We start from the raw sequence: 72089 nt of genomic DNA, 5'->3' as shown, positions 1-72089 counted from the left end.
AACAGATTTTGAAAACCTTGAAATTGTTTACACAAACTCCTCTTGCAAGTGTGACACTCTTGTTTGTGAAAATTGCGAAAATCTTGAAAAGAAGGTCCACTATCTTGTTAAAACTGTGGATAAGCTTTCTAAAGGTCAATCCAAGATTGAGAATGTCTTGGCATCTCAAAACTGTGTTTTTGGAAAAGCTGGATTGGGTTTTAACCCACAAAACAAACAAGATAGATTTTCAAAATCATTTTCAAAAATGCCAGAAAAACAACTGATTGGACCATCAAAACAACCGATTGTTACATGCTTCTATTGCATGAAAAGAGGTCATTCTGTGAGGTTCTGTAAAATCAGAAAATATGTTGTTCCTAGGGGCTTTATGAAGTGGATTCCTAAGTGCAATAAAGATTCAATTGTTGAAAGTAAACCAAATGGACCCACATTCATAAGGGGACCAAATCTTTGTACTTGAAAATCTTCTTTGTAGGAAATCTTGGAGGAGAGCAAGCAAAAATGGTACTTGGAAAGTGGATGTTCCAAGCACATGACAGGGGACAAATCACAGTTCCAGGGTATCTCCTTTAGCAAGAAGGGCATGTCACCTATGGGGACAACAACAAGGGAAGGATTCTTGGGAGAGGATCCATAGGAGACAAAGACATCTTGGTCATCCATGATGTGCTCTATGTAGAAGGTCTAAAGCACAATCTGCTGAGCATTAGCCAACTATGTGACAAGGGATATCAAACACATGTGAAATCTGTCTACCCAACACCAAAGAGGTAATGTTGGTAGGTAAGAGAGTCAATAATGTGTATCTTCTAGATATCTCTTCACCATGTTCAATTGGTTGTCTTCTATCCAAACAAGATGAATCTTGGCTTTGGCATAGAATAATTGCTCATATTCACATGAATCACTTGAACAAGTTAATTTCAAGGGATCTTGTGATTGGGCTACCAAAGCTCAAGTTTGAGAAGGACCATATTTGTGAAGCTTGCCAAAAAGGGAAACAAGTGAAAAGTTCTTTTAAAATAAAAAATATTTACTTCAATAAAACCCCTCGAGCTTCTTCACATGGATCTTTTTGGACCATCAAGAACTATGAGCCTTGGTGGAAATTATTATGCTCTTGTTATTGTTGATGACTTTTCTAGGTTCACTTGGACTCTTTTCTTGGAATCAAAGAGTGATGCCTTTTCTGCATTCAAGAAGCTAGCAAGAAGGTTGCAAAATACAAAGAACAACAACATAGGCTCTATTAGAAGTGATCATAGAGGAGAATTCCAAAATGAGAAGTTTAGCAAGTTCTGTGAAAAGATGAGGATTCTGCACAATTTCTCTGTACCAAGAACTCCACAACAGAATGGTGTGGTAGAGATGAAGAACAGGTCTCTTGAAGAGCTAGCAAGGACACTGCTTAGTGAATCATCTCTTCCTAAGTACTTTTGGGCGGATGCAGTGAACACTTCTTGTTATGTGATGAATAGAGTGCTTATTAGGCCTATTCTGAAGAAGACTCCATATGAACTCTTCAATGGAAGGAAGCCTAACATCAATCATCTCAGAGTCTTTGGCTGCAGTTGTTTCGTACTCAACAATGGAGAGGAAAGCTTGGGAAGTTTGATGAGAAAGCGGATCTTGGCATCTTCATAGGGTATTCTCTCACAAGTTATGCATACAGAATCTACAACAAGAAGTTGATGACTATAGAAGAGTTAGTTCACGTTGTCTTTGATGAGGTAGATCACAAAAACATCCAAATCCCGAAGACCAGTGATGAAAAGTGTACCGCCCTGGTAGTCGGAAGTGATGACGTGGCACCAAGCTACAGTGTAGGCGTGTTGGCAAGGCGCCAGATCCGCAGAAGGGAAGGAAGTCGGGGGGCTCGTGTAGTCGCCAGTTATTAAGTTGGCGTGCTCCGATCTCCAGCATACCAGGCGATCGCCCAATTGAAGATGAAGTCGCCAGATGATAAACTCAGGCGACCAAGTGATTGGAGATCGCCAGAACAAGCACATCGCCGAAGATGAAGGTGGTGCAGATTATGAAGGCGGCCGGCGAGACCACAGGGAAGGTGTACGAGAGCACCCTAACTCGCCAATTCCAGTAGTGATCGCGCTCCCAAGTTAGCTATGCACTGGGCAGTACCATGCATAAGTAACTTAGCCAAAAGAGAGTCAGAAGCAGCGCCTAAGTCAAGGAGGCTCCAGATGATGGCACGTGTACGACTGGATGCAAGACACGTGTCCAGGTCTGTAACTGCCAGGAGAGAGAAAGTGACCAGGTATATAAGAGTTCTCAACGAACTTCTGAGGTACGCACGTTCAGAATATACTCTTTACGCTTGCGAGTTCTTGAGCATACTGTGAGAGAGAACATTGCACGGTTCCTTGAGAGTTCTTGAGTGTTCTTGCTCTTAGTATTTGGTGGTTCGGTCACTGACTTGGGCGTTGGAGTGCGATCGGCCGCAGCGGCGCCGCTCTGTTCTTTTACAGGTTCTTGAGGTGGATTTGAAGAAGGACGGAGGTTTGAAGCGGTGCACACATCGATCCTTTGACGAGGCAGGTTCCAACGTTCTGGTCAACAGGCAAGATCATCAGGCGCCCACCGTGGGGCCGTGTAAAACCTGTTCCCATCCACAGCGTGAGTTCTTGGAGGTTTTCGTAGTTTTCTGCGTGGTTGTGTGCTGGTTCAACCATCGTTCGCTGTTCGTTTGAGATTTGTTGGGTGATTTCGCGTTCTCTACCGTTCGTTTGGATTTTTGATCGGTGAAGTGAGGTTTTCTACTGTTTACGCGTGATGTGTTCGGTGGAGTTTGAGTTCTTTCGCTCGTTTGGTTATCCGTGGGAGAAGCGGTGGTTTCTGGTGGAGTTGTAGGTTTCCGATTGATCGCTGAATCGATCGTAGCTGAAGTAAGTGTTGTTCGCTGCATTCTGTGATTCGCCAAGTTTCATGAGAAAAATGAGAAGCAATCGTTCAAGTCCAGTTGCGCCCGTCGCTGCTGAAGGCGCCGCCGCCATGACCATGGCGCAGATGGTAGAGATTATGCGCTCGTTGCAGGCAACTGTGGAAGCCTCGCGCATAGAACAGGCGAGAATGCATGAGGACCTGGCTGCCTCTCGGGCCAGGAATGATGAGCTTAGCAAGGTGACTGAGGAGCTGCGTCAAGCTCTTCAGAAGCAGCAAGGGCGTTCTATTGCTGAAGAGGTCGCGCCGTCGTCGCCACCTCGTGTTTTTCCCATGCCTTTCGATCAGGCGATTACTGACACGCCCATTCCTGCGAGTGTGGTTCCTGTTAAGGCTGTTTTCACCGGCGTGGAGGATTCTGAAGCTCATCTCACCACGTTCCATACGCAGATGATGCTGTCAGGGGGATCAGACGCCGTGTACTGCAAGATGTTCGTAAGCACACTCTCGGGAACGGCGCTGGAATGGTTTGTGAGCCTGCCTAACGGTCACATTACCAATTTCCAACAGTTCTCGAAGATTTTCGTCGAGCAGTACATCGTGAATAAGGCACCGCCCAGGGTGTCTTACGATTTGTTTGATATAAGGCAGTATCAGGGAGAGTCCCTCAGGGACTACCTGAATCGTTTTGGAGCGCAGATGGTTAGATCGCCGGCCAAAGATGAAGAAATGTTGGTTTACGCATTTAAGAAGGGCGTGCTGCCGGGACCATTCTGCGAGGCATTGATCAGGGCCCACCCCGCCACGTTTGCTGAGGTTAGGCGACTTGCGGTGGCCCACATCGCCGACGAGAGCGAAGTCGCCGAGAAGAGAGGAAGCGTGGCCCCCACTAGGCCACGCGCCCAGACCAGGATCCAGCCACAGAGGGTGCTGGAGACAGCGGCGGCCAGGAGGGATCAGAGGACTCGCCATCCTTATGATCCAAGGAAGAACAAGGGCAGGGGCCAAGGACGCCAACAACCAGCACGCCGGGAATACAATCGCCCGCCTAAGCACAAGTTTGTCATGGGATTGGCGGATCTGATCGCCATTCCCAATATATCCGCTAGGTTGAAGGCGCCAGAAAAGGTGGGCGACAAGGTGCTGGGACCAAAGTCAGATGCCTGGTGTGAGTTTCACCAGGGCTTTGGCCATACAGTGGACTCGTGCTTAGCATTAGGATACCAGCTCGACGATCTGGTTAAGAGCGGGTTCCTAAATGACTATTTGCTGGACAGAAGGACGGGGGGCGCGTCGAGCTCCCAACCAGCAGGTGCTGAGGCTCAGCAGCACGAGATGCCTACGCACGGAGAAATCCACACCATTGCAGGGGGTTTCTCAGGAGGTGAATGCACCGCATCACAGAGGAAGAGGTACGCGAGGTCTGTGATGATGGTGGATATGTTTGAAGACCACTCGCCGGAAGTGGATATTACATTCACCAAGCAAGATCTCCGAGATGTTGTGCCTCATGATAACGATCCCATAGTAATTTCGTTGATAACAGCAGGAAGTAAGGTCCACAGGGTACTGGTGGACCAAGGAAGCTCGGCAGACGTGATGTTCTGGCCGACTTTCACGCAGTTGGAGCTGCCCCTTGACCAGCTGAGGCCCTATGGAGGGTGTTTGTATGGTTTCGCTGGTGACCAGGTGGAGGTCAGGGGGTACATAGAATTAAGGACAACGTTTACAGATGTGGTGGGTTCAAGAACGGAAAAAATCAAATATCTTGTTGTAAACGCTCCTTCAGCATACAACATCCTGTTGGGAAGACCCACGCTCAACAGGATAGGTGCTATACCGTCGACCCGGCACATGAAGGTGAAGTTGCCGTCCATAGAGGGGGTGGTTATCACCATCAAATCCGATCAGAAGGAAGCGAAGAAGTGCTATGAGAATAGCCTGAAAAACAAGAGATCGGTGAGTTACGTAACAACCACCCCGCCTCCTGGTGTGAAGCCTAGATCGACGGTAACAGAAGAGACCGCCGGAAGGGACGTGGAGATGGTTTAGGGTTAGCTGGGGGAGGGGAACGCTGGTCTGGAGGAGGAAGAGGCAAGGAATCGCCCTGAGGAAGCGAGAGAACTGGGAATCGCCAGGGCGGTGATCGCCAGAGAAACCAGACCAAAACTCGTCGAGCAGTGGCTCGAGAGAGAAATCGGGGGAAAGATCTTCAAGCAGGGAAGATCCCTGGAGGTTGAGCTCCAGGACCAGATCGCCAAGGTGATTGAACGGCATCTGGATGCGTTTGCATGGTCCGCTTCGGACATGCCCGGGATCGATCCCGACTTCTTGTGCCATCATCTGGCGATGGACAACTTGGTGAGACCAGTGCGACAAAGAAGAAAGAAGTTCAACGAGGAGAGGAGGCAGGCGATCAGGGACGAAACACAGAAACTCCTCGCCGCAGGCCACATCAGGGAAGTCCAGTACCCTGAATGGTTGGCAAATGTCGTGCTGGTGAAGAAGAGTAATGGGAAATGGCACATGTGCGTCGATTTCACTGACCTAAACAAGGCTTGCCCAAAGGATTCATATCCTTTACCAAGCATAGACGCCCTGGTAGATAGTGCTGCAGGGTGTAAGTTGTTGAGCTTTCTGGATGCCTTCTCGGGGTATAATCAGATCAAGATGCATCCCATGGATGAAGAGAAGACAGCCTTCATGACGGAGAGATCGTGCTACTACTATAAGGTGATGCCGTTTGGGCTGAAGAACGCGGGGGCCACGTACCAGAGGCTGATGGATCGAGTACTTGCGCCGATGCTGGGAAGGAACGTGCAAGCGTACGTCGATGACATGGTCGTGACCTCGCCAGAAAAGAGCAAGCACGTTGCAGACTTGGAGGAATTGTTCACGAAGATCGCCAAGTTCAGACTGAAGCTGAATCCAGAGAAATGCATTTTCGGCGTGGAGGCTGGAAAGTTTTTGGGTTTCCTCTTGACTGAAAGAGGCATAGAGGCCAACCCTGATAAGTGTGCCGCCATCTTGGCGATGAGGAGCCCAACTACGGTGAAGGAAGTTCAACAGCTAACAGGTCGGATGGCAGCCCTGTCTCGCTTCGTGTCAGCTAGCGGAGAAAAGGGCCATCCCTATTTTCAGTGCTTGAGGCACAATAACAAGTTTGCTTGGACGAAGGAGTGCGAGGAAGCCTTCGTCAAGCTGAAGGAGTATTTGGCGAGCCCGCCGGTCTTGTGTAAACCGCTGGTGGGAACCCCTCTCAGGTTGTATTTTGCTATAACTGAGAGGGCGGTGAGTGCGGTGCTCGCCCAGGATCAAGGTCAGGCTCAGAAGCCTATTTATTTTGTAAGTAAGGTGTTGCAGGGCCCCGAAACGAGATATCAAGCCCTGGAAAAGGCTGCGCTGGCTGTGGTATTTTCGGCGAGGAGGTTGCGCCACTATTTCCATAGCTTCACCATACTGGTGATGACTGACCTGCCCATCTAGAAGGTCTTGAAGAAGCCTGACGTTGCGGGAAGGATGGTGAAGTGGGCAGTAGAATTGTCAGAGTTTGATATTAAATATGAGCCCCGAGGCCCGATCAAGGGGCAAATCTTTGCGAATTTCGTGGTCGAGCTCTCATCTGAGGCGACACGAGTTGAAGGGGACGACTTCCGTTGGGTGCTTTCAGTGGATGGATCGTCGAACCAGCAGGGTAGCGGTGCTGGGGTCATTTTGGAAGGACCCAACGGCGTGCTGATCGAACAATCTTTGAGATTTGCCTTCAAAGCCAGTAACAATCAAGCAGAGTATGAGGCGCTGATCGCCGGGATTTTGCTGGCCAAAGAGATGGGAGCCAGGGTGTTAATGGCTAAGAGTGACTCGCTGCTAGTCATAGGGCAAGTAACAGGCGAGTTCCAGGCTAAAGATCCACAAATGGCGGCTTACCTGGAGTATGTGCAGGAATTGAAGAGTTCCTTTGCCTCCTTTGAAGTAGTGCATGTGCCCAGAGAGCAGAATGCCCGAGCTGACTTGTTGGCTAAGCTCGCCAGTTCAGGCAAGGGGGGTAGGCAGAGGACAGTGATTCAAGAAACTCTGAAGACGCCGAGAGCATTTGTAGCAGATCACCTGGTTCTTCAGATACGCAAGTCGACGGAGAAAGCAGCGAGAAGTCATAAGTCCCTGACGCAAGAAACTTTGAGATCGCCGAGAATTAGAGCATGTCGAGGAGAGAAGGTGAACATGACGCAGGTATGCGCCACCCATGAGCCAGACACCTGGATAACACAGTACAAGCGGTGCCTGGCAGATGGCCTTCTCCCACTGAATCCGACAGAGGCTAGGAAGGTAAAGAAAAATTCTAGCAAGTACACATTGATTGATGGCGATCTGTACAGGTTTGGGTTCACTCACCCACTCCTGGAATGCGTACATGGCGAGAAGTGCACGAGAATCATGGCAGAGCTCCACGAAGGGATATGCGGAAGCCACGTCGGGGGCCGAGCTCTGGCCGCGAGGATTCTCCGTGCAGGATACTACTGGCCATCGATGAGAGAAGACTGCAAGAAGTATGCGCAGTGTTGCAAACAATGCCAACAGCACGTCGATTGGCACAAGGCGCCTCCCGAGGAGTTGAAGTCGATCTACAGCCCTTGGCCGTTTCATACTTGGGGAATCGACATCCTGGGACCATTCCCGCTGGCGATCAGGCAGATGAAGTACTTGGTGGTGGCGATTGAGTATTTCACCAAGTGGATCGAAGCAGAACCAGTGGCCCAGATCACCGCACACAAGATCGAAGGTTTCGTGTGGAAGAACATTGTGTGCCGGTTTGGAGTGCCCAAGCGCCTGGTGTCGGACAATGGGACTCAGTTTGCAAGCCACCTGTTGAAGAAGCTTTGCGAAGGGGTGGGAATTCAACAAGTGTTTGCATCCGTCGAGCACCCTCAGACAAATGGCCAGGTGGAGTCAGCTAATCGGGTGTTGCTGAGAGGTTTGAAGAGAAGGCTAGAGAAAGCCAAAGGAAGTTGGGCTGAGGAGGTACCCCGTATAGTCTGGGCGTACCACACCACCGAGCAGTCAGGAACCCATGAGACCCCGTTCAGCTTGGTCTATGGGTGTGATGCAATGATTCCAGTGGAGATCCAGGAGAGCTCGCCGAGATTCCAGAACTTCGTAGAGGAAGACTCGAATGAAGAGAGAAGGCTGAACCTGGATCTACTGGATGAGGTCAGGGAAGAGGCGAGATTGAAGGCTGAAGCAGTGAAGAGAAGGATTGAACGAAGATATAACTCGAAGGTGATGCCGAGACAGTTTAGAGAAGGCGATCTGGTGATGAGGAAAGCCCACCAGTACGAGATGGAGAATAAAATGTCGCCCAAGTGGACTGGACCGTTCAGAATAACCGAGGCGCTCGGGAACGGCGCCTACCGCTTAGAGACATTGGAGGGAGGGGCGATTCCTCGCACTTGGAACGCTACGCACCTCAAGTTATATTACAGTTGAGAACTTTGTAAGTAAAGATAAACACGAAGTTACATTACAATGTCTCTGTTAAAACAGTTTGAAGGGGGCACTCTTTTTTCCCTAGGGAGGGTTTTTAATGAGGCCACCCAATAAAGAGAAGTTTTCAAAGTACAAGTTGTTTTAGATTGCGTGCCTGTTGCTTTCAGAAAGTTTTGAAGAAAGACCTTGTCACTTATATGTGACTTAAGGCAAGTTAAAGAAATATTGCATGCTCTCTAAAAAGTTTTTAAGTCTTCATCGTTTTTCGGCGATCGGAGGCATCAGTTAAAGTTTTAAGTCCTCATCGTTTTTCGGCGATCGGAGGCACAAGTTAAAGTTAAAGTCCTCATCGTCTTTCGGCGATCGGAGGCACCAGTTAAAAGACCTCAACGCCCTCGCGCGTCCTGAGGCGAGTTAAAGACCTCCTCGCCGTCGAGCGAGCGCAGGCGAGGAAGAGTGAAAAGTCCTCAGTGTTTCTGGGGGCGAGAAGATGTAACCCCTGGGGCAATGTAGAGGCACCAGTGAAAAGTCCTCAGTGTTTCTGGGGGCGAGAAGATGTAACCCCTGGGGCAATGTAGAGGCACCAGTGAAAAGTCCTCAGTGTTTCTGGGGGCGAGAAGATGTAACCCCCGGGGCAATGTAGAGGCGAGTAAAAGACCTTCTCGCCTATGAGCGAGTTCAGGCAAGATAAAATCCTTCTCGTCTCGAACGAGTTCAGGTATGGTGTTAAGGGTGGACGAAGTTTGGAAGGTGGCTAAGGTAGGTTCGAAGAGAGCGCCTAGCCACCCGATCTTTTGTTCTGAAGTTCAGGAAGGTAGAGAAGGATCCGAAAGGCGCCTCTACCCCCAGATAAAGAACAATAGCCAAGGTACGAAGCCAGAAAGAAGTTGATATCGCCAAGAGTCTTTGGCGACCAGGAAAAGTTCAAACAATGGCGAGAAAGTTAAAGACCCGTTTTGATGAAGCAGATCGGGTGAAGCAATGTTTTAAGCCAGGGGTTGAGTTAAAGTTCGTTGCTTGAAGAGTAATTTTACGCTAAGGTTAATTGCCTTAAGATTACGAGTTGTTAAAGTGATTATTGTTTGAAGTTGAAGTGGCTCGAAGCAGTTAAGTGTATGATTGCGCCTATGAAATTACTAAGTCATTTCTCTGAAGTGAATCGCGCAAGGAAAGTCAAAGCAGTTAAAGAAGTCATAAGAGGAAATACATAGACTTTGCCATTAAAATAAATATCAGTTCAAAAACACGTGTACAAGAAAATGTGAAGTTTATTACAAGTTATATACAAAGAGAAAGCACGAAGGCAGCGGATGGAGGGAATTGATCAGTCTTCAGCGGGAACCACTTTCCCATCAACCACCTCGTTGTCAAGGGACACCATGCTGAGGTCCAGATCGGGGAACAAGCAGGCGAACTGCTCCCGTGCAGCCTCGAATCCAGCAGCCAGAATTTGGGCAGAACTCAGATTAAGTTCTTCAATCTGCTTCTTCAGTTCTTCAGTTTGTTCCTTCAGCCCTTGATTCTGCTGCTCCAGCTCTTCAACTTGTTTCTTGAGTTTTTCGTTGGTTTCTTGAGCCTGGAGAAGGTCTTCAGCAACCTTCTTGGATTCTGCTTGCACCTGGCCCAGCTCAGCAGCAAGCTCCCCTTTTTCCTTGTTGGCTTCGGCAAGCTCAGCCATGGCGTCATCCCTTGCTTTCTCCACCTTACCAAGGAAGATCTCCCGATCAGCTGACCTCTGCTCCAGTTTCTTCATCTTGGCGGCGTCAGTTTTTATTAAGGCCTCTAGGTCAGCCACCTTAACGCGATAAGGTACAATCTTGCTTTCCAGCTCAATCTTCTCTTGAGCCAGAAGCTGCACCTTGTGGCGTAGATCGGTGGCCTCCTTGCGCGCCAACCGGAGCTCGGTGCTCATCGCGTCTTCTACTCGGGAGTGTTCAATCTCCGCGAGTGTCAGATTGAAGGACAACTTCTCCACCTCAACCCTCATAGTGCTATTCTCAGTTCTAAGGTTGAAGAGGTCATCCTAGAGCTTCCTGGTGGAGCTCTCCACAGCTCTAGAGATAATGGTGGGGAAGTCTTCTGCCATCATCTTCAGCTTGGCAGAGAAAGGCTCCCACATCCTCGTGACCTCAAGGGAGAGGTTTGCTGCTTGTGGAGGCACCAGGTGGGCCTGTTGTTGGCTCTCGCCGCCACCTTCTTTAGCTGGTTGTTCAACAGGTGCTTCTTGGCGCGGTGGCGACGTCGGGGATTCAGTGATCAGAATTGGAGAGGTATGGGCAACCTCATCCCCGATTGGAGCAACGTCTGCGGCTGAGGCATTTGAAGGAGGACCCCCTCCAGCTGATACATACGGCGTGGAGGCGCTCGGGGGGTCCTCCATGAAGTTTGGCTCGGGGGTTTCAACCGCAGGTGGCGCAGTTGCCAATGGAATGGCTTGGACTGGTGAAGCGGGAGCTGCGGGGGGTGGCGATGATGGAGGAGGGGCAGGTGTAGACGGCGGCGTTGATGTTGGAAGAGGGGGTGGTGCAGATGGTGAAGAAGGTGCCACCCTCTTCCTCTTTGTAACAAGGCCATCTTCAGTGGCCTCGTCGTCTTCCTCCTCCTCCTCGTGGACTACCTGGGGGGCTTTCCTCTTGGGTTTCCTGAGGACAAGCTTCTTCCTTTGGTTGGCGGTTTGGACAGCGGGAGGAGCTGCACCCCTGGGTGGCGATCTGCCTTGAGCAGCGGCGATCTCCACCACAGAGTTTGGCACTGTTTGAGAGCCCGTTGCCAATCCGTGGGTTCGGGCGAGCGCCCTCAATTCAGCAAGCTTGCCCCGCCCCAACATGTTATCTGCATAGAGCGAAAATGCAGGGGTTAGCTCAGAAAGAAGATAAATGCATAAGACAGTATGCAACAAAGCAGGCGAATAGTGCCGAAAAATAAAACCAAAGTCTTGCGCACAACGCACAAGACGCCCAGAAACAGTTAACAGAGAAACAAGAACTTAAACGTTCTAACCTATGCGGATTTCAAGTTGGGCCTCGTAAAACTCGAAGCAGATCAGGGTGGTGGTGAGGAAGGTGATGTTGGCATCTGCCACACTCTTCCAAAAGAAGCAAAGGTCTCTGTCCAAGGCACCCATGCTGTCAGGACTTCTTGGCCTCCTGAAGCTGCTCTTGGACTCTCTGTTCCCCTTGTTTACCCAGTACAAGGGGAAACCGTCGAGTAGGGAAGCGTCCTTGTCGTTGGGGCGCACTTGGACGAACTTTCCCTTCCAGTCTTTATAGGATTGCTGGAAGATGGAGAGGATCGACCTCCCAGCAATCCCATTCAAGCTTACCCACAGGCGATCTCCTGGGTGCTTGGCTTCAAAAAGGAATAAGAATACATCTACAGATGCTGGCAACCCCAGGTGGTCGCACATGACTTGGAATGCCCGCACAAACGCCCAACTGTTGGGATGAAGCTGGGCGGCGGTGATGTTGAGCTCGGTGAGAAGCTCCCTCTCGAAACGAGTAAAGGGAAACTTTAGTTTCACCTTCTTGAACAGAGTTGTGTAGACGAAGCAGAAGGGCCCGTCATTGCTCGCCTTGTCGTCGGCGCAAACTGGCAGGTCGGGGGGGCAAGGTAGCACCGTCATCTTCTCGTCGTGCTCCTTGTGGAATGTTTGGTGAGGCTCATCCCCCTTCGTCAAACGCAAAACTACCCCAGCAGTGTTCACAGAAGATGTTTCCCTCAAGAGGGTCGAGTTGGCCCAGGGATACAGGTTTTTGAAGTCTGGTGGGGGGACGGAGGCTCCTCCGGTGACAGGCGGAGTAGCTTGGGCCAGGTTGGGGTGGGGAGGTGCAAGCCTCTCAGCCTGAGAAGATGAAGCGCCGCGTGCTCGCGGTGGGTCGTGTGCTTGTGAGGAATGGTTTCGTGATGAAGGTGGAGGATTTGGGGTGATCTTTGAGCGAGTCATTGTTGAAGCTGCAAAGGAAGAAGAAAAGGAAAAATGATCAGGGTTCGCAGAGGCTGACTCGATCATGAAGGAAGGGTGAAAAACGAACGAACGCATGTTCGTTGTGAACGTTGACGAAGCCCTAAGTTACGAAGAAGGAGAAATAGCGAAAAACAACACACAACGTATGCACCAGACAGTTAAAGGATGATGCGAATCGGTTAAAATGCAGAAAAAAACCAGCAGAAGAAGGAAAGGAGGTACCTTTTTATGATCAGGAAGGCGATGAAAAGTGTTGGTGATTCAGGATGTTGAAGAACGCTGAGAGCTTTTTTGCAGAAGAAAGTTGGAGCGTTTGAGAATACGAAGAAAAGTGATGGAACAGTGGAGCGAAAATGGGTTTAAGGGTTTTTCGAAATGGGTTTGGGAAGCGCAAACGTTAACTGAAGGTAACCGTTGATGAAGCCACGTGTCGTGCGATGGGTGAAGGGTTTGGTGGAGCGTCAGAGAAGCAGAAAGTACAACCGCTTGAAATTCTGCGCCAGTGCCACGTAGATCGGTATTGGCGTGACTCTTTTAGTCTTTTCGCTGGACAAGTCTTCGCTTAAGACTGGGGGGCTTGTGTACCGCCCTGGTAGTCGGAAGTGATGACGTGGCACCAAGCTACAGTGTAGGCGTGTTGACAAGGCGCCAGATCCGCAGAAGGGAAGGAAGTCGGGGGGCTCGTGTAGTCGCCAGTTATTAAGTTGGCGTGCTCCGATCTCCAGCATACCAGGCGATCGCCCAGTTGAAGATGAAGTCGCCAGATGATAAACTCAGGCGACCAAGTGATTGGAGATCGCCAGAACAAGCACATCGCCGAAGATGAAGGTGGTGCAAATTATGAAGGCGGCCGGCGAGACCACAGGGAAGGTGTACGAGAGCACCCTAACTCGCCAATTCCAGTAGTGATCGCGCTCCCAAGTTAGCTATGCACTGGGCAGTACCATGCATAAGTAACTTAGCCAAAAGAGAGTCAGAAGCAGCGCCTAAGTCAAGGAGGCTCCAGATGATGGCACGTGTACAACTGGATGCAAGACACGTGTCCAGGTCTGTAACTGCCAGGAGAGAGAAAGTGACCAGGTATATAAGAGTTCTCAACGAACTTCTGAGGTACGCACGTTCAGAATATACTCTTTACGCTTGCGAGTTCTTGAGCATACTGTGAGAGAGAACATTGCACAGTTCCTTGAGAGTTCTTGAGTGTTCTTGCTCTTAGTATTTGGTGGTTCGGTCACTGACTTGGGCGTTGGAGTGCGATCGGCCGCAGCGGCGCCGCTCTGTTCTTTTGCAGGTTCTTGAGGTGGATTTGAAGAAGGACGGAGGTTTGAAGCGGTGCACACATCGATCCTTTGACGAGGCAGGTTCCAACGTTCTGGTCAACAGGCAGGATCAAAAAGGATGAACAAAGCATCAGTTTGGAGAAGCTGGAAATCTGTGCAGAAAAACAACCGGTTGATTCGCAGAAACAACCGATTGAAATTCTGCAACAGAGTGAGCTGCCCAAAGAGTGGAGGATTCCTAGAGATCTGTCAGTGGAAAACATCATAGGGCAGATAAAGGAAGGTGTCTCCACACGTAGTTCCATCTCAAACCTCTGCAGGCACACAACTTTCGTTTCACAAATTGAACCAAAGTCAATTGATGAAGCTCTCAAAGATGAGAAATAGGTTGAAGCTATGCATGAAGAGCTGAATCAGTTTACAAGGAATGAGGTATGGTTTCTTGTCCCTAGAACAGATGAGATGAACATAATAGGTTCAAAGTGGGTATTCAGGAACAAGTTGGATGAAGATGGCGTGATCACAAGGAACAAAGCAAGGTTAGTTGCCAAAGGCTACAATCAAGAGGAGGGCATAGATTATGGTGAAACCTTTGCCCCTGTTGCAAGGTTGGAAGCTGTGTGGCTGTTTCTGGCTTTTGCATGTATGAGTGGTTTCAAACTCTTTCAAATGAATGTCAAGAGTGTCTTCTTCAAAGGCTACATCAATGAGGAAGTGTATGTGGATCAACCACCGGGCTTTGAAGATCATCAACATCCCAACCATGTCTTCAAGTTGAAGAAGGCTTTGTATGGACTGAAGCAAGCTCCAAGGTAGTGGTATGAGAGGCTTAGCAACTTTCTGCTATCTCATGGTTATGAAAGGGGAATGGTAGACAAGACTCTCTTCATCAAAAAGTCAAATTCAGAAATAATTCTTGTGCAAATCTATGTTGATGACATCATCTTTGGTGCTACACAAGATAGTTTGTGTGAAGAATTTGTGGTTGCAATGAAAGGTGAGTTTGAAATGTCTATGATGGGAGAATTGTCTTTCTTTCTTGGATTGCAGGTTAAGCAAACAAAGGATGGGATTTTTCTATGTCAATCAAAGTATTGCAAGGAGATTCTCAAGAAATTTGAAATGGAGAGCTGCAAAGAAGCAAGCACTCCAATGCCATCAAGTTGCTACATGGATGCTGATACTGCTGGAAAGAGTGTAGATCAAACCAAATACAGAGGATTGATTGGCTCTTTGCTATATCTAACAGCTAGTAGGCCGGACATCATGTTTGCGGTGTGTCTATGTGCTAGATATCAAGCAAATCCTAAAGAGTCACACTTCAAAGCTGCAAAAAGAATTCTGAAATATCTCAAAGGAACATCATCTGTTGGGTTATGGTATCCTTCTCACTCTCCAATTTATTTAATTGGTTATTCAGATTCTGACTTTGCAGGTTGCAAGCTAGATAGAAAGAGCACAAGTGGCACTTGCCACCTTCTTGGCTCAAGCCTAATCTCATGGCATAGCAAGAAGTAAGCTTGTGTTGCTCTCTCTACTGCTGAGGCTGACTATATTGTTGTTGGAAGTTATTGTGCACAGATTTTGTGGCTCAAACAACAACTTGCAGACTTTGGATTATAGATCAGCAAAGTCCCTTTGATGTGTGATAACACAAGTGCCATCAATCTTACCAAAAATCAGATTCAACACTCAAGGACCAAACATATTGAGATAAGGCATCATTTCATTAGGGATCATGGAAACAATGGGAACTGTGAAGTGAAGTTTGTGGAGACCAAACTGCAGTTAGCTGATATCCTCACTAAACCATTACCAAAAGAGAGGTTCTTCTTTCTAAGAAATGAGTTAGGTATCCTTGATCTTAATAATCTCTCTTAAATCTGTTTTTATTACATGTTAAAGTCTATTTGTGAAGACAAATAGGGGGAGAATTATTTGGTCATGTGTATCCTTATCTGAAACTGTTTAAATCTGTTTAATCTCTTATATAAAATTGTGTTCTGTTGCTGCTGATAAAAACAACCGATTGTTTCAAGTAAACAACGATTGTTTATCAGGTTTTATGCTTGAAATGTGTGAAAATCTAAACCTGATGCTGTAAAAAGCATTGGATGGTATGCATGTTATTTTTACAGGTACTGCTTCAGATTCAATCAGACACTACAAGAAAAACCTAAATTACATACAGATTATTAAATACGGATAAAAATCCGTATGTGAAATGGACATTACATACGAATATTTACATACAGATAAAACATCGTATGTAAATAAACTTTACATACGGATTTTTCCGTATGTAAGCAAAAAGTCGTTACATACGAATAAAATTCTTATGTAATTTTGGTTCCAAGAAACGGGAAACATTACATACGGATCCAATCCGTATGTAAGTTATTTATAATTTTAATTAAAAACAAAACTGTTACATAGTTAACATTTTCCGTATGTAACTAATTTTAAAATTAAATAAAAAATAAAAAAATTATTACTACGGATATTTTCCTTTGTAAGTTATTAATTTTTTATTAAATTATTGCATACGAATTTTTGACATATGTATTTTTTTTTTAATTGTTACATACGGATTGGTTCCGTATGTAAGTTATTAATTATTTTTTTTATTGTTACATACGGATTGTGTCCTGTAAGTTATTCATTGTTTTTTTATAAATTTTACATGTAACATATATAAAATGATAAAAACTGTAATATATTAAAAAATTAATTTATAAACTTATATTATTTTGTGAAATATATTATTTTTTAAAAAAAATTAAAATTGTGAAAAATGTAACATGGGAATTTATTAACAAGCACTGCATAACTAAATTTAATATATTATTTTATATATTACATAATTAATTCGACTAATTTATTAAAATCATTGTAATATATATTTAATAATTATAATTAATATATTATTTATTTTTCAATCTAATTTTATTTTAAGTACTCTTTTATTATTATGTTTGAATAAAATAAAGTTTACAAGGTAACTAGAAATATATTTAAAAAATATACATCTTACATTAATTAGTTATTACAAACAAGATATTACAATAAATTTAGTTTATAAAAATATGAATATATAATTAAATTAAAATAATTATTTACTTCTAATAATAAATATTATTTACTTACATATGATATTTATTTATTTCTAAAATAATTATTTTGTGAAATATATTATTTTCTTTTAAAATATTAAAATTGTGAAAAATGAAACTTGCGAATTTATTAATAGGCACTCCATAACTAAATTTAATATATCATTTCATATTTTACATAATCAATCCGACCAATTTAGTAAAATCATTTTAATATATATTTAATCATTATAATTAATATATTATTTATTTCTCAATCTAATTTTATTTTAATTACTCTTTTATGATTATGTTTCAATAAAATAAAGTTTAGAAGGTGACTAAACCAGAAATATACTTAAAAAATATACTTAAAAAATATACATCTTACATTAATTAGCTATTACAAACAAGATATTACAATAAATTTAATTTATAAAAATATGAATATATTATTAGATTAAAATAATTATTTACTAAATATTATTTATTTACATAAAATATTTATTTACTTCTAAAATGACTATTTACTTCTAATATGATATCATATATCAACAAATAAAGAAAATAAATATTATAAAATATAATTAAAAATTAAATAAAAAAGAAATGTTACATACGAATTATTCGTATGTAACTTATTTGAAAAAGTGAAATTGAAAAGCAGCACTTCAGTGGTGAAGTGAACCCTAAATCACAAACACCCAACAGCAGCACCAACAAGGCCACATTCCAGCTGCTAGCGGCCACCACCGAGCAACCATCTCCACCGCAACCAGTACCACCGCAGCAACCGCCAGCGCTGCAACAACCACCATCACCGTAGCAACCACTACCACCGTCGTCCTGGTTCGGAGAAGAAGCACGAACGCAATCACCACCACCATCACCACCGCGTGACGTTTTGCATTCAATGGTCACCACCACGTGACCTTCTCTGGTCAGTCGCCACCACCGCCGCAATCATTCAGGTTGATGGTTTGTTTTTTGTTATTAAGCTGGAAATTTGTTGGGCTTTGATTTGTGTCTGCTTTTGTGTTTCACCACTGGCTATGGAATCTTTTTGCTTACTTTTTTTTGAGGTGGTATTGGTTATGTGCCTATGTGGTCAAGGAATGGAAGAAAGGAGATTTACAGTATTGCACATTAAAGAGGTGGTATTGGTTATGTGCCTATGTAGTTCATTATTTGTTCTTTAGTTTTTTTTTTCACATTTCGTTCTGCTTAAGTTGGTTCTTGCTTGTGTTGACTTGGAGATTGAGTTTGTGTTCCATTTTCATGGTTATTTTTGTATAGATTCAGCTGCTTTAAAGAGGTTGTAGGAGGACTGTTACGTGGAACTCAAAGCTTCTTTTTGTACAGATTGAAAGGTTAGATTTAAGAGTTGATAATGCTGTAATAATTTGAAGAAATTGCATAAGATATGAAATTTAAAAAAATTGCATGATTTGATATCTAATAACTCCAAGTTGTTTTGGCCAATTTTCTTTGATTATACTTATTAATTGATGTAGTGGCTTGTTAATTGATTATAGTTATTATAATGAAATGTTGTAATAGCCAATTTGTGTGAAACAAAAACATTATCCAAATCTGGATGACTTATGCAAATCCATATATGGTTGAATTAGGCAGAATTTGTAACACGAACTCTTACATGTTCGTTTGTAACACGAACTTTTACATGTTCATTTGTAACACGAACTCTTACATGTTCGTTTGTAACACGAACTCTTACATGTTCGTTTATAACATGATCTCTTAAAAAATTGTTCACTTTTTATCAATTGCTTTATGAACAGAACATGAATCAGTTTCCATCAAATCGTGCAAGGATGTATGATAGGTGTTATAGAGGAAGAGGTGCTTTGAAAGAGTCTTTTATATTGGGAGTTGAAGAGTTTATAAACAAAGCTTGCCAAAGAGAATGTTATCAGAATGATGGGGGAATACGATGTCCATGTAGTAAGTGTGATTGTACAAGAATTTTGGAGGAAAGACTTGTGAAGGTTCACCTCTACAAACATGGTTTCAAATATAATTATTGGATTTGGACTGATCATGGTGAAGACATGGTAGAAAGTGACTTGTATAATAACGATAATTGTATGGCTTTGGGAATAACTGGAGGTGCACACAATCAGTCACAAGATTACCAAGTTAGGTTGATGGAAGACATGGTGTTTGATGCTCTTAGGCAACAAGAGTCATTACGAGTACCAAATGTAGATAACATGGAAGAGCCTCCAAACGAAGAAACTGAAAGGTTTTATAAGCTTTTGTTGGATGAAAATACGCCATTGTATGCATGGACATCAGAGTCCAAATTATCAATGTGTGTCAGGATATTAGCTTGCAAAGCCAATTGGAATATTCCTGACCAATGCTTAGAGTTTATTTCAAAAATGCTTTTGGATGCAACACCAACCAAAATAGGTTTGCCTAAAATTTATTATGATGCAAAAAGGCTAGTGTCGAAGTTGGGATTACAGACTAAGAGGATTGATTGTTGTGTGGATGGTTGCATGCTCTTTTATGATAACGAATACGGTAAAAATGACGGAGGGTTGCTTGAATGCAAATTTTGTCACAAGTCAAGGTATCGTCACCACAACACCGGAGCAAGTAACAAAAAACCAGTTGCTGTAAAGGCAATGTTCTATTTGCCAATAATTCCAAGGTTGCAAAGAATGTATGCTTCAACACAGACTGCGGGACAAATGACATGGCACTATGATAACAAAAGCAGTAATGGTGTTTTGCGTCATCCATGTGATGGCGAGGCTTGGAAGCACTTTGATACCGTTTATCCAAATTTTTCTGTGGAGGCACGCAATGTGCGACTAGGTTTATGCTCTGATGGTTTTAATCCATATGTGCAAGCATCAAATGCACCCTATTCATGTTGGCCAATAATTGTGACCCCGTATAATCTTCCTCCCGAAATGTGCATGTCTAAACCTTATATGTTCTTGAGTTGTCTCATACCAGGCCCATTCAATCCAAAGGCGGGTATTGATGTATTTTTAGAGCCCTTGATAGACGACTTGAAGAAATTGTGGAGTGGTGTCCCAACATACGATATTTCAAGGAAAGAGAACTTCATGATGAGGGCAATGTTAATGTGGACGATTAATGATTTTCCTGCATACGGTATGTTGTCTAGTTGGGGAACTCATGGTAAATTGGCATGCCCACATTGCATGGAGCATTCAAAGGCATTTAGATTACATCACGGGGGGAAAAATTCTTGGTTTGATTCGCATCGTAGATTTTTACCAAATGATCATGCATTTAGGAGGAACAAGAATGCGTTCAAGAAGGGGGAAGTTGACATGGATCCTCCACCACCTAAGTTCACACCTACACAAGTTTGGAACAGAGTAAAGACTTATCCTAAAGTAACTGAAAGTGGTGTGCAAAGAATACATGGTTACGGGGAGTGGCATAATTGGACCAAAAAAAAAGCATCTTTTGGGATCTTCCATACTAGAAAGACAATATATTAAGACATAATATTGATGTTATGCATATTGAAAAAAACTTCTTCGATAACATCTTTAACACTGTCATGAATGTCACTGGAAAGACAAAGGACAATGACAAAGCACGAATGGACTTAGGTTTGTATTATAGACGAAGAGACTTGGAACTTAAGTCACATCCTAATGGAAAGAAGTTGAAGCCAAAAGCAAATTACACACTTGCAACAGAGGAAATTAAACATGTGTGTCAATGGTTCAAAGATCTTAGGATGCCTGATGGATATTCTTCGAACTTGGCTAGATGTGTTGATGTCAACAAGGGAAGGGTGCTTGGGATGAAAAGTCATGATTGTCATGTGTTCATGGAATGCCTACTTCCCATAGCATTTAGTTTGTTACCAGCTCATGTTCTAAATCCCATTATTAAGGTAAGTCATTTTTTCAAATATTTGTGTTCTACAACACTAAAAGAAGATGACCTTACTAGGATGGAACAAAACATTCCAATAATTCTTTGTAAGTTGGAAAGTATATTTCCTCCGACATTTTTTGATTCTATGGAACATCTCCCTGTCCATCTAGCATATGAAGCAAAACTTGGTGGACATGTCCATTATAGGTGGATGTACCCATTTGAAAGGTAATAATAAGAGTTATTAGTCTTTATTTAATGTGAACTATAATTATCAATCATATCAAATTTCTTTGATTGTAGATTCATGGGATATGCTAAACGTTCAGTGAAAAATAAGGCTAGGGTAGAAGGATCTATTTGTGCATCTTATTTGCATCGTAAGACAACTCATTTTTGTTCACACTATTTCAACAACTTCATGTTAAGACCACAACATTGTAGAAATGAAGTGGACATTGAAAGTGAAAGGCTTCCATCAATCTTATCTGTCTTTGACCAACCTGGACGTCATTCTGGGAGGGAGATCACTCGTTGGTTAACTGATGAAGAATTGAGCTCAGCTCATGTTCATGTTTTGATCAACTGTAATGAAGTTAAACCATACCTTGAGTAAGCGTCATGCAATATATTATTTTAAAACATTGTTATTCATCCATTAAGTTATCTCTAACCTAATGCATTGACACCTATATATTGACAGCTCTTTCTTACATTCTAATGAAATTTCTAAATCCCATGCTTCGGCTCGTATACATGCAGATTTCCCTTTGTGGTTTAGGACACAAGTATGTATCTAGAAATTCTATAATTTACTTTTTGTTGACTTCTTTAACCATTTCATAAAAAATTAATGACATTGATATATTTATAGGTTCATAAAGACCCTTTAAATGTCAAGAACCAACACCTAAGAGATTTATCACTTAGTCCATTAAGGTGTGTAAAAGAATGGCACACATTCTTTGTGAATGGGTACTGATCCTGCCGGTTGACCAAAACGCAAGAATCTCGCCACGTCAAAGGTATCTCCCTCTGGATCGGCTTTGCACCACGCTAGCTTCCGTCCTTCACACCTCGATTCTCCTCAAGAACTTGAAAAAGACAGAGTGGCGCCGCTGCGGCCGATCGCGCTCCGACGCTCAAGTCAGTGACAGAATCACCAAAACTCTAAGAGAGAAAAGCTAAAACTCAAGGAACCGTGCAAAATCTCTCAGCGTACTCAAGTGTTCTCAAAGCGTAAAGAAGTGTTTTAAACGCGCGTACCTCAGAATCTGTTAAGAGTTCCTTATATACCTGTGCATTTTCTCTCTCCTGACAGTTACACCTCTGGACACATGGCTCGCATCCAGCTGTACACATGTCACCATCCGGAATGTCTTCTGCTTGAGCGCCACTTCTACTCTTCAGGTTGTTCGACTAAGTTACCCATGCAAGGAGTAACTCGGTGGGTAGCTGCCTTGGAGCACGATCTCTTCTAGGGGCGAGAACGGGGTGTCACCATGCACACCTTCTCTGTGGTCTCGCCTGCCGCTATCACGATTTGCTTTACTTGCTCATCGTGCATGTTCTGGTAAACTGTTCCCTTGCCACAACCTCTGGCTAAGGAATGATCATCTGATAACTTCATCCTTCGTACTCGTGCCCTTTGGAAGCCTTGAACAAGCCTTCCTGATCTTTCGGCGATGTCCCCTTCTCGGCGATCTCTGACCACTTGGTCGCCTAAGCTCACATACGGTGACTATGACACAAACCTGGTGACCGCCAGTTTAGATATGCTAGAGATCGGAGCACGCCAACTTAACGATTGGCGACTACACAGACTTCCCGATGTACTTCCCTTCTGTCAGCCAGGTTTTCCGCTCAACACGCCTATATTCCCGCTTACTGCCACGTCATCACTCCCGACTACCTGGTCGGTACAGGTACAAATTCCACACTCACGCATGGAGCGAGGGAAAGAAAACAATAAATAGTAGGGTCCATGTAAAAGATCTTATAGAAGGAGGTGAGGATGATTTCTACAGTGTGATTCAACACATGTATGAGGTGGAGTACAATTCTTCGACCTCAGATAAGAAAGTTGTATTATTTTACTGTAATTGGTTTGATCCATCAACAAGAGGTATGCAAGTAGATTCCAAATATGGTATTGTGGATATTCGAATGGATAGAATATATGTGCAATTTGATCCTTTTATCATTGCACATAATGTTCGACAAGTTTATTATGTACCATATCCAACATCATGCAGAGACAAACGTGGTTGGTGTGTTGCAATCAAAACAAAGCCCAGAGGTAGTATAGATTCTGATGATGTAGAAGTTGAAGTGCCATATCAGGTGGATGAATGTCACATGTTAATGAAGTCATTGAAGTTGAAAGGGTTTCAGGATTACAAGATTTAGAGGCCGAGCTTGAAGAAGTTGACATAAACAATGTATCATCATTTCAAGATCAGATAGATGAAGAAACAAATGAATGGGAAGAAGACAATGAAGAGGGAGAAAGTGAAGATGAATATGGAGATGACTTTGACATCTCTAGTTCTGAATAGACTTAGGAAGCCAATGTTAACAAATAATATTTATTGTAGGAACTACTATTGTATTGTTGTTGTTAATATACTGTTTATTACTCCAATTAATTTCAGTTTTATGTTTGCTGATGAAATTTGTACATGTTTATTTCAACTTTTTTATTAAACTATATTCAGCATATTCTTCTTCATTGATAAACTTATATAACCTTCATTATCATTTCATGCAGTATATATAGATGTCATCAGGAGGTTCTGATCAACCATCACCGAGTAACAACCAAAAAAAAGGGGGAAAAAATTATGTGATAAAATTGTTATCACGATTTAACAACCAAAATCCATCATCCAGTCAACCCAATACACCTATTTCTTCTTCAGTTCATGGATCTATCCCACCAGTAGCAGATGCTACCCAATCCACCCCACTAGTACAAGATGTTATTGCATCAACACCACCAGATATTACACCATCCCCATATACAAATTTTGGAGGGACACACTCAGCTTCTGCAGCGAATAACTTAGAGGACGAGGTCCTCTCAGCTGGTGATCACCCTCTGATTCAGCCTATTGGGGGAGGGTAAGAATATAACAAAATTCAATTTATATAATTTATTATTATTGTCTTATAATTTTGACTAACTTTGTTTTGGTATTTGGGTTTTATCCATCAAAAATAGCATCAAGGCCATCACTGCCAGCATCAAGCAACAATTTGGTGAGTCATGGCCAACATGGGGGGCAATCCCAAAGGGTGAACGGGATATATTTTTTCAACGTTTTAAGGTACTTGTTTTTTATTCCCTTTAAAAATTTTATATTTTACAATTTGGATTGATGATTCTTGTTGTTTTGTAGAGGAAGGTCACATGGAGGGTTGAGGACGAGGAAAAAGTTAAGAAAAATTTCCATACAAAAGCTTTTCACACCCTTTCACAAATGTTTAAAGATGCTCGCCAAGAAGGTAAACGACCAGAATGGATTGGCAATAATGTTTGGAACAACCTCTTTGAACAGTGGAACATGCCTGTGTATCTATCCAAATGTGATACAGCTAAAAAGAATCGTTTGTTTGAAAAAGGCGGATGTCTGCACACTGGAGGATCTATTAGTGTTCATGAACACGTTATTCGTATGGTATGATTTCCATATAATTTTTTTATATTAATTTATGATTAATTATTATCTTCTTAATTTATGAAATGTTTTCTTTATAGACAGAGGAGCTTGGTCGCTCGGTCCATGTTGATGAAGTGTTTCAACAAACACATATACGAAAGAGCACTGGAGATTTTATTGATGATAGATCAAGGCGGACTCATGTTAGTTATTTTAAAAAAAAATTTCATATACATTAATTAGTATGATAACAAATATTTTTCATTTTAATAGGAAGATTTTGAAAGTAGATTGTCTCAAGCATTATCTAAGTCACAATCTACCTCAATTGAGGAGGAAAAATTGAGAAGTCGTTGTTGGTTAGAAAGTGTAGGTGGAAGGTACAAGAGACGAGTATATGGGGTTGGGCGTGTTGATTGTCAGGACGACTATGTTAGCCGTTACCTACAAGAAACACAACCATCTTCTAGTAATAAGAAGGCTGATTCAGAAGAAATTGTTGAACTTAAGCAGCATATTGAACGCATGGATGCAAAGTTTCAAAACTTTCAAAACTTTGTGATGCAATATCTACCACCTGAGGCAGCAGCTGCAGCACAACAGTTTTTTCAGCAACCAAATACCCCGCCACCAACTCAACCGAATCAGTAGTCAAATGAAGTGCAACATTATAGTAATCATGATGAACAAAAAAATTCACCCGGTGAAGATTATAATAATTATTAGCTTCTCTAGAACTTTGTTTTAATGAAATACATTTTAGATATTTGGAAATAGTAAGTATTGTATGTATGGACAACATTGAATGTGATGAATATTTGTCTTCTGAAAACTGGAATGTACTGAAATGTTGATGAATATATGCAGGTGTAGAATATGGGGTGCTTCTAAATACAAAAAATATAAGGTGCTTTCAAATACAAAAACTGATGTTGTTATGTAGAATGTTACATACGGATTTATCCGTATGTAAGTTTGTCTAATCCGTATGTAATTATATACGTATTTTACATACGGATTTATCCGTATGTAATTACATACGGATCCAAAATCCGTATGTAAAAATTACCTACGATAGTTTTACGTACGGATGTTTGCCCGTATGTAATCCGTATGTAACGATGTTTTACATACGGATTTTGTGTGTTATATACGGATTTTGAGTTTTTCTTGTATTGATTTCGAATTTGCTTCTGTAACAAGTGTAATCCTTGTATCTGTTGAAAGAAACCTTGTGTGTTTGCTGAGAAGTGTTGTGTGTTCTTGAGGGGATCAAGATCAGCATTCTTAGTGTTGGTGTGTTGACCAAGAGAAGTGTGTGTCTTGAGGAGATCAAGGTCACTATCTTGGTTGTGTTGTTAGTGATCTAGGTTTGATTGCTTAGTGGAATTCCTCAGTGGTTTCTGAGAAGACTGGATGTAGCTCTGGGTTTAGAGTGAACCAGTATAAATCTTTGTGTGCATTTTCTCTATCCCTTAACTCTTTAAATTCAATTTTTATATTTGTAAACTGGTATAAACAACCGATTGTTTTTTCTGGTGCTGGGCTTTTCTCTTTGTGTTTTGAAAAACTGATTTCTTTATCAAGATATTCTCGAAGCAATTTCATTCAAGGCTTAAAAGTTTTCGAAATCCCTCTTTAACCATCCCCCCCCCCCCCTCTAGTTTAAAGCCATACATTCTAACAATTGGCATCAAGAGCTTTCAAATGGATGTCAAGAGTGCATTCTTAAATGGCTACATCAATGAGGAAGTGCATGTGGATCAACCACCAGGCTTTGAACATCATCAACATCCCAACCATGTCTTCAAGTTGAAGAAGGCTTTGTATGGACTGAAGCAAGCTCCAAGGCAGTGGTATGAGAGGCTTAGCAACTTTATGCTATCTCATGGTTATGAAAGGGGAATGGTAGACAAGACTCTCTTCATCAAAAAGTCAAATTCAGAAATAATTTGTGTGCAAATCTATGTTGATGACATCATCTTTGGTGCTACACAAGATAGTTTGTGTGAAGAATTTGTGGTTGCAATGAAAGGTGAGTTTGAAATGTCTATGACGGGAGAATTGTCTTTCTTTCTTGGATTGCAGGTTAAGCAAACAAAGGATGGGATTTTTCTATGTCAATCAAAGTATTGCAAGGAGATTCTCAAGAAATTTGAAATGGAGAGCTGCAAAGAAGCAAGCACTCCAATGCCATCAAGTTGCTACATGGATGCTGATACTGCTGGAAAGAGTGTAGATCAAACCAAATACAGAGGATTGATTGGCTCTTTGCTATATCTAATAGCTAGTAGGTCGGACATCATGTTTGTGGTGTGCCTATGTGTTAGATATCAAGCAAATCATAAAGAGTCCCACTTCAAAACTGGAAAAAGAATTCTCAAATATCTCAAAGGAACATCATTTAATTGGTTATGGTATCCTTCTCACTCTCCAATTCAATTAATTGGTTATTCAGATTCTGACTTTGCAGGTTGCAAGCTAGATAGAAAGAGCACAAGTGGCACAAGTGGCACTCATGGCATATCAAGAAGCAAGCTTGTGTTGCTCTCTCTACTGCTGAGACTGAGTATATTGTTGTTGGAAGTTGTTGTGCACAGATTCTGTGGCTCAAACAACAACTTGCTGACTTTGGATTAAAGATCAGCAAAGTCCCTTTGATGTGTGATAACACAAGTGCCATCAATCTTACAAAAAATCAGATTCAGCACTCAAGGACCAAACATATTGAGATAAGGCATCATTTCATCAGGGATCATGCAAACAATGGGAACTGTGAAGTGAAGTTTGTGGAGACCAAACTGCAGTTAGCTGATATCTTCACTAAACTATTACCAAAAGAGAGGTTCTTCTTTCTAAGAAATGAGTTAGGTATCCTTAATCTTAATAATCTCTCTTAAATCTATTTTTATTACATGTTAAAGTCTATTTGTGAAGACAAATAGGGGGAGAATTATTTGGTCATGTGTATCCTTATCTGAAACTGTTTAAATCTGTTTAATCTCTTATATAAAACTGTGTTCTGCTACTGCTGATAGAAACAACCTATTGTTTCGAGTAAACAACTGATTGTTTATCAGGTTTTATGCTTGAAATGTGTGAAAATCTAAACCTGCTGCTGTAAGAAGCATTGGATGGTATACATGTTATTTTTGCAGGTACTGCTTCAGATTCAATCAGATCAAACACAAGCACCAGGGATTTGTCTTCATCAAATAGGGGGATATTGTTGAACTAAGGGGTGTTCAAGCTTTGAAGAATCCAAACCCTTTGAAGGATGTTGAAGGTTAGGTTGTGCTTGTTGTTGCTGAGTTGTCTTAGATAGGATCTGGGGTAGTTTGAGTATTGTAATCCACTCATTGATTGAATCCAAAGCATAGGCATTCTCAATCTTTTTAAAAGAAAACTGTTTTTCAAACTAAGTGAAAAACAACCGATTGTTTTGTCGAAACAACCGACCGTTTTATACTTAGGAGTTTTTAGAAAAGGTTGAAAACTGTTTTTCAAATGGTTAAGCTGTTAAAACCAAAACAACCGATTGATTCGAGTAAACAACCGATTGTTTGTTTTGGTACCATAACAGAAAAATGGTTTGTGCTTTGACTGAGCATTAAATGATTTTCTAACTGTTTACGCTCCAGTTTTTAATGCTTTGACAAATCTTTAAAGGCAATTAATAGTTTGTTAAGATTTGATAACAAACAACAACTTTGATATATACAGAAAAACAGATTTGAGTTTTTCACAAATTTTGAGTTTTGAAAGAGTTGAGATTGCTTAGAGATTGAGATTGATCAAAGAGTGTGAGATAGGATTTTCTCTTGTATTGATTTCATATTTGCTTCTGTAACAAGTGTAATCCTTGTATCTGTTGAAAGAAACCTTGGGTGTTTGTTGAGAAGTGTTGTGTGCTCTTGAGGGGATCAAGGTCAGCATTCTTAGTGTTGGTGTGTTGACCAAGAGAAGTGTGTGTCTTGAGGGGATCAAGGTCACACTATCTTGGTTGTGTTGTAAGTGATCTAGGTTTGATTGCTTAGTGGAATTCCTCAGTGGTTTCTGAGAAGACTGGGTGTAGCTTTGGGTTTAGAGTGAACCAGTATAAATCATTGTGTGCATTTTCTCTATCCCTTAACTCTTTAAATTCAGTTTTTATATTTGTAAACTGGTATAAACAACCGATTGTTTTTCTGGTGATGTGATTTTTGCTTTGTGTTTTTGAAAACCTAATTTCTTTATCAAGATATTCTCGAAGCAATTTCATTCAAGGCTTAAAAGATTTCGAAATCCCTCTTTAAACCATTCCCCACCCCCCCCCCCCCCTCCTCTAGTTTAAAGCCATACATTCTAACACTTACCACCCTATAGGTTGTAATTAGGTCAACTTCCCTGTCCATCAAGAGTCTTTCCTTAAGTGGAATTAGGGTTACTGGTGAGGCATCTCGTGACGCGTTGCATAAAGTTAGCGCAGCCGCGGCACAAAACTTGCCTCTTCTGGAGTGCAATATCTCTAACAATATGGTTGTCAAGGTACCAACTCATGTACCAGCGCTGCGGGACCATCTGTTCTATGGGTGCCCTGTGTATTCACGTGACATGCATGCAGTCTAGCCTTGGAAACCCTAATCCTAACGGGCCTTAGCGCCTCCAAGGGTTATTTACTTGTGTTAGACCTGAACGTGCTATACACACCACATGCATGAATCCTCTCGTGACTTAGGTCTTTCTCATATCTGGGTGTTAACTCATGTTAACTCATACTATTTGTGGGGGCCAGCTTACGTGGCCCATTAATGTGACTGGACCGCCGAGGTCCGATGTCACGTCTGATGCCGATCTCTTCAGCCGATGTCTGAGATTTGGCCAGTACAATTTAAAAGAGGCTTAAATGTTTTGTGTCATGTTTTTTTTTATCAGCAAGTAAAAAATAAATAAATATGGGTCACTTCAGGGGTGGTCCAACCCTTTTACAAGACATAACACAATAAGACCCATCAATCCCCTTCCAGCTTACTTATACCAAACTATGCTATAGAAAAGCAAACAATCCAACCAAAAGAAGAAACTAAAACCCTTCCTACAAGAACAAACGGCTACAAAGTTCAAAATCACTTAATCGAAAACATACCGGCCAGGGAATCTATGCACCACTCAGAATAAGAAAAACAAGCATGAGCAGATTTAGACGTTATCCAAGACCATACCTTTAATTGGGCCAAGGTGAACATTTTCGAATGATCTATCACTCCTCCTTTGATAATATACTTATTCATGTGCTTCCAAGTTTCACCAACTACTGCAATCCAAACCATTCCCCGAACCACATTTACCTTAACAAGGACATTTAATAAATTAAAATGCGAGAAGTGTGATACAGGGTCATGATGATTTACTGACGTTAACCCCATCCTAGCATAACACTTATTCCAAACTAGCCAAGCAACCCTGCATTCGAAAAACGAATGTCTTGTTGACTCCACTTTCACCCTACAAAAACAACAAAGGTTGCTAACAATTGCAACACCACGTCTTTCCAAGTTATTTTTAGAAGTAATCGAATTGAGCAACACTCTCCATGAAGTGAACTGGGCTGAAGACAAAGCATAAGTCTTCCACAGAGAAATAAACAGACTAAGTCACTCAGAAGGACCTCTTAAAATATCATAAGCAGATTTTACCGTGAACCCACTATCCTTACTATCCTTCCAAACCCAATTGCCTTCATAATCCAAGACTAGGACCTTTCCATGCACCTCTTGTAGCAGTAGACCTACCTGATATTTCTCCCAATCAAACGACCTCTTCTCCAACCAAACTTCCACTTCCATCTACCATTAAACCACTCCCCACAAGACTCTAAATTACCTTCTTTGTTGCAACACAAGGAAACACAGTCTTGGAAATTTACTCTTCAAGTCTTCATTACCCACCCAAACGTCTTTCTAAAACAAGACTTCCTTCCCATTTCTCACACCCCACTCAAACACAATCCTCAAAGTTCCTACCCTAATCCCCCATCTCCCAAACCCCTTTCAAATCTCTCCACCAGATACAATCCTTATTATTAATCCTATTCTCTTTCAAGCTTCTCCATCCTCCATACTTAGACACATGGATCTCCTTCCACAGACCACCCTTATCAGAATTCAAACGCCAAATCCATTTTTCCAACATAATCATGTTGAACAACCTTATGTTAAACTCTGTTTAGTGGACTTTAATAAGATTGCTTATTGATTAATGCAAAATTTTAGTTTTCTTGTAGTGTTTATTAAATTTAATATATTTTCTAGTTTTGCTAATAAAAGATTGTATGTATTTCGTATCTATCCCTTGTAACTTTATCCTAATTTGTAACAATTATTATTATTATTATTATATATATATATATATATGTTACTTCAATAATTTCTTAAGTTTAATTATTCACGAAAAAAATCATTTAATTGATGGTCAATTAAGAGACTGAATTAAAAATTATTTAGGATTCAAATCAGTCGGAATTTCGTTGAAACTACAAGAAAATCGTAGTTCAAGTTAACCTAACCTAACCTAGAGAATCTAGAAATCATGGGAAAATGAACTAATTAGTTACTGAAAATAAGAAAAGAAAGTGAAAGTACATTGAAGCTTCATCATCGATCAATTCCCACTGTGAATCTCCATTGTAAGAAAATAGAAACAAGCGATACGTAACGAATTCACACACAAAAGTCCCAAAATTTGACTTTGAATCACACTTATATATTGTACATTGTCATGGCGCATTAATTTGAACCACATTGTTGAGAAAACATGATCCACTAGTGTTAGGTTAACTTGATTTTATAAAATTGTGTTATGTTCAAATCTATTTGTAAGATGATAATAAAGTCATTCAAGACAAGATTTGTTAGAAGTAGTTATTATTATACTATATATAAATATTTATTTTTGTATCGGTTAGTTATTAAAACAATGATATTTATTATTATCGTTCGGAAATGAGACCTAGAGAATTATTGAGAGGACTCGTCTTTTTTTTCTGTCGGTCGGTCGTGTTACTCTTCAACCTTCTTCCTTGCTCGTTCCTCACCTTTCCTTCCTAGCCTCGACTCTCGGTCGTCTCGTGAGCATCGAATGGGGTACCTGCAGAAGGCACTCTGACACTCAAGTCAGCAAAGGGGTTTGACACTCGGTAGCTAGAACACTGTAGATAATGACGTACTTGATTTCTTTGGATGTGTGTTATTTATATCACTATCATGGGTCTTACCTTATTGAGTCAGATTAGGGAGTTGGATCGTGATTTGGGTTGCATTACTTAACTCCTAATCATGGGTTAGCCTTGCTAATCTTGCTTGAGTGTAATAGGATTCATGATGTTGGTCGACTTTATAAATACAAGTTGTAGGGCCTCGATCGGCCCAATGACAAAATTCGAGACATGCTATCGTACAGAACGTACCAGTACATTTATTAAAAATTTCATATTAATGAAAATATAACCAAGTTCTAGTATTAAATTAATCAATATAAATTTTATTATAAATCAATTTTATAGAATTATGATAATTTGCTATCTAGTGATATCGCATTACATTAATTAGTGTGGATGTTTGAAGTTCTGTGTTCAATATTTTTTATTAAATAGTCATTTCAATCAAATATAAAAATTAAATGTATATTTTGTTTAGTTTTATTTTAGTATACAATCTGAGTCAAACCAAAATAATATTTTTCTATTTTATTACTATAAATTTATTAAATTATACAACACTTTTTTTTAATAAAAGGTTGTTGAACACTTTATAATGAGAAATTGTGAAATAAAAATATTGCCAATATTTTATGTCATAATTTAATATTTTTTATTTTATTATTAAATAAAATTACATAATTTACAATTAAAAATTACAATACAAATTTATTATGTATGTTTTTAGTGATTAATTAACTTTAAATATCATATTTAAATATAATAAGTGGTTTGATTTGATTTAATTTTTTTTCTTACAGTTTTCGAAATTCAAATCAAATTTATATTATTTTTTATTGGTTTCATCATTTTCAATTAATTTTTTTCATCAATTTAGTTTATCTGATTCTTGTACTTCAACTTATAGCCATATATGTTAACATATAGATTACTTATACATCACTAAGTACAACGCAATTGGCATAAAAATATTTTTCATTTTAATCTTGTTGTACATTAATAATATTTTTCAATGAGATATGACTTGAAATAGGTTTTCTTTCTTTCTAATGATTTTTTTTTTAATTCATAGATATACTTAACAATCAAATCCTATCCTAATCAGTACATTGTAATTTTACCATGATTTGTTACATTTCTTTAAAATAGGTACCAATCTCCCTGTAGATGATCCACCTACAAGGAAACTATAATCAGTACTTTCGCAGTCAAAGTATTAATTGAGTAATCAAACTGACCATTCAAAAATAACAGCATTAGTCACATTTAAAAGGTGCCAACAAACTACAACTATAGTGATTATAATTGAATTGTTTAATGGAAATGTAGAAAGATGATGTAACAACAGTGCAAGGATTCCCTAATTACCCTTTTTATGTGTAATTTACATAATTGCTCCAATTGTTGCATGGAATTAAATCCATATTATGTTTACCTAATATCTATAATAATTTTATCTAACTTAACTAAGATTATCTTTTATGAAAAATATTTGTAACAAGTACCTAAGCTATCTACACAAGACGGATGTCCCATTCCTAAACATTTGTTGATTAAGAAATCTTATATAAATAAATTTTATTTTATAAAAAATAATCTTTTTAAAAGTTAAAATGAACTTGAACACTTAAAGAATTTATATAAAAAAGAACCTATATATGCAACTTTTGCATAGCTTAACCTTGGTTGGGGTTTTTATATAATAAATTTCTTTGGATTATTAAAATATAAAAGGAAATTTATAAAATAAATATATAAATTGATTTTAACTCATGAAAAAAATATTATAATTTTCATTTTATAAGTATTGTTTTAGAAAAAAATTATGAAAAAATAAAATTGAAATATAGATGCCTCTCTCACGGACACAACATGCAAAGGCCAAGGGCATTATTTGAACAGATTATTATGTTCTCAGCATGAAGAAAGCACAGTGAGCTCATCCTCCATCTCCATCGAAGCAAACACACTACTTCTTTTCCCACGCTCTGGACCTCTCCAATAAGAGAAAACTCTCTAGCGTACGAGGCATCTTTTCAGTGGTGCGTGTTCTTCACGTAAAACATTAGCAGGTGAGCCAAACCTGGCAATTTGTGTCAGGAATTTTTGTCAGAGGCTACATTTTTATATATGCAAGTGGAGACTGTCCCATGTTGAATAAAACCTATGGTGTCTGTCTCTCTGCTTGGCGGCCATAATTGGCATAGTGTTATACCAAATAGGAAAATGGAGAATCAGATTCCAAATGGCAAAAGGGCAATGGAAGAAGAGCTGAACAGAGGGCGTGACATGGCAAATCAGTTGCTTGAAGTTCTTGCTCATGATATATCAATCACTCATCTTGAAAAGGAAGAAGGGTCAAAGTCAGTGTTACCATTTGTTGAAGATCTTGTGCGCAAGGTTCTGTGTTCATTCACAAATACCCTTTTACTTTTGAACTCCAGCAACGATGTTTCCCATGAGGTGGCCACGTCTATCACTCTCAGAGATGTCTCTTCGTCCACCAGTTCCCCAGAGAAGTTGGAGTCTGTGGATGAAACTTGCAAGAGTCGCAATATTCTCAGCACTGAAAAACTAAGAAGAGGCTACAAGAGAAAGTGAGAATCATAATCCATGCTTTCCTAGTTAATTATATATTTCTGATTATTGTTGTTATTGGATTTGGATCTGATTGTTTTCTCTTTAAGAATATATGATAAACAAGTTACAGGATGTGAAAGATACATACAGATTTGTTATTGGAAGCTAGATCAATCACTATTGTAAAGGGATTAAGTCAACCAATTATCCACAAAATTAATATTTTTAGAAATTATAATTCTAGAAAATAAAACTTGAGTAGCATTTTCAAATCCAGTAAAACTAAAAGATATATCTGTGTATGATCATGAAAAAAAAGAAGTAATTTGACTTCTCTTTGACATCATCACTACGTAATTAATATTTCTCAGCATTCTAATTAATATTTCAATTTAATTTGCTGTGTTTTATAATTCTCCGTAGCCATATTTTTAAACGATTAAATATTCTAATTAAACTATGTTTAAATTGCTATTTTTTTTGAAGTGGAAGGTCAAACAGGCAGAATAATGACGTTTATCTACGACATCTTTTAATTAATTTTTTTGATATTTATGTAATCAAGAACCTCATTATAGGGACTGTTTTAACTTAACAACAATTTTAAATTTAATTCTTATATGAAGCTATATTAAGTGTATGCTTCAATAAAAGCAACGTGATTCTCATCTAATGATCATAACTAAAATGTGAAAATAGTTATTTTTTGCCTTGATTTTGAATCTAAAATTTGAATCAACTTTAAAGAATTGAATCTCATCCAATCATATCCGTAATATTCAATAAAAATAACATAAGGAGAGATTTAGAAAGGCTTTGAATTTGAAAAGAGAAAGGCTAGTTGTCAAATGCATCTTGGCTAAAACCTCTAGAAATAAATGATCATGATTATACAATTATTAGGATTAATTATCATAATTCCAATGATTTTAAATATTCTGTTGAATTGATAAATATTGGATTAGTTGGAAAACATTTAAATATGAGAATTGTAACATTGATATTTTTGTCTTCATATGTGAAGATCAATTGCGCCAACTTGGGGGAAGGACAGCTGCATACTGGTTGAAGATGGCTATGTATGGAGAAAATATGGACAAAAAATGACAATGAACGCCAAATACCTAAGGTATATTAATTAATCTTCCTTTTCAAATGAATAAACTTTCTTTTGACATTTTATTATCATTATATTAAATATTATCTTTTTAAAATTAAAAACTTATTTTAAAAATTAATTTAAATACCAATAATTTTTATAGTTTATAAAATAATATTATTTAGTATAATTAATATAATGATTAATTATTATTTTTCTTTAAAATTAATTTTTATTTAATAATTATTTTCTAGTGTCAGCAGTGTGAAGCTATGAAGCTCCGACACTTATCTTAAATGGCATGTCAGTGTCAGATACTCATATTGGACACTGACACTTGTATGACACTTGTAGGACACACACGTATCCGTGAAGTGTCCAATTCAAAAAACATTTGTTGGATTTCTGACAATTCTAGTACGGTTCTAACATAATTTTAAAATGGAAAAATACATTAATTTTCTAAAAACTCACACTTAATGTATAAATTTTTATTATGATTATAAAAATAAGAAAGAAATTATTTTGAATCAATCATGAAAAACATATTTCTGGAACATACTTGTATATATAAATTTTTATTGTCAACTTATATAATTCATAATTATATAATATATAGATTCATGTTCTCGTATCCTACATTTTAGATATTATACGTATTTTCGTGTCCGTGTCGTATCAGTGTTCTGTGTTAGATAGGTGTGAAATCTTGGTTTCTAAAGTATGAATAATATGGTTGAGATGTGTGTGTAGGAGCTACTACAGGTGCACTCACAAGAATGATCAGGGGTGCCAAGCAATGAAACAGGTGCAGAGAATTGAAGATGATCCTCCTTTGTACCGAACAAACTATTATGGCCATCACACTTGTAAAAGCCATATGAATCCAGAGATTGTTTTGGAACCTCTTTCTCTCTCTGCATCTTCCACATTACTTAGCTTTAATAACAGCCTTCATAGCAAACAACAAAACCCGTTTCCCTCATCACTACTTGCTTCAAACAAGCATGAGCTCATGGAAGTGATTCACGATGAACATAGTGCTCAGAACCAATTATCCTCTCTCCAAGACTTCTTACTGTATGATTGTGAAGTTTATTGCGATTATTCAAGGCGTGTGGCTATGCTATCATCCACTGAACCCCTTGAATTTGAGAATGCCTTTATCAGCACTTTGGATTTTGCTGCCTAGGTATTTCTTTGTTTCGGTCTACATCCTTCTGTAACATAAAAGAGCTTAAATCTACTGTATTAGCTATTTCATTTGTAAGAGTATTTAATCCTCAAATCTTAAACCAAAGATGAACCTGTCTGTACTGTTGCTTTTTCCAAAGGGTGAATATTATTTTTATCTATTAAAAGTAATTATTATTGGTTAATCGAAGTCTTGTTTGTTGATACCAAAATTATTTTTTTGAGTTTAATGTTTACCAAATTCTTTTCTTAAACTCAAATATTTCTCGTCCTTCATTCCAATCATCTCATTCATGTTTTCAAATAGAACTATAGGTACAGGCTTTGTAAAAATGTTTGCTACGTGTCATGCTTGCAACATGCATTATTTGTACTTCTCCACATGTTCCCTAATAAAATGAAAACGAGCATCAATATGTTTACTCCTCTCATGATGAATCAGATTCTTTGTTAATTCAATAGTTGATTTGTTGTTAACTCGTATTTCAGTTACCTCAACTTGTTGCAAATTTAACTCACGTAGTAAAAATTTTAGCCAAATCGTGTGGCACACACACACTAAGTTGATGCAACTTATGTCGTCTCACATGTTGACAAAGTTATGATTGACTGCTTCTTTTAGACCAATGTGAATGTTGTATTACCAAAGTAAAACACATATCATGTTGTACTTTTCCAATCATCTACATCTCCACACTAATTACTATCAAAGTATTCTACCAACATAAATTCATTTGTCTTTGAGTAGAGTAGCCTAAGTGATTATGTTCCTCGAATGTATCGAAGAATTATTTTAATAACTTTTAGGTGTGAGTGTCTTGGATCCTCCATATATCTACTTACTATACCAACACTATACACAATATCCGACCTTGTACATGTGAGATACTGTTGGACATTTCATTATATATAAGTGGGGTGCAAACCTCACCCCATGAGCCGGTTTTATGGGGTTGAGTTAGGCTTAAAGTCCACTTTGTAACATGGTATCAGAGCCATTTAAAGCCTATCATAGCGAGTGTTTGTTGGGTTTATTGTGCCACCCGCTATCGGACCGTTATCGGACCACCCATAATTTGTTGTCTCACGCACGAGCTGTCACTCTCGGCGTGAGGGGGGGCTGTTGGACATTTAATTGTATATAAGTGGGGTGCAAACCTCACCTCATGAGCCAGTTTTATGGGGTTGAGTTAGGCTTAAAGTCCACTTCGTAATAGATACCGTAAACTCCCTACTAATTTGCAGTATTCATTTGCATTCACTTGGTATCCTCCCTCAAATTTAGCGAGTTTCATATCGAGTTCCATTGGTGTTGTTACCAGATAACTACTTTTCATCTTACTTTTCTTTAGAATATCCTTCAAATATGCTACTTGTGACACAAAGATTCCAAAATCTCCGTGTCTGATTTCAAGGTCAAGAAATACTTCATCAATCCTTGGTTCGTGTCATAGCGTCTTTAAAATATTCAACTATCTTGTCATTACTCCCCATGAAAATTGATAAGTGTCATTATTTAGTGAAATTTTATGCAAAATGTTAGATATTTATTGATTTTAATTGTTCATTAAGCTATGACTCCAACTTAATTTGAAATATTATAATATAATAATATATTTTGGAGTTATGAGATCAATAGAATTATTTATTCCCAATTTCGTGTTATTTTTCAGGAAATTAAGGAGAGATGAAGTGAAAAGATATATTATGAATATAGATGTCTCTTAGCCTAAGCCCAATTAGGTTAAATAAGGGCGTAAGGCAAAGAGAGAGGAAACCCTAGGAGGCAACCGCTAAGGAAAAACACTATGAATTTTCTTCTTTTGCTTTCAATCATCTTTTGGTGCATGTAATGGCTACCATGAGTGGCTAATTCCTTTCTTTTGGATTGAATGTAATCTTTTCAAACTTTGATGAATCTTTGTAATATTGGTATATGATATTTTGTTCTTCTTTGATATTGGTATTGTCATTTTATGCTTAAAGCTTGAATTTTTATAGTATAATTTCCTTTTTAGTTCCTACATTTGGGTCAATATTTAATTTAATATAATGGCTTTAAAAAAATCAATTTGGTCCCAAGGTTTTTTTAAAAAGGTTTAATTTGGTCCCTTCCATTAAGTTTTCACCAACGACGTTAACTGTTGATGACATGACGTACACAATGGTATTGGTTTGCACACGTGGACTACACAAAATTTTGAAGTTTAGAAATTGGAAAAGAAGATTGATGGAGAGGGAGGCGGAGGTGACGGTGCTATCTAGTGCTTCTAGTTTTCACTGTCGGTGTTGTCCCTTTCATTTTATTTTTTGACATATGCTTGTGATTCTTATTAGCATGCAATTGCAATAGAAGTCCGTTAAGACCCATTAATTTGCCTATGACATCAGGAGATCTTCTTTTGAGTTCGGTTTCTTGGGAAAGTTCTTCAGCTAATAACTTCTTCATGGGAGTTCCAAACAATTTTTTTAAGACCCCCAACCCAATTGAAATGAACCATGCAGAAGAAAACTTTGAAAGTTCCAAAAGTTTTCAGTGCAACACCATCACTGCAAGAATCGTGACAAAAAACACTTTGGAATGGAGATCATGAGCTCTACATTTTCTCTTGGAACATTGGTAACTGCAACTTTCTTCAACCCATGATTTTCAATCTATTTCCTCACTTTATCAAGGCCATTCAAAGGATTTTGTTGCTCTACTGCCAATCTGGACAACTCATAAGAGAATTATGAATTATCTTCTAAAGCTTCAAATGGACCACATGGGGAAGGGTGGAGAGAGGAATGTAAAAGAAATCAAGCATTTCTTACCTTCGGAACATGGCTTCCTTATCATCCACAGAACAAAAACAAGACAACCCTTGGCTCCACCACCACATTCGCTGCCATTTCCTCCCTCTCCCTCAATCTTCTTTTCCCAATTTCCAAACCTTAAAATGTCATTCAGTCTATGTGTGCAAACCAATGTCACTATGTGCGCCACGTCATCAACAATTAATGTCGTTGATGGAAACTTAACAGAAGGGACCAAATTAAACCTTTTTAAAAACCCCTGGGACCAAATTAATTCTTTTTAAAACCACTATATTAAATTTAATATTGACCCTAAATGTAAGGATCATATCAATTTTTATTCATGAACTTGATTCTTGTATTTTGTGCTTAAAGCTTGAATTTTTATTCATGAACTTGATTATTAGATTTAACTAAAAAATACTTCTAAGAATTTGACCTAAAGGAGAATAATTGATATGTTTTTATACTAGACATAGATTACTATCAATTGCTACAAATATATTTTCTTATTCTTAATGATAAGAATGTTTTATAAATATTTGAGACATTAATGTTTAGGAGATAATATTAATAATTTCATAATTGAGACATCAATATGAATGACTCTTATATGTTGCATCAATATCAATTAATTCAAAAGATTGTATGTTTCTATTCTTTCATGATTCAAAAGAGTGAGAAAAATTAACTTCAATCTCAATTGTATCAATTGAATTCTTTTAATCATTTACTTTGTTTTTCTTTAATTTTCATGCAAATTTATTTTTAGAATAATATCTTCTCAATTAAACTATTGCACATCATTCAATATTCAATGAATGTTATACACTAAATTTAAAAGAATTGTTCCTTGTGGGTTCGATATCCGTCTTTTGAAAACAAATTATTCTTTCTGACTCGGTACACTTGCAAATTTCATTTATCCAAGCAGTTTCTCTACATAGACTTCTTCTTCAAGGACCCCATGCACTTGTACGTCTCGAGTCACAATCACCTTTTTGTTGATCAAGGATGATCTTGAAGCTTTGATGTCTCCAAATCCATGGTGTTTGATGGAAGGCTGAAGTTGCTGCTTGTGTGGGTGGGATCTAGGTAGATTAATGTGTAATCCACTCTTTATTTGAATCTAAAACAGTTTGGAGTAAAAACCTTTTTGAAAGAGTTTTTTTTATAAAGAAGTGGAAAAACAACCAGTTGTTTTATCGTTTCAATCGGTTGTTTGACTCTTAGTGGGTTTTGAAAAGGGTTTGAAACTATTTGACTTGGTTGACTTTGTTGTCAAACCAATTCAATATGTTGTTTGTTGAAAATCCATAACAAAATTTCTGTTATGTTTGCAAATCAGCTTTAAATGCTTTCTAACTGAATAGGCTCCCGCTTTATATGTTTTTAACAACTTTTGAAGTATTTAAAGAGGTTGTTATGCACTCTTAAATATTGATACAGTTTTGAGACATTTTGTGAAAGTGTGAAAACAGATTTGAGTTTTCAAGATTTGTATTCAAGCTTTTGGGTTTTCTCAAAGAAGTGGAATAAGATTGCTGTAATCTTTTGATTTGATCTTCATCAGGTATAATACTTTCTATATCTCTTGTATTTCTAATACTGGTGTGTAAGTGCAGAATCAGAGGGTGTTCTGATTTCTGTGGTGTTTGTGTGCCAAAGGAAGTGTGTGACTTGAGGTGTCCAGTGTCACTTCTTTGGTGGTGTTTGTAATCTGGATTTTGATTGCATAGTAGATACCCAGTGGTTTCTGGGGACTGGATGTAGCTCTTGGGATAAGAGTGAGCCAATATAAATTGCTTGTGTGTTTTTCTCTTACCTTGAACTCATTTAAATTATGCTTTTAAGTTGTTTTTAACTCTGCTGATAAAAACAATTGGTTGAATCGCAAAAACAACCGGTTGATTTTCTGATACTCAACTTAAACAACTTTGTTTGATTGCTTTATGGATTTCTATATTTGTGATTCTCCATTGAACTTCATTTTACCTTCAAAGTTTGCAAAAATATTTCATAAACAATTCACCCCCCCCCCCCCCTCCCGCCGCCCTCCCCTCTTGTTGAAAGCCATATATTCTAACAATTGGCATCAAGAGCTTGGTACTTGAAAAATATTCAAGTTTGATCCTAAAATATTTTTCTTATGGCTGGAAAATTACCGTTTGGGGAGGGTGCATCAATAAACATACCACCTTTGTTTTGTGGTTTGAATTACCAATTTTGGAAGGTACGTATGAAGATCTTTGTTGAATCTCTTGATAGAGGAATATGAGATGTAATTGAAAATGACCATTTTATTCCTAAGTTTGAAAAGAAGGATGATGTTTTTATTGAAAAGTCTTGGTCCCAATGGACTGATGCAGAAAACAAAAGAGTAAAGTTTGATTGCATTGCAAAAAATATTATCACCTCTGCCTTAAATCCTGATGAGTTTTTCAGGGTCTCTCAATGCGGATTTGCTAAGGAGATGTGAGATACTCTAGAAGTAACTCATGAAGGAACGAACAATGTAAAGAGGGGAAAAAAACCTACTCTAATCCAAGAGTATGAGATGTTCAAAATGCTTAAAGGAGAATCGATTGCGAATGTGCAAAAGCGGTTCACTCATGTTGCCAATCACCTCATGAGCCTTGGAAAGGTCTTTGACAAAGAAGAGTTGAATATCAAGATTCTTAAATGTCTTGATAGATCTTGGCAACCTAAACTCACGGCTATATCAGAATCAAAGGACTTGACATCTTTGACTACAACCTCCTTGTTTTGAAAGCTTAGGGAGCATGAGTTGGAGATGAATAGACTCAACATTCAAGAGAGTGAAGAAAAACATGTGAGAAACATTCAGCTTGAATAATATAGGAGCCACGTACCAAATATTAATGAATCACATTTTCCATGGGAAAATAGGTCGAAATATGGATGTTTATGTGGACGACATGATTGTAAAGTCAAACAACCCCAAGCAGCATGTTATCAACCTGACGGAGGTATTCGGTAGGTTACGAGAGTTTGACACGAGACTCGATTTGGAAAAGTGTGTATCGGAGTTGAAGGGGGAATGTATCTCGATTTTCTTCTAACCAGCCGATAAATCAAAGTAAACCTCGATAAATGCAAAGCCCTAGAGCAGATAAGGAGTCTGTAGAGTCTAGAGGAGGCAAAGACTAGTCGGTAGGCTAACTTCATTGTCAAGGTTCATGTTGAGGTTGGTTGATAGGATAAAGCCCATCCTGAAATTAATGAAGAAAATTGAGAAGTTTGCATGGAACACAACATGCGAGGAAGCATTCTTCTTGGTAAGAAACGCCTTGGCAACTCCTCCATTCTCAACAAACCGAGCATGGAGGAACCTTTATTGATTTATCTAGTTGTATCCCCTAAAGCAATAAGTGCTATAGTTGTGCGGGGAACGACTAAACATAAGCCCGTCTATTTCGTCAACCGAGTACTGCAAGAGGTCAAGATCTCGTATCAAATGACCGAGAAAGTATCACTAGCCTTAGTACATGCTGCCTGAAGGTTGAGACATTATTTTCAAAGCCACGAGGTTATAGTCAAGACCGACTGCCTAATAAATAAGGTGTTCTGAAAGCCAGAGCTAACTAGATGAATGATATCATGGTCAGTAGAGCTATTCGAGTTCGAAATAAGGTATGGACCATGTGGACCCATAAAATTGCAATGTTTGGCTGATTTTATGTTTGAGTTGCAAGACATGCCTATAACAGATGACTTATGGACTCTATATGTGGATGGATCTTCCAACAAAAGCGAATGAGGAGCAAAAATTGTGCTTGAAGGCCCTCACAACTTGCTCATAGAACAATCGTTAAATTTAAGCTTGGCCTCCAATAACCAGGCCGAATATGAAGCCCTAGTGATTGGACTCCTCTTGGAAAAATATATGGAAGCACGAATGGTAAAATGCAAAAGCAACTCTTGAAATATTACTATCTAGTATTTTTGCTTATGACAAGTTTCGAAGAAGTACAATTACAACATATAAAGAGGAAAGAGAACTCCTAGGTAGACGTACTCTCCAAACTGGCGAGTAGCAAAATGAAGGGAATATATGATACGGTAATCCAACAAACCCTTTTCGGCCCAACCATAACATTTTACTTGGATTTAATAATATACTTCAACCAATTCAATTATTCTTATATACCTCAACCAATTTAATTATTTATTCTGTCATTTTAATTATTTTTCCACGTAAACTTACTAGAAAACCTGGATTGACCTCGTAACACACTTTTGGGGACATACCTGTCCCAGGCCAAACTAGGCATAACTCGCACAACCAAGTCGATCATACTAAAATGTTTGAACCAAGGTTCTGAACACTCCTGGTCAATACAATGCATAAACTTGTTCTCTTGGATAATGTTAACATAGGCTGGAGTTCTTTTTTTTTTATTAGGAATGAAACACCCCTTTAAATGTTTCATATTTATTAATTATTTTTCTGATAAAAAAAAACTATATCAAATTAAAGAAATAAAAAACATAACCTGAAAGCATAGAAAAGTGGGAAACTTGAACAACCTTGTTTTTTTTTATCGGCCACACTCTTGTAAAAACATTGACAATTCTAATTTTTTGGCATGTGGTGATATTTCATCATTTCTACACTTAGGCTCTGTTTGCATATATGGATGTACTGTTCACAAGGAAACAAGTGAGAGGATATCAATTGTTTGGATTCAGGGTTTTGCAGGGTAGAGGAGGAGAGGATATACATGTGAACAGTAAATATCGTTTCCCCTCAAAATGAAGAGATGTATAGGGAAAGCCACATCAGCATGTGTTATTTTCGAATTTACCCATATTCATCTGCAAGGGTTTTCATTTTAATTCATTTATTTTTTACCCAAAAAAAAAATCTGCAAGGATTTTTAATATTAAAAAATAGCATTTTTTATTTATATAAGATGTGATTTATTTTCTAATTTTACAGTATATATCTAATATTTTAAGAAATTATTTGAAGTTCTCTTTTTATTTAATTTGTTGTTGTGTTTATATCAATATATATTTTTTAAAATTATTATATTTATGAGTTAGTAATTTATTTGATAATAGTTTTTTATGAAATTATTTTTTATTGTTAATTACGTTATATTTTTTAGTATTTTTTTTTCATTACTATAGGATTTTTAATATTCTTTTATTTATATAAGATCTTATTTATTTTTTAATTTTATAATACATGTTTAATATTTTAAGAAATTATTTGAAGTTTTGTTTTTATTTAATTTGTTGAATACATTTTTTTTCTAATTATAATTTTTAAATTATATCTATTTATATTTAATATGTATTTATTTTATAATTTTAATTTTTAAATCTACAAAATATGTGAAAGTTGTTTATTTTTAAACAAAAATAACTCATTTCATTATTAAAAAATTTAATAGACAAGGATAAATTTGTAAAGTAACATTTAACAATTTAAAAATAAATAAAACTCCCTCACAACCATCATATAACTCACAAACTCCATAAACTTTCCTCACACATCCACTCTAAAATACCCCAATCAAAACAACCTCACTTTCTTCACACTTTCTTCTCACATCTTCACACATTCACTCCCTCAAATCCTCACACACCCACTCTCTCAAATCCTCACACATCCACTCCCCAATCCAAACACACCCTTAACGAAATAAACTAACTATAAAAGATCACCAAAAAAGTTTCAACACAGATAAAAAATTTAAAGGAAGAAAAATCCAAAAGGCCCCTATTTTACTGGGACTATTAAGTTTATTTCAATATTAATTTTTAGCATGAATATAAATTTCAAAATAATTATATATCTAATTTATTTTTATTTTTTTCATGATATTTTTTATATTTTTATTACTATATCACTACTAAAAAAATCAATAATAAAAACTAATTTTTAAAAATAATAATTAAGTACTACATTAACTAAATTAGATACTATTTTATATATTAAAAAATTATTAATATCTAATAGTTTTTATTAATAATAAAAATTTGTAAATTAATTTTTAAATTAATATAAAGTTATCAAGGATTTAGTTATTTAGAATCTAAAATAATTAATAGTTAAAATTTTAGTAACTAATTAAATAGTAATTTAGAAATTAATTTATAATTTTTTTATTAATAAAAAAATATTTTATATATTAATAATTTTTTAATCTATAAAATAATATTTAATTTAATAATAATTAATTATTTTTTATTTTTAAAATTAATTTTTATTTAATATTTTTTAAGTATACGAATAAGTGTTATTTTTTAAAATAAGATAAACTATATTGATGGAAAAAGAGATCTTGGTTGGTACCAACCCACTTGTATTTAAAGGATCATAATACAGCGGATAGTTATTATTACTAAACAAAATACCTATCCTATAGCTACAGTCAAACCCAATTATAAGATTTTATTTATTTATTTATTTTTTACTTATAAAATATCCTTATTTAAGTCATTATAGTGCTTTAAAAGTACTTAGACGGATGAATATGCTCCTAAATATATATAAAAATTACAATACCTACGTATAAATACAATAGATATACTTCTTGACCCCATCCATACTTCTGACTCCGAAGTTTTACGTACTGCTCCAAAATATATGTATCAACATATATTCCTTGTGTAATCAGAAGTAAACAATAGTTGTTTTATCTTATAAGAAAAATATTCATTTAGTGTAATGGTTGAGTTAAACAAGTCTAAATCTCTATCTTTTTTCTAACACTATAAGTATATAGTTATCCTAAAACATTTGTTACCTTCTTTTAACACTATAACCATATTCCACAATAAGGAATTTAAGTGTAATTTCACAATCCTAGTTAGCCCTAGCGACCGAGTCTACAATATCATACTATTTAATTAAGTAATTAATTGTGACGACACAGCTGGAAGCCCTTACGCAATAGTTATGACGTCACTGTGCATATACGTTGTGGACCTTCATTGGTTGTGTTTTCAATCAACGTCTTGGAGTGTGGGAAAGTTGGCCTTAGCACTTGCATTTGTCAAAAAACTTGTCTCGAGATTCCCAATTAAAAGTTTATTATCTGTTAATTGCTATTTGTTTATTGCAGGTCGTGGGTTGCACCTCATGTGGTTCACACCAAAAAAGGAAATAAAAACAAAATACTATTATAGAGAAAAACTAGTAAACAAATTCTGGTGTATGGATGGTTGGTACTACTGTGATTGCAGAAAGGCACAGAAGCACTTATCAGAAGTCGCAAGTTTCAGAACCAACTCCTTCAACTTTTTTTGCTGAAGATTTCTCAGATCTTTCACAAATACCCTTTTGCTTTTTATGAGTATTTTCTCCGTCCAACGACGGTCTCAGCTATGAACGAGAGACCAACAAATTCTGTGGAACTTACCAGTGCTTCAGAATTCAAGAGAGGTAATACTGATTTGAGTTTTTCGTATGTAGCTTTCAGTTATCATAACAATAGTAGCATTGCTTTCAATTCTGATTTTAAAGATGAAAAAAAATATATTACCCGTGGTTTGAACTTAAGGTACATACACAAATGAAACAGAAGTCACCATCTGTGTTGTTTTTAATCAAATCAAATTGTATTGGCAATAATCGCAATATTATTGTCATATACGGCAAATATCCATTTCTGTCATTATCATTTATTTAAGAATTCTCAGGATTACGTTTCTCTAATTAACCTAAACAAATATTATGCCATTAACTTTACAAATGACTGCTTCGCTACTTGTGATTGATTCGCTCAATATTTAATGTTTAATTAATCGAATATTACAAGTATATTTATAGCTTACGTTATTCAATATGTTAGTGCTTATGTTAAAATATATAAACAAAAATTAATACATATTTTCTTATGTTAAAAAGAGATTTTTTTAAAGTGATTCTACCACATTTTTTCGTAAGAAATAACACTTTTTTTTTTCTACTTCTGTTTTTTTTTTTAAAATAAGCTTATTTAATATGTTAAAGATTATAATAAATAATTATTTTATTAAAACAGTTTTTCTAAAAACTTAAACAAATAGACTAATTTTTTTTTTTTAAACTAGGAAACCAGAAAAAAAATAGAACATATTTTATGTTAAATGTTTTAAAGTTTTCATACAAAAAAATATTAATATAGTGAATAGTTATACATCCTCCTGTAATATCTCCCAATTAATTATTTTTTTTCTGTTCACGAATTTTGTACTAAACGGGAGTCGAATGAAAAGGGGGGTGTTGCTTTTCCCTTATACCAAGAATTCTTCTCTTTTCTTTAATTTTCAAACATGTTTTCATTTTGATAATAATATTTTATTGTAAAAGCAGCCAAATAGAAACCAAGTTGTATTTAACTTAGATGAACCTTTTAACTATAATCCAAATACACATCTAGAAGTTAGAATGGAAGATTGAAATTAGAAACTTACTTTTTCTTGTGACAGAGTTGAAAAATGCTAAGGTTTCCATGAAACTCTAATGCAATCGAGGACTAGTTGTGGAAAAAATGTATGTGAATAAAAATCACACTGCAATTGTAGGTCGTTGTAGTTTAGGAGGCACTGAAATACTCATTAGAACATATACGAAGGGGTGTGACCTAGGAAGATAATAAATAAAATAGTTAATTTTTTTTTATGTTTAACTATTTTTGGTTTTAAAATTATTGAAATGAATTTTAGTTTTTTTTAACAAATAAATTTCAATATAAATTACAATGTTAAAATATTTTATATTAACTTAGTGACTTGAATTTTATAATATTATAATAAATTTCAAACTGAAAATTTGTTTTTAGGTAAAAAAAACACACAAATAAGAATTTATTTTAACAATTTCTTTATTACCAATATTTAAGAAGTTTAAAGTTTGAACTAAAGATATAAATTAATTTTACATATTTAACTCTAAACAAATTCAACAAACTTAATGTATTCGATATAATTTGAGTCATTTTGTTCCTTTTCTCTAACCTTGTTCTCCCCCATCCAAAATGATTGGCTATATAAAATGTTTTAAATTGGTTGATGTTATATTAATAGATGAGGTATAATAGTAAATCTAGCCATTATACTATCAAAGCTATTGGACATCAATATTATAGAACTAAGAGTATTCAGAATGTAACAATTCTAATGTAGAGTCTCTCACTTTTGACAGTTATACCTCAAAAAAACTGAAATAGAATTTAGTAAATCATGTTTATTAGAATAGGATAGTACAGTAGTTACCTGCCAAAAGTCATCTACATACTATTATAACTCCTGCTGTAAATATTTCAATAAAATATTAATTTTTTCATAATATGTTTTTAAATTAATTATTTTCTCTTTCTTATTCAAATTAACATACAAAATAATATATGGAAAGAGTTACACTATTTCAATAAAAATATTTGAAAATAATAATAGAATATTTATTGTTGTTTTCAATATTTGTAGTAACAGTAGTTATCGTGGTTCTATTTTAAATTATAAATGATAAGTTTAGTTTATTTGCATAGCATGGCTGATGGCGTCTCAAAATGTATATGAATTTGTCTTCTACTCTCTTTGTATTTTTTTTTTAAAAAAAATTCCCTTTAGGACAACAATAAAGAATAAAATAAAACAGAATTTATTATTAATAATTAATATACAATGTCCTTGTGATTTTGAATGCAACAATTCTTTTAGAGACGATGGGTTGTGTATTTTTTTGAAAGACTAAGACCTATTTATGTAGCTAAATATAGATCTTTTACCATGTTTTTCTACTTAATAGTATTGTCTAAAAAGTCATTTGGACTTTTATTAGCTGATTTACAATGACTTAGCTCATAATGGTTTTCATTAGGCTAATTTAGAAAAGTTCAGCTAATCTTGCTCGTATATTAGGTAATTTAGGAAGCATAACTTTAATTTTTTTATCAATAAAAAATAAATAAATAAAATAAAATATTTAAAAGTTTTCAATTCTCATACAACAAAACAAATGATCAAGGTGAACCATCACAATACTAGAATTCATTCTCAATAAACATACAAGAAGGGAATTGTTTTTAACTGATATTGGCTATTATTGAAAATATATAGTATAATAAAAGAACAATTCGAATCTTTGGAACCTCCATGTCTAGTACCTATCTGTTGGCTAGCATTACACCGAATCTCTTATTGGAAAACATCTAACTTTTAGTATAAGAAAATATTAAATTAATTTGTAAATTATAGTGTCGTTCAAAATATAACGTTATTACAGTGAGTGAGTAGTAGAGTTTAAAACAATGTAAAAATTAATTTTTTTTAAATTGTTAAAGAACGTAAAATTACTATTAGGCTATGCTAATAAAATTCAGTTAATGTTGGACGATAATAAAGTCAATTAGTCAATTTTAAGTTATTATTAAATATTTTTAACTTTTTTAAATAACTATAAATATTTATGTAAGTGCTATATTAGTCTGAACTTAGCTGTCGGTTAAACAACACTAATTTTATTTATTTCAGTTAGTTAGTGTTGATTAGACTAACTTTCATTATGTGATATGAATTTGTCTTTGTGAGAATAAATAAGAATTTTTTAATATAGGTTTATATTTAAAGATAATAAATGTTTTTATTTATAATTTTTCTCTCTCACTTTTTATATAAACTCATTGCACTGATCTCTTTCATCCACACTTACCTCCTTTTATTCAAAATTGATCTCCTTCATCCACACTCATCTCTTCTAACCATACTCATAATTTATTCACACACATCTCTTTCATCCATATTCATCTATTTTATTTAGCATCTATAATTTTAAATTAAATAAATTTTAAAATAAAAATTTATTAGTGTTTGTTTGGTCAACACTAAACTTCTTTAATGAAAAAATAATTTAAAAATTAGTCATGAAATAGCATCCACACTACAATAAAATCATGAAATAGAAACCAATTTTAGAAACAAAAAATAATTAATTGTTATAGTGACTAAATTAGAGACCATTTTAGAGACTATTTTTTTGTTTGTTTCTAAATTAGTTTATATTATTGTTTAATGATTTCTAAATTGGTATCTAATTAGCAACCAAGGTTTTTGCTACCAAATTTAGAATCTAAATAATTGATAGTTAAAACTTTGGTAGCTAATTAGATACTAATTTAGAAACCATTTAACAATAATAGAAACTAATTTAGAAACCAAAATTTTGTTTAGTTTCTAAAATAATCTCTAATTTAGTTACTATGATAACTAATTTTTTTTCTTTAAAATTGATTTCTATTTCATATTTTTCTTGTAGTGTCACTTAGCCGATGTTCCATAAAGTCGACCTTCAAAATCGACACTAGTATACAGACATTCATGATTTTAGAATTCACTATATATGGCACATAAATTTAAGACAACTTTTGGTTGTTAGTATCATTTATGGTTGACGTTAAATGTTAATTTTCTTGTAATCTTTACTTATAGCTTCTGTAGCTATACTTTAAATAAGTAAACACTTCTAAATGGATTGAGTAGCCTCATATATTTCATATTCTTATGGTGATAAAAAAAACTTTCCCCCTCTCTTGATGCATCAATGAGCTAATCCAACATATATAATTATCTTATATCCTTTCAGATACTCCATCTTTTCATTAGCTAGTTTCAATCGCTTTCTAAATTTTTATTAAGAGCTAGCAGCTAGATAAGTATATGCTCTTGATAAGTAGGTTCAATCACTTTGATGTTCACAAGTCCAAAAACTATATTCTACAATTGTTAATATTATCAGTTCATTAACTATTCAAATAATGGTGTTAAAGTTATAAATGGAAAATAATAAATAAAAAAATAAGAAAAATAAAGGAGAATAAGCATGTAGCTTTGAAAGGAGAGATGATGGGATCAATTGGGATTACATGAAATTAGATTTACTAATTAGTTGTCTTTGTTCAGCTTTTTTATTTTAGTTCTTCTTTAGATTTATTCGTCCTGGTATAACCATTTTTTTTTATTGTTTCTATGATATTTTGGTTCATTGATAAAAAAAAAATGATATTTTGATTCTTTGCTAATAAAAAAAATGGTATTTTGGTTTCTTTTGGAGCTTCACAGTCTGATAGGATAATTTTAAAAAAATGTATCTTTAGACTCACCAAGTTAATTTTTATGCAATTTATTTATGATTTGTGAGACTACACAATTGCTAATCTGTATTACCTACTAACACCTAATGATCCTCTGCAATATAATGATTCAAGAAAACATTAAATCTCTACAAGCATGTTACTTCAATAACTAATTGAAAACCTAGGAACGAGGCACTTGGAAATGTTGCTTTCAAGTTTTATGTTTTCTGTCTTATTTTCAGTACAGCAACAATTATAGTCCTCTATTCACTGTTAGTAATGAATTTAGAATAGGTTTGGATGGTTCGTTAGAATGCATAAAATTGTCCCTCAGCTCTCATCATGTACACTAAAATGAATTGAAGCTGGTACATGTGTTGTATGATGTAGAAGGTGGGGGTTGGAATTGGTTTAGGTAATGGGGAACTCATAATTATAATTATTACACCTAGTTGGTTGATGAACTGTAGTTTGCATATAAGGATTGGGCTAGTGGCTCCAGTATTGTATAAATAATACAAAAATTGAAAACCTAGTAATTTATATTGACCATGCAAAACCCTAAATTAGATTTTTGACTCCTATTGGCAAATATTATGTAAGTGCCGAGCTTCCGGATGAGATTCTTTCTACCAAGCTTCATGTTGGTTAAGTTAACAGGTGCTGTAGGAAACCTGGGCCATCAACTTGTTGGCATACTTGTACTGGTTAATAATATTTATTTTGCTGGTAAACAAATTCTCCACATTTACGCAGAAGATTGAAATTAGGATGTATCTCCAGGTATATATATCTGCAATTAAGCCGTCTAGTGAAATAGAGAATGCTGTCTCCACATGCTGGAGTTAATACAAAAATCAAAAGTATTAACAGATATCAGAAGGACTTTTGCTAGCAAGAACATGCATGAGTAAATGTTGACTGCATGTTGTATGACTAGAAACAAAGTACTTTAGATGCATGCAAATAGTTTGATATACTGGAGTTTGTATAATCCTCTGTACTTACCATAATTGAGAAATTTAGGTTACTGAGCATTACTGGCACTCAATTGAGCAATAAACATGAATAAAAACATCTAGATACAGGCAACTTTTTCTTTTTTCTGAGCAATGAAGACCCGAGAAATAACTGGCACCAAAGGGTGTCAAAGTCTTATACAGCAAAAAGAGCCAGAGCCAGGTATGTTGTATTTAGACTAAAAGGTCCAAATACTAGATAACCAGCTTACGGTAAACGCATAAGGAAAACAAGAAAAGCAATTACACCAACAAAGGCAATTTTTTAATAGTCTAAGTTTTATAATATTGAATACAGTGAGAATATTTTACTTAATATTTCTAAATTTTAAAGCACGTAGTCAAAGTACGGTGTTACATATCTAAACTACCGAGGCTTCACACGAATGTGAGCTTTAGCTCTAAGGCACCTAGTATATTTCAGCTCATCGACTGTGTCGCATAATTTTTTTCAAAGAAAGAAATAAGAACTAAACCTAGAAATTGAATTCGGGGAGACAATAAAAGCTCCGAAACAAGCCTATAAAGTAATGAGAAATGACTTAGTTTTTCTCATTTGGAATCAGTAAATTTAGTGAATATAATTTATAGTGGGGAGCAAAGTTAAAAGAAATGCTAAAAATTAAAAATAAATGTGAGTTTGTAACATTCTCAATCCCTTCGATTGGTTTTTCCCATTGACAAAGATGCTTGGAGCTTAATTTTAGTGCAAGAGGGGACATTTACATATACCACGTTCCATTATAGGTTTGTTTCAGAGGTTTTATTGTCTCCCCGATTTCAATAAATAATATTCTAACCTTGTACAAAGAACAAATGGAGATAAAGTCAATGAATTAGTGCAATAATCTAAACATAAAAGGACACGAGAATTTGTCCCTATATATAATATTAGGCTTAATTAGAAGCAGGACCATGATTATAAAAGCTCATGTTATCCATTAAAACAAATGAATTTAAATACAGAAAGAAATTGTAAATTATAATCTGTTCCTTCCAACTACCATGCCACCAATGCCACCAAGTACCAATTATAAATTTACCTAATGTACTTCTGGATAGAATCCAATGATTCCCACCCACAGCTCCAGAATACACAAAACCGAAGGGTCAAGGTTGCACCTTGTGATGTCAGAGTAGGAGCTCATCCTGCCAGGGAATTTTTGTCTCGACACTGAAGGGAAAACAATTTTAAAATTGCTAGTGGGGGCATTGCTATTTTGAATAAAAGACCGTGTGTGTGTCTCCAATCTGATCACCATTCCATAGCAGCAATGGAGAATCAGCCTTCAAATGGAAGAAAAGCAATGGAAGAAGAGCTCAACAAAGGGCGTTACACAGCAAACCAGTTACTCCAAATACTTGTTCATAAATCCAACACTCGTCATAGAGATGCAGAAGTAGAAGGGTTAGTGTTACCATTTGTTGAAGATCTTGTTCGCAAGGTACTGAGATCGTTCTCAAATACCCTTTTGCTGTTGAACACTCATAGTGATATTTTCGATGAGGTTGTTATGCCTACCACTATCAATGATGTCTCTTCGTCCCTCAAATGCCCTAATCTTGAGGATAAGGATGGGGTTTGCAAGGGTTCCATCAACGCTAAAAGACGAAGAGTGTGTCGCAAGAGAAAGTAAGAATATATAATTTATGCCTTGTTAGCAAATTATGTACGATGATTATTGTTAATTTTCTTAATTAGATCGTTTAATTAGTTATGCTTTAAAGTTCTTTTATCATTTTATGTTTAGAAAGTGGGATTTTCTTTCTTTCCTTTTCGAGATAGAGATATCAAATTCATTGCATAGTCTCTTTAGATCTAAACTTTCTCAGTAGCTGCTCTCAATATCATAAAGTTATTTTTATCTTAAAATATTCTAATTGTTTCAGCCAACTCTATCTATATGTGGTTTCAGTTTTGAAAAATATCAAAGCTTTTGCTTTCAAACAGTTTTGTTAATACTACTGTATATTTTGTTGAAAATATTTCCTTGACTTATTTACTGTTAAAATTTCTTTAGAAGATAACGTTGTTCCTTAAGTAGTAATTAAGAGATTCAATTTGGATTTATATAGTCCTTTAAATGAACTCTAAACTTTGAAAGGTTAGTTCTCAACTTCTATAAAAGGATATGCTGTACTGATAGTATCTGGTGCTGAACATATTTCCTTGACTATGCATAGTTTTTAACATTATAGTTGTATATATAGCGTAAAGAAGATTATTTCCCAGTAAAATTGGTCGAGACTAAACCTTTGGTCATAATCGTGATTTGCTTCGTTGCAGTGTTAACAGATTAGAATGACCGTGATTGTGCAACCTTTTTGATTAATAATTATATACCTTGCGATTGATTCCCTAAATAGATGTAGTTTATACATTAGATTACAGGATTAGTTGAGCAAGTAGTTAAATAATGTCTTTAATCATTGGAATTTCCCACCTTGTGACAAGTGCACCAACATGGGAGAAGAACAGCTCACATCTCATGGAAGATGGCTATATATGGAGAAAGTATGGACAGAAAATGACCATGAATACAAAATACCTCAGGTATATATAATTCTTCAATTTCAAACAACAGAAGTCCGTTTCTCTCTATATAGGGTTTTTTCTTATGATCTTATTCTTATCCAATATAATTCAATTCTAGTAATCAATATGTGTAGGAGCTACTACAGATGCACTCACAAGTATGATCAGGGTTGTCCAGCAACCAAACAGGTTCAAAGGATTCAAGAGGACCCTCCATTGTACCGAACAACTTATTATGGTCATCACAATTGCAAAATCTCTTTGGGTCCAGAAATAATTTTGGAACCAGCTTCTTCTTCTGACTCTTCTATGTTCCTTAGCTTCAGTACCACCTTCCCAACCAAAGAAGAATACCAATTTTCATCATCACTTTTTTCATCCACAAAACAGGAGCCTATGGAAGGGATTCCGGATGACTGTGGTATGCACAACCAACTACCCTCATCAGATTACCATCTGTTAGATGACTATGAACTTGATTTCAATTGTTTGAGGTATGATACTATGCAGTCTATGCTATCCTCCACTGAATCTGTTCAATTTGATAAAGTTTATGGGAGTGGTATGGATTTTGATGGCTAGGAATGTTCCAGTTCCTACATTATTTATTTCTGTAAGGGCTTTGGTAACTTCATCTTCGAACAGAGGTTAATTACTTCTAGCTTTTTATCACTTAATTTAGAAAGTCTTTACAGTGATTGGGCCACCTATAATAGTATCTATTTTTTTAGATATATCAACTAATATGTTCACATAAATGAATTTAAGTGAGGAAATTGTGTTGAAAGTAATTCCAAAATTAAGATCTTTATATACTCTTAAAATTAACCTTTGTATGAAAGAAACTATATATATGTAATTTCGTATTATGAAACTTTGATATGGATATACATAAGTTTTATTTTAAAATACATAACAAATAAAAATAGGGTGTTTGGGAGTGGTAATTGAGGTGGGGTGGAGTGTGGTTTTTTTCTGCAGATAAACAAAAATTTTAGTCTTTTATCTCTTCTTCCACAGCATAGTATTGTAGACAGAAAGAGTTTTAGAACCCATATAAAATCGCATGAAACCAGTGCTGGGTGTGTCACACAAGCATAGACTCATAGTTGCTTTCTTTTGCTACTTTTAAATTCTTTTTATAAGGTTAAGACACCCCTAGAATGTCTCCTTAGCATGCTGTCTTGAGTTTAATCCATCCCAACCTGATGAGCATGTTGAATGGCAGACATGACAGGAATGAGCTAAGCCTCTAGATTATGAGAGCCACCCGTAAAGAGAATATAGCAGCCAGGTAATTTCCCGTTATGATTTCTACAAGCCCCCACAAGGTGCTAACCTCGACCATAAGGTGAATAATCTGTGTTAGGGTTACACTAAATTTAGAAGTAACCCAATTTACTTGTTTGATGTGAGATGACTTAGATTGATGAGAATGAACCAATAACTGCTTATGAATTCTCAATTACTCAATATAGGTAGGGAGACACCCGTGAGTAAAGCTGCAAATTTGAAGCTGTCAATTTGACCATTGTCCTTTTTGGGCAATCCCAACCCACTCCTATAATACGCCTCCTTGACCTACCAAATGACTAGGTTAAAAAAGTCCAAAACCCCAAACCCCTTCTTAAATTTGGTTAAGTTAAGAGTAAAAATGGGTTTTACTAACAACTAGAATTTTACTAATTCTTGTTCTTTCTAGAATTTCACGAGTCGTTAAAATTTTCTAAATTGCAAATTTCTAAATATTTTACATTAAGTATAGATTGGTCCTTAATTAATTTTTACTATTTGCAACTTAATTGCAACTTACTATGTTCAATTGAGCCAACCCAATTCAACTTGAGTTTGATTCCACTTCGACATTATTTGATATAGATTTGACCTCAACCAACCTTGTCTTAACCTAAATTAACATAGTCTCATATGAACTTGGCCCAACATTATCCAACTAGACTTAGCTCAAAGTAGGCTTGAATTGACTCAACTCGATGTTGCTCGATTCACCTAGCTTGATGTAACCTGACTCGATTGGACCCGACGAGGGATTGACTCTACTCGACTCGCCTTAGTCTTGTATAAATTTATAAATAATAGAATAGTACTTTGAACCTTGTATTTTGGTTTGGGCCTTAGAAGGCCGAGAGGGACGTCCACATGGCATCCTACATGGCACCACCTAAGCATCCATGTAGGCACCACTTCCTTCCTTCCTTCCTTTCTCCAAAGGTAACCATTCAACTCCTTGTAGAAGCATACACATGGGCGCCTCTTTCAATGTTTTTTCCTCTCCTTTGTGCCACTTGTCTTCATGCTATTGGAGATTTTCTTTAAGACATGCCACCAATCGAGAGGATTTGAAGTTGTCACATGTCACTCCATGAATGGAGAGTTTTTTAGAGCTCTAATTGTCATCTTAGGAAACCCAAGGCTCTATAAGCAGAGAGCTTCTTTTGTAAATTTCTTAGACTTAAATGATATATGAAATTGTGTTTTTGAAATTCTTAGCACACTTCTCCAAGTCTCTCTTCTATGATGCTCTTTGAGTTCTAGAAAACTCAAAGAAGTTGGCCTAACTTCTTCCTAGCCCTAGCACCTAACACCTCATGCCCAAACCATTTCTCCTCCATGGATTTCTACAAGTCTTCCACTGCCTTCCATCAAATTTTCCCAAACTCAAGGACAATTGCATCACATATGCTCTCTTGCCTTTTCCCTTTTGGTCCTGCAACGTTTCCTTGCTTTGATGATTTGGACACTCGGCCTTGACATGTCCTGGTTTACCACATCCAAAACAAGTGTAATTAGCAGTACTTGAATCACCATTTTTAGAGACACACCTTTTTCTTGGATTGAGTTTTATCACGGTTTTTCTTCTTCAAAAACCTGTTGAACTTCTTCGTTTGTAGACTTAGAGTCTCATCTTGATTTGAATCATTCATATCCCGCTTTTGTACATTGGGTTTTGGCTTTCTTTTCTACGTTCTCTAGTTCATTCTACCGATTCAGCCCAAGCTCATGTTCTCTTAGCTTTTCAAAAAAAGTTGGTGCAGACATTGTTGTTAAATCTTTGGCTTCAGAAATGATTGTGATTTTCGGTTGCCAACTTCTGTCCAAGCACTTCATAATCTTGATGTTCAACTCTTCTCTATCAAACACCTTTCCTAACCCAGTTAAGTGATTCACTATGTGAATGAACATTTTCTTCACCTCAACAAAGGTCTCTTTATGCTGCATCCTGAACATCTCATACTCTTGAATGAGTGCATGCTTTCTTGCTCTTTTGAGATCAACAGTTCCTTCATATGTGACTTCAAGAATGTCCCACATTTCTTTGGGTTTGTTGCACTGAGATACCTAAAAAATTCATCAACTTTTAAAGCAAATGTAAATATGTTCTTAGCAACAAAGTCAAAATGAGCTTTCTTGCTTTCACCATTCGACCATTTAGACAATTTCTTTTCAACAATTTCTTCTTTTACAACATGTATTGGAATAAAAGGTCCATGAACAACAACATCCCAAATACCCCTATCTATAGACTCCATGAATATCTTTATGACTTTCTAGAATGAATAATTCATGTCATTAAACATATGAGGTCTATTAATAAACGCACCTTCGGTAAAAGCAAGCTTAAACTCAATCATTTAAAAAAAACTTGAAAAACTCACAAGTACCAACTTTTGATACCAATTGTTGAATTAAAAGGGTAGTTAAGTTTAATATGGGGTGAATTGACACTTAAAATTTTTCGCAAACTTTCGATTTCTTGAAAAATTGTGTAATTTTAACGAATTCATTGTCAAAAACCACAAGTTAAAAATACAATAAAAAATGAACCATAAACAAACTATTACTTAAAAAAAATAGATTTCAATTACATATAAAAGTATTAGAAAACCTATTTAAGAATTTGAACAGATTATAACAAAAACAACAGAGAAAATTACAACAAATTCTTTCAAAAAATAATTGATGTAAATTTGTAGCAGGAAGTGACAAACAAAAATATAAATGATTCTTTTCAACAAACAATTTGTTCAAAATATTAAAACAACAGTTGTGCAACAAATTAAAGATGTTGAAAGCTAAAGAACAAGAAACACAAATATTTTTATACTGGTTTACTCTTTTTCAAGAGCTACACCCAATAACCACTTCACACCAAAGAGGTTTTCACTAAAACACAATTCTCTACAAAGAAACACACGAATACAATTATTGAACCCTACAAGAAATTATTCTACCCCTGTAACATTTTGTTACAAATTACAGCAACCAAGAAACCCTATTTTAAACTGTAATACAAATTAAAGAACTAGAAAACAATTATAAATGGAACAATATCACCTGATACAAAAAACATAGAAACACAACAGGGTTTCTAGTTCTCCAGAACAATGAAGAACCCTTTACAAAACAAGATGATTATTCAAGACCTCCAAGAATTCAGAAAAAATGTTGAAATACTTGTTGTAAAAAACAATTATGAAAAAGACTCTCGCTCGTTTAAATTCGAAAATTATCTTAGTAGTATATTTCTGAAAGTTAAAAGATCATTTTTATAGATCAAATCTATATACAACAGTTTTTAGAAAATAATTTATGAAAATCAATTTGTTATTGCACAAAGGCACTAGTTCATTTTGTTGAATCAAGTGTGATCAAAAGCTTTCAAGAATCCAAATCCTAGTGTTTGATGGAAGGTTGAAGTTGCTTGAAGTTGTTGCTGTGTTTTAGAGTAGGATCTGGGTAGTTTATCTGTGTAATCCACTCTTTGTTGAATCTAAAGTTAAAGTGTTTTCACATCTTTTAAGTTTAAAGTTTTTTTCAAACTAAGTGAAAAACAATCTGTTATTTTGTCGAAACAACCGATTGTTTTACTCTTAGGTGTTTTTGAAAAAGGTTGAAAACTGTTTTGGTTGGTTGACTTGCTGTCAAACCAAAACAATCGATTGTTTGTTTGAAAATCCTAACATAATCTGTTTTGTTAGTTGAGTGTGTTTTAAATGATTTTCAAACTGAATGCGCTCCTATTTTAAATGTTTTGACCAATCTTTGAAAGCTATAAATAGTTTGTTTATGTTTTATAACAAACAAGAAAAGAGAAACAAGAAAAGAGAAAAATAGATTTGAGTTTTTCAGAGATTGCTTTCAAGATTTGAACTTTCATTATTCAACTTTGGTTTTATCAAGAGAGAGTGGAATAGGATTACATCTGTATTGATTTCAGTTCATTCTGTAACAAGTGTAATTCGTTTTGAATTGTAAATTCTGGTGTTGTAAGCCAAGGAGTGTTGTGTGCTCTTGAGGTTGTCAAGATCAACATTCTTGGTGTGTGTGCTGAGCCAAAGGAAGTGTGTTTCTTGAGGGGTTCAAGGTCACTTCTTTGGTGGTTTTGTGTGTAATCTGTAATTGATTGCTTATTGGATTGCCCAGTGGATTCTGGAGATTGGATGTAGCTCTTGGTTGAAGAGTGAACCAGTATAAACTGTTTGTGTATCTCTTTCTTCCCTAAAACTCATTTAAATTCAGTTGTTGTTAATTTGCTGGTATAAACAACCAATTGTTTTTCAGGTGCTTTGTTGTTTTGTGCTTTGTTTCTTGGCTAACTGAATTCCTAATCTGGTTTCTTGCAAAGAATTTCATTCTAGCTTAAAATTTTTTCGAAAACCCCCTTTTCACTCCAACCCCCTCCCCCTCTCGTTTAAGGCCATACATTCTAACACATTTTACTTAAAGGAACTAATAAGTGTAAAACAGTTCTTTCAAATGTTAAAACCTTAGATGTAAAACAAATCTCTATTAAATATATCAAAACATACTTTAACAAATGGAACAATATTTCTAAAATATCATAAGTGTTTTTAATTGATTGAAGAAAAGAACAAGTTGAAAACATTTAATCAATTAATTAATGAAAAGAACTGGTTAAAAAAACATTAACTTTTCATAAGGCTTTTACAAAAACAGTTTTAAAAACATTTTAACCATTTGAAAAAATAAACTTTTTCTTGGATTTATCATCTTATAAATGTTAGAATATATGACCTTAAAAAAGAGGGAGTGAATTGTTTATGAAAGATTGTTGCAAACTTTGAAGGTATAATGAAGTTCAATACAGAATCACAGATACAGAAATCCAGAAAGAAATCAAACAAAACTGTTTAAGTTGATTATCAAAAAATCAACTGGTTGTTTTTGCGATTCAACCGGTTGTTTATACCAGCTGAATTGAAAATAACTTAAAAACATAAATTAAACGAGTTAAGGGTAAGAGAAAAGCACACAAGCAATTTATATTGGTTCACTCTTATCCCAAAAGCTACATCAAGTCCCCAAAAACCACTGGGTATCTACTACGCAATCAAAATCCAGATTACAAACACACCACCAAAGAAGTGACCTTGAACACCTCAAGACACACACTTCCTTTGGCACACAAACACCACAAAAATCAGAACAACCTCTGATTCTGCACTTACACACCATTATTCAGAAATACAATAGATTAAAAAAGGATTACACCTAATGAAGATGAAATCAAAAGATTACAGCAATCCTATTCCACTTCTTTGAGAAAACCCAAAAGCTTGAATGCAAATCTTGAAAACTCAAATTTGTTTTCACACTTTCACAAATGTCTCAACTGTTCTCTCTCTTGAGGAGTGTATAACAACCTTTTTAAATACATCAAAAGATTGTTAAAAACATTTAAAACAGGACCCTATTCAGTTAGAAAACATTTCAAGTTGATTTGCAAATTTAATAGAAATTTTGTTATGGATTTTCAACAATCAATCGGTTGAATTCTTGAAACAATCGATTGAATTGGTTTGAAAGCTAAGTCAACCAAGTCAAACAGCTTCAAACCCTTTTCAAAAACCACTAAGTGTCAAACAACTGATTGAAACGATAAAACAACTAGTTGTTTTTCCACTTCTTTATAAAATAATCTTTTTCAAAAAGGTTTTGATTCCAAACAGTTTTAGATACAAACAAAGAGTGGATTACAAATTAATCTACCCAGATCCCACCGACACAAGCAGCAACTTCAGTCTTTGTTCTTGAGTGCTGAATCTGATTCTTAGTGAGGTTTATAACACTTGTGTTGTCACAAAGCAAAGGAACCTTGCTAATCTTTAAACCAAAATCTTCTAGTTGTTGTTTGAGCCAAAGAATTTGTGCACAACAACTTCCAGCAGCCATGTATTGCCTCTGCTGTGGAAAGAGCCACACAAGCTTGTTTCTTGCTATGCCAAGAAATAAGACTTGATCCAAAAAGATGACAAGTCTCACTTGTGCTTTTTTAGTCTAGCTTACACCCTGCAAAATCAGAATTAGAATATTCAATTAAGTGTATAAAAGAGTGAGAAGGATACCATAGTCCAACATTGGTTGTCCCTTTGATATATTTGAGAATTCGTTTTGCAACCTTAAGATGAGATTCCTTTGGATTTGCTTGGAATCTTGCACATAAACACACGCCAAACATGATATTTGGCCTACTTGCTGTGAGATAGAGTAAAGAACCAATCAACGCTCTATATTTGGTTTGATCTACCTCTTTTCCAACCACATCAACATCCATATAGCAACTTGATGGCATAGGTGTGCTAGCTTCTTTGCAACTTTCCATTTCAAACTTCTTGAGAATTTCTTTGCAATACTTTGATTGACTTAGGAAAATTCCATCTTTGGATTGCTTGACTTGCATTCCAAGAAAGAATGAAAGCTCTTTCATCATTGACATTTCTGTTAGAATATATGGCCTTAAACAAGAGGGGGTGAATTGTTTATGAAATATTTTTTCAAACTTTGAAGGTATAATGAAGTTCAAAACAGAATCACAAATATAGAAATTCAGAAAACAATCAATTAAAATTGTTTAAGTTGATTAACAGAAAATCAACCGGTTGTTTTTGCGATTCAACCAGTTGTTTATATCAGCTGAATTGAAAACAACTTAAAAATAGAAATTAAACGAGTTAAGGGTAAGAGAAAAACACACAAGCAATTTATACTAGTTCACTCTTATCCCAAGAGCTACATCCAGTCCCCAAAAACCACTAGGTATCTACTATGCAATCAAAATCCAGATTACAAACACACCACCAAAGAAGTGACCTTAAACACCTCAAGATACACACTTCCTTTGGCACACAAACACCACAAAAATCAGAACAACCTTTGATTCTGCACTTACACACCATTATTCAAAAATACAATAGATTCAAAAAAGATTACACCTGATGAAGATCAAATCAAAAGATTACAACAATCCTATTCCACTTCTTTGAGAAAACCCAAAAGCTTGAATGCAAATCTTGAAAACTCAAATTTGTTTTCACACTTTCACAAATGTCTCAAAATTGTTATCCATCCTTAAGAGAGTATATCAACCTCTTTAAATACTCCAAAAGTTTGTTAAAACATTTAAAGCATGAGCCTATTCAGTTAGAAAACATTTAAAGCTGATTTGCAAACATAACAGAAATTCTGTTATGGATTTTCAACAAACAATCGGTTGAATCCTTGAAACAACCGATTGAATTGGCTTGACAGCAAAGTCAACCAAGCCAAATAGTTTCAAACCCTTTTCAAAAACCTCAAAGTGATAAACAACCAATTGAAACGACAAAACAACAGGTTGTTTTTCCACTTCTTTATAAAAACAATCTTTTTTCAAAAAGGTTTTGATTCCAAACTGTTTTAGATTCAAACAAAGAGTGGATTACACAATATTCTACCCAAAACCCACCCACACACACAAAAACTCCAACCTTCCATCAAACACCATGGATTTGGAGACATCAAAGCTTCATGATCATCCTTGATCAACAATCTCCCCCTATTTGATGAAGACAAATCCCTGGTTGCTTGTGTTGATCTTTTTTTAATCTGAACCAGCACCTGCAAAACAGAAACTATGCAAACACAGAGCATATATAGTAGCAGGTTATGAAGGCACACACACTAGTTTTCTGCACAATCAAAACAGGTGAAAAACCATCCCAAAAAGTGCCAAAAACAGTTAGTGTAGCAGCAACAATGCAGCAGAATTAACAACTTCAAATCAGAGTTTGTAGTAGCAACATACACAACACATAAATCAACACTTTCTCCCCCTATTTGTCTTCACAAATAGAATGAAGAAAGGGATAAAAACAGAATTAAGAAAGAGTTTGTGAGTCAAAAATACCTAACTCATTTCTTAAAAAGAAAAACTTGTCCTTTGGCAAAGGCTTTGTGAATATATCAACAAGCTGCAATCTTGTGTCAATGAATTTCATCTCACAATCTCCATTGTTCACATGATCCCTTATGAAGTGATGACGAATCTCAATGTGCTTTGTTCTTGAGTGTTGAATCTGATTTTTTGTGAGATTTATAGCACTTGTATTGTTACAAAGCAAAGGCACCTTGCTAATCTTTAAGCCAAAATCTTCTAGTTGTTGTTTGAGCCAAAGAATTTGTGCACAACAACTTCCAACATCAATGTATTCAACCTCTGCAGTGGAAAAAGCCACACAAGCTTGTTTCTTGTTATGCCAAGAAATAAGACTTGATCCAAGAAGATGACAAGTGCCACTTGTGCTTTTCCGGTCCAGCTTACACCCTGCAAAATAAGAATCAGAATATCCAATTAAGTGTATAGGAGAGTGAGAAGGATACCATAAACCAACATTGGTTGTTCCTTTGAGATATTTGAGAATTCGTTTTGTAGCCTTGAGATGAGATTCCTTTGGATTTGCTTGGAATCTTGCACAAAGACACACGACAAACATGATATCCGGTCTACTTGCTATGAGATAGAGTAAGGAACCAATCAACCCTCTATATTTGGTTTGATCTACCTCTTTTCCAGCCACATCAACATCCATATAACAACTTGATGGCATAGGTGTGCTAGCTTCTTTGCAACTTTCCATTTTAAACTTCTTGAGAATTTCTTTTCAATACTTTGATTGACATAAGAAAATTCCATCTTTGGATTGCTTGACCTGCAGTCCAAGAAAGAATGAAATCTCCCCCATAATAGACATTTCAAACTCACGTTGCATGGCAGCCACAAACTTTTCACATAAACTATCTTTGGTAGCACCAAAAATGATGTGAACATAGATTTGGACCAAGATAAATTCAGAATTTGACTTCTTGATAAAGAGAGTCTTGTCAATCATCCCTCTCTCATAGCCATTGGATAAAATAAAGTTACTAAGCCTCTCATACCACTAGTGGCCTTGGAGCTTGCTTAAGCCCATACAAGGCCTTTTTCAGCTTGTATATATGGTTAGGATGTGGATGATCTTCAAAGCCCGGTGGTTGTTCAACATAGACTTTCTCATTGATGATTGCATTGAGGAAAGCACTCTTAAAATCCATCCGAAATAATTTGAATCCACTCATACAAGCAAAGGCTAGCAACAACCTTACAACTTCTAATCTTTCAATTGGAGCAAAGGTTTCACCATAATCTATGTCTTCTTCTTGATTATAACCTTTAGCCACAAGCCTTGCCTTGTTCCTTGTAATTACTCCAGATTCATCCATCTTGTTTCTGAAAACCCATTTGCATCCAATGATGTTCATCTGGTCAGACCTTGGAACAAGAAACCAAACATCATTTCTTGTGAATTAATGCAAATCCTCATGCAAGGTAGCAACCTATTTATCATCCTTGAGAGCTTCCTCAATTGACTTATGTTCAACTTGTGAGACAAAAGCCAGATGCTTGCAGTAGTTAGATACAACATTACGTGTAGAAACACCCTTTTGGATTTGGCCAATGATGTTCTCCATTGAAAGATCCCTTGGAATTCTCCATTCCTTTGGCTGATCTTCCTGTTGCAGAATTTCAACCGGTTGTTTTGCAGAATCAATTGGTTGTTTTTCTGGGCAGGATTCCAGTTTCTGCAAGATGATGTTCTACTCATCTTCTTTTAAATAATCCTTTGTAGAACCCTGATCACTATGAATGATTTCATCGAACACCACATGGACAAACTCCTCCATAGTCATGAGTCTCTTAAGCTTTTTCATCAAACTTCGCCGTATTTTCTTTCCCATTATTCATAATGAAACATCTGCATCCAAACACATTTAGGTGACTAATGTTTGGCTTCATTCCATTGAAAAGCTCATATGGAGTTTTCTTCAAGATTTGCCTTATAAGCACTCTATTCATCATATAACAAGAAGTGCTCACAGCATCAGCCCAAAAATTCTTGGGTAAGGGAGATTCACTTAGCATGGTTCTTGCTAGTTCTTCAAGAGACCTATTCTTCCTTTCCACTACTCCATTCTGTTGAGGAGTTCTTGGTGCAGAAAAGTTGTGAAAAATTCCCAACTTTTCACAATAGGTACTGAATTTTTCATTTTGGAACTCCCCTCCATGATCACTTCTAATTGCAATGATGTTGTTGCAGCAAGAGTTTTGCAATCTTTTGGCAAGCTTCTTGAATGCAGAGAATTCCTCACTCTTTGTCTCCAAGAACACCGTCCATGTATACCTAGAAAAGTCATCAACAACAACAAGTGCATAGTAGTTTCCACCAAGACTCATGGTTCTTGAAGGACCAAATAGATCCATGTGCAGCAGCTCAAGGGGTTTTGAAGTAAAAATAATAATTTTCAATTTGAAAGAATGCTTGATTTTTTTCCTTTTTTGGCATGCTTCACATAAGTGATCTTTCTCAAACTTGAGTTTGGGTAATCCTATTACAAGATCTTTAGATATCAATTTATTCAAATGATGCATGTGAATATGAGCTATTCTTCTATGCCACAGCCATGACTCATCATGTTTGGAAAGAAAACAACCAATAGATGTAGGAGAAAGGATATATAAAAGATAAACATTGTTGATCCTTTTACCAATCAACACTACTTCCTTTGAATTGGGTAGGCATATCTCACAAGAGTTTGGCTTGAAGGTTACTTGGTAACCCTTGTCACATAGCTGGCTAATGCTAAGACTATGCTTGAGACCTTCAACATAAAGAACATCATGAACCAAGAAGTTGTTCTTGTCTCCGATGGTGCCTCTTCTAAGAATCTTTCCTTTATTGTTGTCTCCATAAGTTACATGTCCTTCTTGTTTGAAATTGATTTTCACAAACTTAGATTTATCTCTAGTCATGCGCTTGCAACAACCATTGTCCAGATACCACATCTCCATGTTTTTCATCAAGCTTACCTAAAAGAGAAAATCAAGCAACCAGATTTGGTTCTGCGCTCCCTGTGACTCTACCAAGTAGTCCTTCAGGAACCCATTCTTCACCAGCTCGTCTAAATGGTGCCCCAGCGCCAAACAGTTACGTATGGGGTGGCCAAACGTTTGGTGGAACTCACACCAGGCGTTCTTGTTAGGCCCCAATTTCTTGTCAGTCTTTGCGGGCATCTTCAATCTCTCCGCTATGTTGGGGACGATGATCAGGTGCTTCAATTCTACTACGAAGTTGTGCCTTGGTGGCACATTCTCCCTTGCGCGCCCCCTAGTATGGGGCTTCCTGGGTTCGTAGGGTTGTTGCTTCGCTAGGGCCCTTTTCTCCGTTGCCTCATGCACCCTCAAGGGCTGAGGTCGACCAGGTGCTCGTGGGCGCGTGGGAACAACACATGTGCGCTTCTCATTGACCTCTCCCTCTGCGACAATATGAGCCACCGCTTGACGCCTTATCTCGCCAAAAGTCTTGGGGCGGTTTCTGATGAGCGATTCATTGAAGGGTCCCGGCACGATTCCCTTCCCGAACGTGTGTACCATCATGGTCTCGTCCTTGGTGTTTAGCCTCACCACTTGTACCCAAAACGATTGAGGAACTCCTAGAGGGACTCTCCTTGATACTGCCTTACGTCGAAAAGATCGTAAGAAATGGGTGGGGGAGCCCGATTCGCGATGTACTGCTCTCTGAACAGCTTAAAAAGCTGTGTGAACAACGTCACGTAGCCATCAGGGAGGTTGATGAACCAATCCATCGCAGTGCCTGCTAGTGTGCTCATGAACAGCTTGCACCGCACCGCGGCAGAGCCCCCAACTGATAGAGATCAAATAAGAGAGGATTTTACTAATGGAGGAAGAGGCCATCCACCCAAACATTTAAAGTTCTAGTCTTCTAAAAAATTAAAGAAGAATTAAAATAAAGAGAGGACCAAGCCTAAAGCCAAAAGAAGACTACAAGCATTCAAGAATGGGCTTCAATTAATATCTCTCTTTATAGTTTCTTTTGTATAAATTTGTAAATAATATAGAATAGTGTTTAGGAAGATGCTAAAGAGGGAAACCTAATGATACCTCTTGTGTAAAGCATCTTTAGACATTAGCTTTAGGAAAAGTCTAGAAGGTATCCCTTCATTCTCTACTTTAGGCGCTAGAAGTGGAAGAGTTGCAAGGCAACCTTGGATAGCTTCCTTTGTAAGCTTCTTGTAAACTCATGACCGGTCCTTCTCCTATAAAAGGAGGGCTTGAGTCCTTGAAATAATAGATTGATATTTTGAGTAAAGAAATTCTCCCAAATTGGTGAGTGATTGAGAGACTTGTGTCTTCTCCTCTTCTAGTCTCATCTTGAGTGCATTCTTGAAACCTCAAGTGGCGGCATCTACACTCATCTTGGAGCCTTACATCCTTCAAGTGGCGTCTTCAAGAACTCCAACCACATAAGTTCTCTATTTCATTTCATCTTCTTCATCCATTTTCATTCCAAAACAAATCCTAAAACATGTCTTAGATGTTTCTTTCAATTTCAATCGGTTAATATTATTTGTTTTGTGTTTTCATTCGGTAGTTCTTCTTAGTTTTTTGTTCTTGTGTTTTTAATTGAGTTTCATGGAGATTTAATCGGTTCATTTGTGTGCTTTTATGTTTCTAATCGGTTCTTTTGTATTCTTTTGTATTTCAATCGTTTCATTTGCCTTTTCATGGGTTTCTATATGAGTTTGGCTTGGTTACTTGTGATTTGGTGAATTATTGAATGATAAGAACATTGATCCAATTCTTAGAAAGTGCCTAATCATATTCCAACTCAAGTTGAATCCATAACATGTCCTTATAATATCTCTTTCATGTTATTGGAATCACATCACCAACCAACATCATCTGCGTATGGAAGGCCGTGAGATGAGCCTTTGGGTCTTCTACACCTGTGAAGGTGGCTTTAGGCCCCACGAACGTGGCTGGTATCACGGCGTCCATAATCGCTTGCGAGAATGGCATAGGGAAATCCATGGGTGGTGTAGGAGGTTCTTGATCTTCCACCTCACATTCCCCTGCTTGATTCCGCAAATTCCTACGCAACTCTTCATTGGTTCTTTGCAATTCTTCATTCATTGCTAGCGACGCAGCCAGATCAATCTGGATGCGTTCTTGATCCGCTCTTGATGCAACCACCGTTTCTTGGAGAGCCTGCATCGTTTCCATGATTTGTTGCAGGGTGAGGCTCTCGCCTCCACTAGGTGCAACGGATCCCTGCCTCGTGTTTCTCATCTTTGGTGGATCTTTCTTCTGTTCTTGTGAATGGGGCAATGTTTTAACTCAGGCCCCACGGTCGGCGCCAAATGTTCTTGCCGGTTAACTCGATTGCTTCGTACATCCACGAAGATCACACGCCCAATTCTATGTGCCTTCCTGCATGCTTTCTTGCGATCAAACACCTGAAATTGCAAAGACAAAGGGCGCCCAGAGGTCGTTTGCACTCCAACGCTCAAGTCAATCTTAGGGCTAGGAAACACCAAAACACTTAGCCGTAAAAGCTCTGTGAATTTGTGTCTGTATTTGTGTAAGTTTTGCGTAAAAGCCTGTGTACCTTGTTAGGTTTGTTACTACCCTTTATATACTTTAGGGTTTTTGCTGTTTCCGCTAACCACAATTAGGGTTACTGAGGGTGTGCCTTAGCGCCGTTATCACCCACTCTTGGGGCAATCTAGTGCGTAGGGCTCCCTTACTGGAGTGCAACCTCTTGACAGGATGACTACCTGAGTACCAACTTGTGCACCTAATCTCTGGGGCCATCCGTCCTAGGAACGTCCTAGTTGTTCACGTGCCATGCATGTAGCTTACCCTTGGAATGTAACCCTCATGGGCTTTATCTCTTCCAGTGGCTCTTTACTTGTGCTACGCTTGAACGCGTCATTCACGCCACACACATGAACCCCTCGTGATCTAGGCTTCTCCCTAAGTGATAACTGGAGTGTTGTCTGGGATCCACCTCTAGTGGCCCAACGCTGATGACCGATGCCTGACCACTCCTCGACCCCCTGGGCGTACCGTCTGCGAGGCACTCTAGGCATATCGCTTGTGGGACCCAGCTTACGTGACCGACGCCTGACCACTCCTCGACATCCTAGGCGTGCCGTCTGCAAGGCACTGGCCCATGCCGCTCGCGGGTCCCGGCTTACGTGGCCCCACGTCTACTAGCAGTCAACTACGTCCAAGGAATGGTCGGTATAGCACCAATAGTTCTCAACAAAGAATGAGAGTCTTATTCTTAGATTTCAGATTTTCTAATTACAGAAAGTTCAGGAAACCAACACTAGACTTTGATATGTTGACATGTACAAAATATTCAGTCCTTGCTGAACCTTTCAAGAGAAATGAAAAACCTGCAAAACAGAACTTTGTCAAATCTCAAGATTTGATCCCTTGAAGAATTTGGGACCTTCAGTGTTAGATTTATCTTTTGAATTAGCAATACATCTAGGAATCCACTTATAGATGCCTTTAGGTATAAAGAATTTACACAACCTGCAATACCTGATAGAATGGTCTTTCTTCATGCAATAGAAGCATGTAACAACCGGTTAAAACGATATTTTAACCAATTGTTTTTCTGGAAAATTTGAAAAAGGTTTTGTAATTTTCTTTTCTTTGCTTTGAGGGTAAAAACCCAATCCTACTTTTCCAAATACACATTTTTGTGAAGCTAAAACATATTCAAAATTGGACTTTCCAGTTGTAAGCTTGTCCAAGGTTTTCAAAAGGTAGCAAATCTTCTTTTCAAGAAGTTCACAATTTTCACAAGCTTTTATCTCACAACTTCAAGAAGAATTTTTGTAAATTAAATCAAGATTTTCAAAATCTTGTTTTGTCTTGCTTATCTCTTCCTATAAAGTCTTAACTCTATTTTCCAACCAGTTATTTAATCCTTTCAACCGGTTGAGAGAAAGTACCAATCGGTTGGCTTCATCATGAGTTTCATAAAAAGCATTAAGCAATTGATCATAGGTGGTACCTTTACTTGATGAGTAGAATCCATGCTACTTGTTACTGATGCTAGAAGGCAAAGATTAGCTTCCTCTTCATCTGAAGAACTTGAGGATGAGACATCATTGTCATCCCATGCTATATATTCTTTCTTAGCTTTTCCCTTTTTCTCCCTTTTGAAGTCTCCTTTTTCTTTAACTTCATTGTTTGGACATTCAGCCTTGATATGACCCTGTTCACCACAGCCATAACAAGTATACTTATTAGAATTGAATTCACTAGGTTTCTTTGAATCATACCTTTTAGAAGCTTATCTCTTTCTCAAGAATTTGCTGAATTTTCTTGATAACAAACTTATGTTCTCTTCTTCACTTTCACTGGAAACTGGTTGTTGTTTGCTAGTGATCCGATCGGTCATCGGTAGTCGATGACGTCAGCATCAGAGAACCACGTGGACCACTCGCAGGGTGACACGTGGACCAGGTGGCAGAGAGGTAGGGGGACGATCGCCAAGAGAGGTGATCGGTGGTCAGTAACCAAGTTACCACCGACAGATCAGGCGGCAGAGAGGTCGGGGGATAGATCACCCAGAATGGTGATCGGTGGTCAGTAGCCAAGTGACCACCAGCAGACCAGTTCCCAGACTCGCGCCTGGAGGCAGAGCGCGAGTAGCGAATAAACACTGATCAGTCATCGGGTGTATTGTCATCGGGGTCTCGTGTTACACGCAGTTAAACTGGGACTAAGGTTCCCAGCGAGAGCGTTACGCATGGACCTCGCATGAGCACACCTCAAGGAATCATGCACGAGAGTGGCCTGAGGGAACTAGTAAGCCAGTCGGTGATTGGTGATTCCCTCAACCCATTACGTGCGTGTCATCCAGAAGGGTAAGTCGCCTACACAGAGAGTAACGTTCGGTGAGTGCGCTTAGACCAGCCACACCTGACGTCCACTCCTAAGAGTGTGCAATTTACCCAGATAAGAGAAGCATCCTAAGTTACTCCGCAAGGGCGTAGCTTAGGCAGACAAAGAGAGGCGCTAGAGCCCTTCTAGTAAGTGACACGTGTGTGGTTAGATGTGAGTTGCAGGCCTCCACGTGTCAC

General features: G+C 37.0%; 4 protein-coding genes and 1 pseudogene across 4 annotated transcripts; 4 read left to right on the top strand and 1 right to left on the bottom strand.

Moving 5' to 3' along the window:
* The first annotated feature begins 18526 nt into the window (after positions 1-18526).
* On the top strand, positions 18527-23176 carry LOC137834050 (uncharacterized; annotated as a pseudogene).
* A 221-nt stretch (positions 23177-23397) lies between these two features.
* LOC137834049 (uncharacterized) lies at positions 23398-24931 on the top strand. Its single transcript, XM_090302888.1, has 5 exons — positions 23398-23743; positions 23823-23947; positions 24020-24298; positions 24379-24483; positions 24554-24931. Exons 1-5 carry the CDS (start codon positions 23398-23400, stop codon positions 24929-24931), a joined length of 1233 nt encoding a protein of 410 aa, XP_090159014.1.
* An 8705-nt stretch (positions 24932-33636) lies between these two features.
* On the top strand, positions 33637-36533 carry LOC137834442 (putative WRKY transcription factor 70). The gene is made up of 3 exons (XM_068642494.2): positions 33637-34072; positions 35080-35184; positions 35908-36533. The coding sequence occupies exons 1-3, from the start codon at positions 33642-33644 to the stop codon at positions 36344-36346; spliced, it is 975 nt and encodes a 324-aa protein (XP_068498595.1). The 5' UTR covers positions 33637-33641; the 3' UTR covers positions 36347-36533.
* A 14629-nt stretch (positions 36534-51162) lies between these two features.
* On the top strand, positions 51163-55483 carry LOC137835224 (putative WRKY transcription factor 62). Its single transcript, XM_068643627.2, has 3 exons — positions 51163-53885; positions 54708-54806; positions 54923-55483. Exons 1-3 carry the CDS (start codon positions 53527-53529, stop codon positions 55368-55370), a joined length of 906 nt encoding a protein of 301 aa, XP_068499728.1. The 5' UTR covers positions 51163-53526; the 3' UTR covers positions 55371-55483.
* Positions 55484-57785: 2302 nt separating this feature from the next.
* Positions 57786-58336, bottom strand: LOC150027518 (uncharacterized). Its single transcript, XM_090302887.1, has 2 exons — positions 58196-58336; positions 57786-58145 (listed from the first exon to the last, which is right to left on the bottom strand). The coding sequence occupies exons 1-2, from the start codon at positions 58334-58336 to the stop codon at positions 57786-57788; spliced, it is 501 nt and encodes a 166-aa protein (XP_090159013.1).
* Positions 58337-72089: the final 13753 nt, after the last annotated feature.

Source organism: Phaseolus vulgaris, chromosome 5, assembly GCF_051622355.1.
Source record: "Phaseolus vulgaris cultivar YP4 chromosome 5, ASM5162235v1, whole genome shotgun sequence".
In the NCBI taxonomy this organism is placed as follows: domain Eukaryota; kingdom Viridiplantae; phylum Streptophyta; class Magnoliopsida; order Fabales; family Fabaceae; genus Phaseolus; species Phaseolus vulgaris.
Note: the sequence above shows the minus strand (reverse complement) of the source record. Positions and strands in the feature narration are given on the sequence as shown.

Coding starts and splice junctions, on each gene's coding strand:
- LOC137834049 (XM_090302888.1), top strand. CDS start 23,398: ATGTCATCAGGAGGTTCTGATCAACCATCACCGAGTAACAACCAAAAA. Junction 23,948..24,019: donor TATTTTTTCAACGTTTTAAG/GTACTTGTTTTT, acceptor GTTGTTTTGTAG/AGGAAGGTCACATGGAGGGT. Junction 24,299..24,378: donor ATGAACACGTTATTCGTATG/GTATGATTTCCA, acceptor TTTTCTTTATAG/ACAGAGGAGCTTGGTCGCTC.
- LOC137834442 (XM_068642494.2), top strand. CDS start 33,642: ATGGTGTCTGTCTCTCTGCTTGGCGGCCATAATTGGCATAGTGTTATA. Junction 34,073..35,079: donor AGAAGAGGCTACAAGAGAAA/GTGAGAATCATA, acceptor TCATATGTGAAG/ATCAATTGCGCCAACTTGGG. Junction 35,185..35,907: donor ATGAACGCCAAATACCTAAG/GTATATTAATTA, acceptor ATGTGTGTGTAG/GAGCTACTACAGGTGCACTC.
- LOC137835224 (XM_068643627.2), top strand. CDS start 53,527: ATGGAGAATCAGCCTTCAAATGGAAGAAAAGCAATGGAAGAAGAGCTC. Junction 53,886..54,707: donor AGAGTGTGTCGCAAGAGAAA/GTAAGAATATAT, acceptor CCTTGTGACAAG/TGCACCAACATGGGAGAAGA. Junction 54,807..54,922: donor ATGAATACAAAATACCTCAG/GTATATATAATT, acceptor CAATATGTGTAG/GAGCTACTACAGATGCACTC.
- LOC150027518 (XM_090302887.1), bottom strand. CDS start 58,336: ATGGAGTCTATAGATAGGGGTATTTGGGATGTTGTTGTTCATGGACCT. Junction 58,146..58,195: donor AGAAAGCTCATTTTGACTTT/GTTGCTAAGAAC, acceptor TGAATTTTTTAG/GTATCTCAGTGCAACAAACC.